Source organism: Cervus elaphus, chromosome 14 (assembly GCF_910594005.1).
Source record: "Cervus elaphus chromosome 14, mCerEla1.1, whole genome shotgun sequence".
Taxonomy (NCBI): domain Eukaryota; kingdom Metazoa; phylum Chordata; class Mammalia; order Artiodactyla; family Cervidae; genus Cervus; species Cervus elaphus.
Window position 1 is genome coordinate 56210512 of NC_057828.1, and position 67201 is coordinate 56277712.

The 67201-nt window shown below is 43.8% G+C and overlaps 2 protein-coding genes across 2 annotated transcripts; both read left to right on the top strand.

The window, feature by feature from the left end:
* Window positions 1–12689: 12689 nt before the first annotated feature.
* Window positions 12690–15293, top strand: LOC122707451 (PRAME family member 8-like). Its single transcript, XM_043922919.1, has 3 exons — window positions 12690–12991; window positions 13400–13975; window positions 14720–15293. Exons 1-3 carry the CDS (start codon window positions 12690–12692, stop codon window positions 15291–15293), a joined length of 1452 nt encoding a protein of 483 aa, XP_043778854.1.
* A 30078-nt stretch (window positions 15294–45371) lies between these two features.
* Window positions 45372–55039, top strand: LOC122707452 (protein Shroom3-like). The gene is given in 5 exon segments (XM_043922920.1): window positions 45372–45378; window positions 48180–48480; window positions 48711–52558; window positions 52561–52721; window positions 52724–55039. Coding segments are annotated over 5 exon segments (6012 nt in total). The 3' UTR covers window positions 54419–55039.
* Window positions 55040–67201: the final 12162 nt, after the last annotated feature.

Here is a 67201-nt window from a genome sequence, read left to right on the forward strand (position 1 = left end):
ATGGACAGGGGAGGCTGGCATGCTGTAGTCCATGGGGTTGCAAAGAGAGTGTGACTGACCTGAACTGAATAGATTCCTTACTTTCTTTTTCCACACCTGCTCCTTTCTCATCCTTCCCAATCTCTCTAAGGCACAATCAAATTCTAGGTAGTTCCTTGAAGTCTCTTTAATCCTTCCATTTCAACTTCCCTGCAAGAGAACCATGCTTCTGATTCTTCCCCCAGAACATCCTCAAAGCTGTCCCGAGGACCACTCAAGTGCTGTCACTGACCCCCTGCCTGGAGCAGCAAAGGGTCTCCTACTGGTGCCCTGATTCCTTGTTAACCCTCCCAACATGGTCCAGCAGCAACCAGGGGAACTGGGAAACAGGCAGCAAGTCAGGTCTTTACCCTGCTCACAAAATGAGTATCAAAGTAAGTCAAATATTATCAATGTAATATCAATAATTACATAGAAAAGGGGCCAGTGTGGTTATAGTTCAGCTTCCAGGGTCCCGAGAATATGCCTGGGGTTAATTGCCATCTCGGCTGCATCCTCTGTGTGAAGAACTGCAAAGACAATGTTTACTGGTAGCAGCAGTCACACTGAGGACAGCTTAGATGGGACTGATCCACACTTTACTTCTCACCCTAAGTTCTCAAGAAGTCCACACTGACCACTTTGAGTGGCACTCAGATGTGAAATGTCCCCCTTCCTAGAGATAGTCACGTCTCCCCCCACTCACATTCTCAGATTTAGATTTTCAAGTCAGTTTGCTGTCCTGATCTCAACATTCTAGGAGGAAAACCCTCTAAGATGACTGTCTCCTCTTAGCCACATCTGTTTATCTTCTAAATATCAACTAAAGAAAAGACTTTAACGTCTGTCTTCCCCAGAAGAGGATTCAGTTTGTTATTTCTGTGTGCACAGTGGTACAAATGATCTGAAATAAAGAGGTCTTCAGTGTAAACAAATAAATGCTATCTTAGTTTCTGTGTTTACATCTCGGGAATCTCCATTTACTGAATGGGGGGAAAAGCATTCTGTTGCCTGTGATCTGAAACTCCATCATTCCTTTGATTTTCTTCCTCTCGATTGTCTTACTAACTTCTGTGGGTTAACACAAGTAACAAAGGAAACATGCTCAGTTGTCCTCAACAACACATCCCTGTCATGGGTGGGAACTGACATGCAAATTCTTATGGGAAAAATACTAAAATCATACAGGCAGGAAACATGGTTTTCTGTCTGCAATGCAGGAGACCTGGGTTTGAGCCCTCCATCAGGACGATTCCCTGGAGAAAGGAATGGCAGCCCTTATTCTTGCCTGAAGAATTCCATGGGCTGAGGACCCTGGAAGGCTACTGTCCATGGAATTGAGAAGATTCAGGCACAACTGAGCAACTAACACTTTCACTTTCATGTCACATTTCAAAATTTTATTTTCTGAAGGCTATATCATGTCAGTAAGACATTCACTTCATTCCCAAAACACCTATTCACCTTCCATATCAAGGAAGACTAATAGAGCATATTTTGACATAAGCATATCAGGATGTATAATAAAAAGGCTGTAATTTAAAACAGCCTCAGCTATCCTCCTCAGCTATCCATTTCAGATTCAACCAGCTGCAGATCTTACGTACCATATTTATTTATTTGCTTGATTGTTGCATATCTGTTTTTCAATTAGAAATCTAGTATTCTATACATACTAAGTCAAATAAGTGGAATCAAAATGCCATAATTTTTTAGTTAAACAAGAATTCATAAGTTTTCTGAAATAAATATAATATACATATTAACATATATGTATACAAAAGGTTTTCTACTACACTTAATAAAGACTTGAGAAAGAACATAAAAGAAGAGATAGAGAAATTGAAGAACATAAGGTAAATGAAATGGAGCACTGAATATGAAACAGAAAAAGTGAAACAAACTAGATAAACCAAAAAGATCGTCATATGGTCCAGTTATATTTAAACATGACTGCCCATTAGAAACATATCTGGAACTCTGGAGAATAAAAACAATGCCTGAGCATTTGCATTTTTCAGAAAGTTTCAAGATAATTCTGATATGCGTCTGGATTTTGAAAAGTGATTACAGGTTTTTCTATTAGGCCTTAGTTTTGGTGAAATAGAGTTATATCATTTTTCTGTTGACCAATCATGATACAATGGTATTAAGTGAGTAATGGTTACATAATCATAATACTGAAAGATGTTAATTATTTTCACAAACAATAGCCAGACAAAAATAAAAGATAATTACAATTGCAAGCCATAATGTGAACATGATTAATGATTCCCTGGTGGCTCAGATGGTAAAGAATCTGCCTGCAATGCCAGAGACCTGGTTCAACCCTTGGGTCAGAAGATCCCCTGGAGAAGAAAATGGCAATCCATTCCAGCATTCTTACCTGGGAAATTCATGGATGGAGAAGGTTGGAGGCTACACTCCATGAGGTCACAAAGAGTCAGACATGACTGAGTGACTTCACGTTCGTTCATAAAATCATTAAGTACAGTTTGGGGGCAGGGGCCAAGCCAAGTGATGTGGTAAGTGGAAGTGCATACACGCATATGTTTTCATCCACCCAGTCTGTCTATGTCTTTTGAATGGCACATTTAATCTGTTTACACTAAAGGTAATTATCAATATGTATGATCCTTTTAACATTTTCTTAATTGTTTTGGGTTTATTTTCTGTAGTTTTTTTCCTTTTCTTGTGCTTCCTGCCTAGAGAAATTCTTTTAGCATTTGTTGTAAAGCTGGTTTGTGGTGCTGAATTCTCTTGAGTTTTGCTTGTCTGGAAAGCTTTTGATTTCTCTATCAAATCTGAAGGATAGTCTTGCTGGGTAGAGTATTTCTGGTTGTAGGTTCTTCCTTTTCATTACTTTACATATATCATACCAGTCCCTTCTGGCTTGTGGGGTTTCTGTTGAGAAATCAGCTGATAGCCTGATGGGACTTTGCATGTTATTTGTCATCTTTCCCTTGGTGCTTTTAATTTCTTTTTCTTTGTCTTTAATTTTTGTCAGTTTGATCACTATGTGTCTTGGTGTGTTCTTCCTTGGGTTTATCCTTCCTGGGACTCTCTGCACTTCCTGGACTTGGTTGACTATTTCCTTTCCCATGTTTGGGAAGCTTTTAGCTACTAGCTCTTCAAATATTTTTTCATGTTCTTTCTCTCTCTCCTCCTTTTGGGACTTCTATAATGCGAACGTTGGTACATTTAATGTTGTCCCAGAGGTCTCTTAGGCTGTCTTCATATCTTTTCATTTTCTTATCAATATTCTGTTCTGTGACAGTGATTTCCACCATTCTGTCCTTCAGGTCATTTATCTGTTCTTCTGCCTCAGTTATCTTGCTATTGATTCCTTTTAGTGTAGTAGTCATCTCTGTTTATTTGTTCTTTAGTTCTAGGTCTTTAATAAACATTTCTTGCATCTTCTCAATCTTCACCTCCATTGTTTTCCCAAGATCCTGGATCATCTTCACTATCATTATTCTGAATTCTTTCTCTGGGAGGTTGCCTATCTCCACTTCATTTAGTTGTTTTTTTATTTTTAAAATATATTTATTTATCTTAATTGGAAGCTAATTACAATATTGTGGTGGTTTCTACCATACATCAACATGAATCAGTCATGGGTGTACATGTGTCTGCCCATCCTGAAACCTTTCCCACCTCCCTCCCCACTCCATCCCTCTGGGTTGTCCCAGAGCATCAACTTTGAGTGTCCTGCTTCATGCATCAAACTTGCACTGGTCATATGTTTTACATATGGTAATATGCATATTTCAGTGCTATTCTCTCAAATCATCCCACCCTTGCCTTCTCCCACGTCATCCAAAAGTTTGTTCTTAACATCTGTGTCTCTTTTGCTGTCTTGCATATAGGGTTGTCATTACCATCTTTCTAAATTCCATATATATGCATAAATATACTGTATTGGTGTTTCTCTTTCTGACTTACTTCACCCTGTATAATCAGCTCCAATTTCATCCACCTCATTAGAACTGAATCAAACACATTCTTTTTCATCAAAAGTGAAAGTGAACTTGCTCAGTCATGTCCAGCTGTTTGCAACCCCATGGATTGTAGCCTGCCAGGCTCCTCAGCCCACGGGATCCTCTAGGCAAGAATACTGGAGTGGGTTGCCATTTCCTTCTCCAGATTATCTTCCTGACTCAGGGATCAAACTGGGTCTCCTGCACTGCAGGCAGATTCTTTATCCTCTGAGCCACCAGAGTCTCCTGTATTCTTTTCCATAGCTGAGTAATATTCCATTGTGTATATGTACCACAACTTCCTTATCCATCTGTCTGCCAATGGACATCTAGGTTGCTTTCATGTCCTAGCTATTGTAAACAGTGATGGGATGAACATTGAGGTACATGTGTCTCTTTCAGTTCTGGTTTCCTTAGTGTGTATGTCCAGCAGTGGGATTGCTGGGTCATATGGCAGTTCTATTTCCAGGTTTTCAAGGAATCTCCACACTGTTCTCCATAGTGGCTGTACTAGTTTGCATTCGCACCAAGAATGTAAGAATGTTCCCTTTTTTTCACAACCTCTCCAGCATTTATTTTTTGTAGACCTTTTGATGGCAGCCATTCTAACGAGTGTGTAACGGTACCTCATTGTGGTTTTGATTTGTATTTCTCTGATAATGTGTGATGTTGAGCATCTTTTCATGTGTTTATTAGCCATCTGTTTATCTTCTTTGGAGAAACATGCATTTAGTTCTTTGGTTCACTTTTTGGTTGGGTCCTTTATTTTTCTGGTACTGAGCTGCATGAGCTGCTAGTATATTTTGGAGATTAATTATTTGTCAGTTGCTTCATTTGTTATTATTTTCTCCCATTCTGAAGGCTGCCTTTTCACCTTGCTTATAGTTTCCTTCATTGTGCCAAAGCTTTTTTTTTTTTTTTTTCCATTTGTTTTTATTAGTTGGAGGCTAATTACTTTACAATATTGAAGTGGGTTTTGTCATACATTGACATGATCAGCCATGGAGTTACATGTATGCCAAAGCTTTTAAGTTTAATTAGGTTCTATTTGTTTATCTTTTCTTTTATTTCCATTATTCTGTGAGGTGGGTCATAGAGGATCTTGCTGTGATTTATTGTCAGAGTGTTCTGCCTGTTTTCCTCTAAGAGTTTTATAGTTTATGCTCTTACATTTAGATCTTTAATCCATTTCTAGTTTATTTTTGTGTATGGTGTCAGAGAGTGTTCTAGTTTCATTCTTTGACAGGTGGTTGACCAGTTTTCCCAGCATCACTTGTTAAAGAGATGTCTTTTCTCCACTGTGTTTTTTTGCCTTCTTTGTCAAAGGTAAGGTGTCCATAGATGTGTGGATTTATCTCTGGGCTTTTTATTTTGTTCCATTGATCTATATTTCTGTCTTTATGTCAGTACCATACTGTCTTAATGACTGTAGCTTTGTAGTATAATCTGAAGTCAGGAAGGTTGATTCCTCCAGTTCCATTTTTATGGGATTTTATCTTGTCCTTTCATCTGGGACATCACTTTCTGCTTTTTCATCATGATTAACTTTCTGTAATATAGTTTTTGTTTCAGCTGCTGTGAGACTATGCTTCTTCTTGCTTCTTATCTCTGGCCTCTGATGGATGAAGCTAAAAGGCTCATGCAAGTTTCTTGATGGGAGGGAATGGCAATGGGAAAACCTGGCTTTTGCTCTGGTGGTCAAGGCCTTGCTCCATAAAACTTTAATCCAATTATCTGCTGAGGGTTGGGGTTGCATTCCCTCCCTGGTAGTTGTTTGGCCTGAGGCAACACAACCCTGGGGTCTATGGGCTCTATGGTAGGGTTAATGATGAACTCCAAGAGAGTTTATGCCAATGGAGACCTTCCAGTGCATCGGTCCCTGTGGTGAGCCCTTGCAGACCCATGCCTCCACAGGAGACCCTCAAACACTGGCAGGTAACTTTGATTCAGGCTCCTGTGGGGTCACTGCTCCTCTCCTCTGGGTCTTGGTGTGTGCAAAATTTTGTTTGTGCTCTCCAAGACTGGAGTCTATGTTTGCCTCAGTCCTCTGGAAGACATGTAATCAACTCCTGTTGGCCCTCAATGCCAGATTCCCTGGGGATTCCCAGTCACTTTTCAGATTCCCAGGCTGGGAAGCCTGATGTGGGGTTCAGAACCTTTACAACAGCTCAAGAACTTCTTTGGTATTATTGTTCTCCAGTTTGTGGGTCAACCACCCAGGAACAGGATTTGGTTTTTTTCATGGTTATGCTGTTTCTACAGTCTTGATGGGGCTTCTTCTTTGTCTTTGGATATGGGGTATCGACTTTTTTATTTTCATTTTTTAGCAGGTTCAAGCATCCTCCTGTCCATAGTTGTTTAGCAGCTGGTTGCACTTTTGGTGTTCTTGCAGGATGAGAGGAGCACATGTCCTTCTACTTTACCATCTTGAACTGAAAGCCCAAAGTACTGTATTTATTATAATTCTCTGTATTTATTATAATCTCCTGTCATACTAGTCTATTAAGATGCAGAAAATATTTTCCCTTGTTATCTCTTCTCATATCTAGAGTTGTACTATTACACATATTCTCTGTAGGGTTATAGATATGCTTGATGGCCTCAAGATGTTTAGCTGTGTCAGAAGCCTGAGTTCACATTGCATAATGCAAGAGACAGTGATTTTATGAAGTAGATGAGATATAAGATATATAGGTAGTTACATTTATAAATTCATAATACAACAAAGAGAGGCACAAGATATAAATAATTTGAAAACAAGTGAGAACAAATTAAGCAATGATTAGTAAAACTAAATATCATCTGATGTCAGTAATCCATCAGGTTCACAGGGTAGCCAGCTGGAAAAGCCAAATTCTGGACGAGTCAGTTAGAGAAAAAAATTATAAATGCTTCATCTTTGTTTCAGTTCAGTTCAGTTCAGTCACTCAGTCGTGTCCAACTCTTAGCGACCCCATGAATCACAGCACGCCAGGCCTCCCTGTCCATCACCAACTCCCGGAGTTTACTCAAACTCATGTCCATCGAGTTGGTGATGCCATACAGCCATCTAATCCTCAGTCGTCCCCTTCTCCTTCTGCCCCCAATCTCTCCCAGCATCAGGGTCTTTTCCAATGAGTCAACTCTTTGCATGAGGTGGCCAAAGTATTGCAGTTTCAGCTTCAGCATCAGTCTTTCCAATGAACACCCAGGACTGATCTCCTTTAGGATGGACTGGTTGGATCTCCTTGCAGTCCAAGGGACTCTCAAGAGTCTTCTCCAACACCACAGTTCAAAAGCATCACTTTGCCGAGGCTCAGCTTTCTTCACAGTCCAACTCTCACATCCATACATGACCACTGGAAAAACCATAGCCTTGACTAGACGGACCTTTGTTGGCAAAGTAATGTCTCTGCTTTTTAATATGCTATTTAGGTTGATCATAACTTTCCTTCCAAGGAGTAAGCATCTTTTAATTTCATGGCTGCAATCACCATCTGCAGTGATTTTGGAGCCCAAAAAAATAAAGTCTGTCACTATTTCCACTGTTCCCCCATTTATTTCCCATGAAGTGATGAGACCAGATGCCATCTTTGTTTACAAGGTATAAATTATCAACTCTTTGAAAGTCATTGTAAAAGGAAAGGTTTTGTGGAAAACAAAGTTTAATATTAAAACCTGTACAAAAACCATTGAGCTGAAGTTGAGACCAGAAATAAGATTTCCAAACCGATTTTTGTTTACTTGTTTCATTCATTTTAAACCAAGGGACATCTTAGGTTAGTCATTATACGTCTGTATTTTTATCCACTTTTGAGGTGTTTTTTTAAATAGATATCAATGAAGTATCTCTTCATAAAAATTCTCTAAGGAGGAGAGGGAAGTTCAAGAGAGAGGGGATACATGTATGCCAATGGCTGATTTGTGCTGCTGTTTGGCAGAACCCAACACAACATTGTAAAGAAATTACCCTGCAAATTAAAAATCAATCTTAAAAAGTTGATAACATATTCTTTTGCAGCTTATGAAGTCTTGAAGCACAGTATAATTTTTAGAAAAATAAAATTTCTATTTTCAAAATTAAATAAAAATTTTAAGAGTTCTCTAAAATTTTCCAATTGAGAAGTTTCCCCAGTTTAAGGATTTACTGATGAGTAGTATTTTAATAGCAATTTATACCAATAGAGATGCAAGAGGCATCCACACATGATAGTGCAAACGATGTGGCTTCCATAACCTCTAGAAACCTCAATAAATAGACTAAGAAAGTAAAATGTCTCTTTTATACAGCTGATGAAACAAAGGTTAAGTTGACAAAGGTCTCTGAAAGTTGGCACAGAATCCCAGTTTATCAGACTGGTTGTCAGATGAACAACATATGTGTACCTTCCTAATGGCAGTGACCAAGATATCAATACTCAGGGGGGAAAAAATACCTAAGATGAGGTAGAAAAATTACATCTCAAAGAAACAGGATGATAAATGCAAGTTACTCCTCAAAGTAACTTGCATTTGTTTTGTTTTGTTTTCTTTTGTTTCTGTAAGATTAGAATTCTGAAAATATATTTTATCAAACTGGCTTTTCCTAAGTATGTGCAAAACTATCAAATTTGGAATATCAAAAGAACCCCATTTATTCATAGTCCTGAATAAAATTTATCTCCAACACTTAAACTTGTGTCTGTCTCTGATTTTCTTTGGCACAACTACCACAGCTGATGACTGCTCAGGCAGGAAAAGTTCTTCTGAATATCCCCAAATTCTCACATACCCAAGAATAACAAACTTGGAGTCTGGTCACTGTTGTAGACTTCCATATCAGCTGACAGATTTTCTTCAGAGAATTATTTATAATTTTTTTTTAAAAATTTTGGCTGTGCTCAGTCTTTGTTGCTATGTGGGCTTTCTCTAGTTGTGGTGAATGGGGGCAACTATTTACAGCAGTTCTTGGTTTCCTCATTGTGGTGGCTTCTCTTGTTCTTTTTAATGGCTGGATAATATACCATTACACACACACACACTCACACACACACACACACCCCTCATCTTCTTTTTCCACTTTTCTGTTGATGGATGTCTAGGCTGTTTCCATTCTTGGCTATTGTAAATAATACTATGAATATAACTATGAGTGTATCTTTTTGAATAATAGGTTTTTTTGGATATTTGCCCAGAAGTGAGATTGCTAGACCATGTAACAATTCTATCTTTAGTTTTTGGAGGTGCCGCCATACTGTTTTCCATAGTGGTTGCACCGATTTACATTCCCACCAACAGTGTAAGAGGCTTCCCTTTTCATCACACACTCACTAGCATTATTAAGTAGTTTAAAATTCCCTTTTATTTATTACTTGACTGGAGATGCTAACTACAAGGGGATGAAAGGTGAACCTTTAGAACAGTGCCCCTTTTGAATTTCATAGAAGCTGTGATCCCATAGAGACATTCCTAACTTAGACATTTCAATTTCCAAATGTCCACTAACATCACGCTAAGCCTCTCTGACCATTGTTTCCAACATTTAGGTTTCCTGGCAAATTGGGGGAGTCCTTCCGATCCTGTCAGCTAATTATTCTCTGCGCAGAAACGGGCAGTTTCCTCTACTTGGCAGTGACCTTGGTTCAACAGCTTACACATAGGGAAAATATGAGTGAAGTTTAGGTTTTCTCTTAAGGCTATCTGAAGGAATGAATAAAAAGTGTCTGCATGGTTGCTCACCCAGTTTCTGTTCAATAACAGAGATGTTTATGCTTATTGTTGTTACTAATCTCAATCTAATTGCAGGTCATTAATAAAACGGATTGATGGCCTAGGATTTAAAATGTCACTAGTAGAATACAGTTAAAACCTATTTCATGTAAAGGCCATTTATATAAATGAGAGAAATATGGTGAAAGCGATCTTCCCGAAAGTGACCAAGACTGAGTGACCAAGACACTACCTTCAGAGTGTCTTTACCTTGGTGGCCACGGATGTTAAGAATAATTTGAGCATCAAATAACTGGGGTGGGTGTTAGGCATGGAAAATTCTTAAAGGTGTACAAAGGGGCTCCCTTTATGTGTGGCCATAGACTTCAAAGAAACCTTTGTATGATGCAGCCTAAAGTGGGAATCATACCTGAATGTGGTAGAACACTAAATACCAATAAACGTCCCCATATTTAGTACAGAAAAGGTGTTGGTATTTATGAAGAGAAAAACAGAAATTTATTTCTGTACCTAACGGTGTCACTTTGATGAGAATCTGTGTTGAACATAGCTAGTTATGAGGAAACAGTAATGATCTAAATGAACTAGGGAAGGGGCTAATGAAATTATGGTTTGTTTGGCTTCTACTCCAGTATTCTTGCCTGGAGAATCCCATGGATAGAGGAGCCTGGCAGGCTACAGTTCATGGGGTCCTAAAGAACTGGACACAACTGAAGTGACTTAACATGCAAACACATGCACCCCTGAAAAATGGCTGGGAAATTTGCTATTTGAAAACTGTCCTCTGTGAAAAAAATAAATAAATAAGTAAATAAACAAACCTCAGCTGGTAGCACTTGCCCCTGGATGACAGGGTTATTTGGAGCTGAACAAGGCTTATTTCTTCTCTGGCTCCAAGTTCCCAAAGAACTCACAGTGCCCACCTTTAGTGCCTCTCGGTCTTGGAAATATCTGATTCCAGTATTCACACCCCTTCCTCTTCTCACATCTTAGATTTAATCTTTTTTTACAGTTGGTTGTGCCGATCTCAATTTTTTTGGAAAAAATGCTATCTAAGATGACAATGTCTCCTCTAAACCATTCTCTTTTACTATATTTCTTTAGTTTATTTTATTTATTTTTGTTTCCCTGAGTCATCATTTCTGCAGGGGCTTTTCTCTACTTGTGTTGAGAGGGGGTTACTTTCTAGTTGCTGTGTATGGGCTTCTAATTGTGGTAGCTTCTCACTTCAGTAGATTCTCTTGTTGTGGAGCATGGGCTCAATAGTTGTGGCACATGGACTAAATTGCCCTGTGTCATGAGATCTTCCCCAACCAGGGATCAAACCTGTGTATCCTGCATTGGTGGTCAGATTCTTCACCAATGAGTCACAGGGAAGCCCTCTTTTATTATCTTAATACAACCTAGAGCAATGTCTTTACATTTCCTTGTTTTCAAAAAAAAAAAAATAGAAATAAGAAAGAAAACTTTAAAAAAGAAACATTACTATTATCACTCACGTTGTCTCTTTAGGACTGCCCAGCTGCAAACTGTACAAACCCCTCATATTCTCGCTGAGATTTTGACCTGTCCATCTTCAGAGAAGGCTTGACTTAAGGCTGGAAAAACCACCACATCTGCAAAGCTCTTCCCTGGCTGCCTGAACAGGCTCACAATCTCCTGGGTTTCCCACATAACTCCTGAGTGAAAAGCTGATACAGGGAGGAGTGTATTTTGTTTTCTTTTATAACATACCACTGTTTTCATGAGACTGTTTTAATCATGGACATATTGCTTATTTTGATTTGACCAAAGTTCCCCCAACAATGTTTCTGTCAACTTTTTTTTTTTTTTTTCTTGTTCAGTGGCAGGAACCAACAATCCCTTTCCTGTCTGACACCCAAGAATATAACTGTCCATATCGGTAGAATTCAGCCAGTATTAGAGAAGTGAATCTGTGAATAGGTCCTGGATCACCCAGGCACACCATCATTCTTTTTGTTTCCTGAATGTGTATCTATTTCAATCAACTACTCTACAGAAATATGATGATCCAAATAGGATAAATCCAATGGGTCCTTTATAATCTAATCAGGCGGTCCTTTCTGACTGGATTAACAAATGGGACAGAGGGGTTATGGGGAGGGGAAAGGTATATAAAAGTCTGAAGCACCAGAGAGGAAATGCAGAATCTTCCTGCTCTGGAGACACCAGCTGAGTTCTCCACAGCGTCTGAGATCTGAGCACGCCGCCAGCCACATCTGACCAGTAAGTTACCACCATCATAAAAGAATACCCTTTCCTTCCCCACAGTTAGCTACTCTTGAAGAGTGACTTATAGTTCTGGATGGCAGGGAGAGTTTTCAAAAATTTATTTCTTTCTGATGAACCCATTTCAGGTTTTAGTTTTGCCTCTCAGTGTAGTTTTGCCTGAATCTCAAACATTTTCATTAGTGCTTTAGCTGGTATCATTTTTTAATGTCTTTACCCAGCAGATATTTAAACTATCTGTTTGGAGTTTTGTTTCATGAAACTTCAAATACACATTTTTTTACACAAATGGCATTCATGTTATGGGAAACTAAGGATGGAGGCTGTGTGGGTCCCAATGACCTTCCTCTTCTCATAGATTGAGGGCTCCAAGTGGTGGTCTGATATATTCCACTCATAAATGCTGGAGTGAGCTTTCAGGCTCCTTGCTACTCACATCCAGGTGGGACATGAATTAAGCAAAGCACTGGATGGAACGGAAATGGCTAATGGTTGCCTTTCCTCCTCATTGATACTTGTGAGAAGCTTGTTCTGAATCCAGTAGGGAAAGAGTCATAACTTTGTGCCCGTTGAGGCCTGAATGTCATACGGTCTAATTGAAGCACTTTCACCCCTGCCAGAGCTGAGACCTCAGTCCTGAGTAGATTTCTCTGAAGGGTTGGGAGATTGTCTTAGATGTGTTCCTCTTTGGCTTCACATGGATGCTTTGTTCCTTAGCAGTTTCCACAGGATTCCTTTTGAAGCAGAGTCAGGATGAGTATACCGACCCCACCCAGACTCTTGGACCTGGCTGGAATGCACCTGCTCAGGGAAGATGCCTTGGTCGGTTCTGCTCTGGAGTTTCTGCCCACAGAGCTCTTCCCACCCCTCTTCATGGACGCCTTCCATGGGAGACACATCAAGACCCTAAAGGCCATGGTGCAAGCCTGGCCCTTTGTCTGCCTGCCTCTGGGGGGCCTCATTGAGCTGCCTCATGTGGGGCCCCTACAAGCAGTGCTGGAAGCACTTGATGTCCTACTTGCCCAGAAGGCTCATTCCAGGCGAGTCGGATCCAGGTAGCTTGATAGGGTTCTGGGCATCCTGGAAGAGACATCTGGGGTGGGCTAAGTGGATGGCCAATGGATGGACCAGGGGGTTCTGAGGATGGCAGTGAAGAAGCTCAGAGGCCTTGGCTCACTATGGGAAATACTTTACTGATGTGTAAATGTGCCTACAATGAAAGCGGGATTGAAAGAACATGCCCCATCTCCTTCCTATGATGCTTAATCCCACTAGAAGTGGGGAACTAGAAAGGAGAAGAGGAGAAAGGGAGTTGGAGGAAAGAGGCAGAAGAGGGCAAGGCAGCAGGTGATGAGATATGTGAAATGAACCATGGGTGGGCGGTCAGTTGTCAAATTCTGAGACTGTGGTTGCATTCTGTGTGGATTTTAATACATCCCTGTTAATCTCTGTCCTTATCGGAGGTGCAAACTGCGGGTGCTAGATTTGCGGAATACTGGCCAGAACTTCTGGAGGATGTGGTCTGGAGCCAGCACCTGTGGGTTCTCAAGCTTAGGAATGGCACCAGTGGCTGAGCAGAGCTCAAGGACCCACCAGCCCTTGGCTCCCCTGAAGGTATACATAGAGCTTTGCCTGAAAAAGAGGACATTGGATAACTTCCTCACCTACCTCCTCAGGTGGATGGAGCAGAGAAAAGCTTCCATACACCTCTGCTGTAAGAAGCTGACCATCTTTGCAATGCCGGTGGAAAATATCATGAAGGTCCTGAATATGGTGCAGTTGGACTGCGTCCAGGAGTTGCAAGTGAATTGGATTTGGCATCTGTCCACCCTGGCCAAGTTTGCTCCTCTCCTGGGTCAGATGAGCAACATGCAGAGACTCCATCTTTCCCGCATTCACATGTCTGCCCTTGAGCAGCAGGAGCAGCAGGAAGAGCAAGTTGTCCAATTTACCTCTCAGTTTCTCAAGCTGCACCATCTCCAGGATCTCTATCTAGACTCTCCCTCCTTCCTTGAAGGCTGCCTGGACCAGATGCTCAGGTGAGTGTGGAACACTGGCTGTTAACAGTGAACACAACATTGGCAAGTCATGAACACTGGGTTCTTTGCTGCTCTATCCTGAGCTGTGGTTTCATCATCACTGATATCAAGGTAGAGGAACAGGGCCACCATATCAGAAAGCTATGGATATGGTTGCTTGGATCCAGTGAGGATGGGATGGGTTCTTCCTTAGGAAGGGAAAACTATGTCAGATAACTTAGTAAAAAAGGTAGGTGAAGAGGGCATTAAAGAAGGGAAACCACCTCAGACTCGAGCAGTTTCAAAAAGATGGTCTGGGGATTTCCCTGATGGTCCAGTGTTTAGGACTCTGCTATTTCAGTGTTGAATACTCAGGTTTGACCCCTGGTGGGGGAAGTAAGGTTGCATAAGTGGCATATGTGGTACAGCCAGAAAAAGAGAGAGAGAGAGAAGTGGTCTGAACACAATGAGCTTGTCTCAAATGACTAGTCCCTAAAGTGTTATCTTTTGCTCTAGTTAAGTTAGTTAATATTTAAGATATGCATGATTCTGAGAGGATGGTAGTAAAGCATGACCAGAGATCATACAAAGCTGCAGGTGGTTTGCAGGTGATGCAGAAATGAAATGTCAGCTAAAAGGAGACTAGTCATTCTGGGTACTGATGCAGTTAGTAGGACCTTGTCTTTGTGCAAATCACCTATCTGACAACTTTAGCTCAGCTGCTACCTTGCTTTCTCAGACCTAATTGCTTCTTTTTTTCCCCAGATTTCTGAGGACTCCCTTGGATCACCTGGCAATAACTAACTGCCAGCTTACAGAATCAGACCTGACCCATCTGTCCCAGTGCCCGAACATCCATCAGCTCAAAGGCCTAGATCTGAGTGGGGTCACCATGACTGACTTTAGTCCTGAGATCCTCCACATTCTTCTGGAGCAAGTTGCAGCCACCCTCCAGGAACTGAACTTAGAGCAGTGTGGGATCACAGAGTCCCAACTTGAGTCCATCCTGCCTGTTCTGAGCTGCTGTTCCCAGCTCAGGACCTTCAGTCTGTGTGGGAATGTCCTCTCTATGGCCATCATGGAGAAGCTGCTGAGTCACACCACTGGGCTGATCAACTTGAGTGATGAGTTTTACCCTGCCCCTCAGGAGAGTTACAGCCCTCATGGAGCCCTCCACCTCGGCCGAATGGCCCAGCTTCGGGATAAACTCATTAAGATTATTCAGGATTTAGGACGTCCAAGGGCCATCTGGCTTAGCTCCAGCCCATGTCCTCGCTGGAGCAATAAGACATTCTATCCTGAAGATCCCTTTCTGTGCCACTGTTACTTGTCTGCCTAGTTAGATGAATCTGTCAAAGCTTTCTTATGAGCACTTGGAAACTAAACTCTAGACAATAGATGCATCATGAAAGGAAAACTGATCCATGGTTTCAGACATCAGCTCACTATGAATGCAGAAAGGAAAGATAATACAGCAAGGGTGATTGTAGAGAACTGTAGACTCTGGGAGTGATGGGACATTTGGGGGTATGTGTTTATACAGTCAAATATGAACCTATAGTTTTGGAGGTCAATATAGACTTGAGATCCACATGTTGAAGCTTTCCCTGGGTAGATGTTTGTAAAGCAATGATCAGAAATAAAGAGATCCTCAGTGAAGACCAACTGCTGCCTTCCATGATATATTACTCTCTTTTTCAGCTTATACCTCAGTAATCTCCAGTTATTAGTTTAAAAAAGGCACTGAGTAGTCTATGATCCAAAGCCTTATCAATTCTGCACATTGTTTATTCTGTCTGAAGCATCTCTTACCTCTTTGCTTACATCTTTTGCTGTTCAGTAGATTAATAGACAAAGGGGAGCATACTCAGTAAGTTGGTCAGCAAGCCAAATGACAAATCCTGAAATTTGCAGCAGAATCAGTGTTTATTTACAAGGCAGTCACGAGATGAGACAGGAGAACAAATCTGAGACCTATCACTTCAAAGGGAAAGAAGCTGGGGTATTTGTAGTGAAGAGTATAGGGAGGCTGCAGGTTCAAGTGAAGGCAGGGAAAATCTGAGGTAACTGCTGCTCTGTGCAGGTTTATCAGAGTTTCATGCCTTTTCATGGAATACACATTCAGAAGATGGTGGCATTAGCATGATCTGAGGATAGAGATTTTGGCCTTCTCTTGTAAAAAGGTCATCTACTGTACACTTATGGAAACCTAGTTGAAAGTTCCATGGTCGGTACTGGAGTGAACTGGGTAAGGCTAGATCCATGATCTGAAAAAAAACTTCAAGAACCATTACCATAGTGACTATGTATCAGAGATGTTAAAATAGGTGTGGTTAAGGGAGTCTTGTCATAACTGTTTAAACTCTGGTATACTTGCAGGGTAATGCAATTTGCTTGAACACTGAAAGTGAGCATGACAGGTGAAGACAGGATGCATTTGTTATTGTTGTTGTTCAGTGGCTAAGTCATGTCTGACTCCTTCTGACCCCATGGACGGTAGCATGCCAGGCTCCTCTGTCCTTCAGTATCTCCCAGAGTTCATTCAAATTTAGGTCCATTGAGTCAGTGATGCTATCTAACCGTCTCATCCTCTGTCACCCCCTTCTCTTTTTGCCTTCAATCTTTCCCAACATCATGGTCTTTTACAATTAATTGGCTCTTCACATCAAGTGGCCAAAGTATTGGCACTTCAGCAACAGCCCTTCCAGGGAATATTCAGGAATGATTTCCTCTAGGACTGACTGGTTTAATCTCCTGGCAGTCCAAGGGACTCTCAAGAGTCTTCTCCAGCACCACAATTCGAAAGCACTAATTTTTTGGCATTCAGTCTTCCTTATGGTCCAACTCTCACATTTGTACATGACTACTTGAAAAACCATAACTTTGTATGAATCACTGTCAGCAAAGTGATATCTCTGCTTTTTAATACTCTGTCTAGGTTTGTCATAGCTTTCCTTTTAAGGAGCAAATGTCTTTTAATTTCATGGCTGCAGTCAATGTCCACAGTGATTTTGAAGTCCAAGAAAATAAAATCTGTCACCTCTTCCACTTTTTCCTCTTCTATTTACCATGAAGTGATGGGACCAGATGGCATAATCTTGTTTTTTAATGTTGAGTTTTAAGCCAGTTTCTTCACTCTCCTCTTTCACCTTCTTCAAGAGAATCTGTTTTTCCTCCTCAATTTCTGTTATCAGAGTGGTATCATCTGTATATCTGAGGTTGTTGATATTTCTCCTGGAAATCTTGATTCTAGCTTGTGACTCATCCAGTCTGACATTTCACATGATTAAACTCTTCGAAGAAGTTAAATAGGCAGGGTGACAATATGCAGCCTTATCAAGCTCCTTTCCAAACTTTCAACCAGTTAATTGTTCCATGTCAGATTCTAGCTGTTGGTTCTAAACCCACATACAGATTTCTCAGAAGATAGGTAAGGTAGTCTGGTACTATCTCTTTCAGAATTTTCCATAGTTTGTTGTGATCCACACAGTCAAAAGCTTTAGTGCAGGCAATGAAGCAGATTCAGTGCGGTTCAGTCAGTCACTCAGTAGTGTCTGATTGTTTGTGACCCCATGGACTGCAGCACGCCAGACTTCCCTGTCCATCACCAACTCCCAGAGCTTGCTCAAACTCATGTCCATCGAGTCGGTGATGCCATCCAACCGTCTCATCCTCTGTCATTGCCTTCTCCTCCTGTCTTCAATCTTTCCCAGCATCAGGGTATTTTCAAACGAGTCAGTTTTTCAAATCAGATGGCCAAAGTATTGGGGTTTCAGCTTCAGCATCAGTCCTTCGAATGAATATTCAGGACTGATTTCCTTTAGGATTGACTGGTTTGATCTCCTTGCAGTCCAAGGAACTCTCAAGAGTCTTCTCCAATGCCACAGTTCAAAAGCATCAATTCTTCGGTGCTCAGCTTTCTTTATAGCCCAACTCTCACATCTGTACATGACTACTGGAAAAACCATAGCTTTGACTAGGCGGACCTTTGTTGGCAAAGTAATGTCTCTGCTTTTTGATATGCTGTCTAGGTTTGTCACAGCTTTTCTTCCAAGGAGCAAGCATCTTTTAATTTCATGGCTGCAGTCACCATCTGCAGTGATTTTGGAGCCCAAGAAAATAAAGTCTCTCATTGTTTCCATTATTTCTTCGTCTATTTGCCATGAAGTGATGGGACCGGATGCCATGATCTTTGTTTTTTGAATATTGAGTTTTAAGCCAGCTTTTTCACTCTCCCTTTTCACTTTCATTAAGAGGCTCTTTAGTTCCCCTTCACTTTCTGCCATAATGGTGGTGTTATCTGCATATCTGAGGTTATTGATATTTCTCCTGGCAATCTTGATTCCAGCTTGTGCTTCATCCAGCCCAGTGTTTCTCATGATGTACTCTGCATGTAAGTTAAATAAGCAGGGTGACACTATACAGACTTGACATACTTGTTTCCCAATTTGGAACCAGCAGAAGACTTTTTTTCTGAAACTCTCTTGCTTTCTCCATGATTCAATGAATGTTGGCAGTTTGATCTCTGATTCCTCTGCCTCTTCGAAATCCAGCTTATATGTACATCTGGAAGTTCACGTACTGTTGAAGCATAACTTGAAGGATTTTGAACATCACCTTACTATCATGTGAAATGAGTGCAATTGTATTAATGAAGTAGTTTGAACATTCTTTGGCATTGCCATTCATTAGGACTGGAATGAAAACTGACCTTTTCCCATCCTGTGGCCTCTGCTGAGTTTTCCACATTTGCTGGCATATCGAGTGCAGCCCTTCAACAGCATCACCTTTTAGGATTTTAAATAGCTCAGCTGTAATTCCATCACCTCCACCTGCTTTTTGGTTGTTATACTTTGTATGGCCCACTTGACTTCACACTCCAGGATTTCCAGGTCTAAGTGACCATACCATTTGTGGTAGACCTTTTTTGTGTAGTTCTTGTGTGCATTCTTGTCATCTCTTCTTAATCTCTTCTGCTTCTGTTAAGTCCTTACCTTTCTGTCTTTTATCATGCTCATCCTTGCATGAAATATTCCCTTGACACCTCCAATTTTCTTGAAGAGAGCTCTAGTCTTTCCCATTCTATTGTTTTCCTCTATTTCTTTGCATAGTTCATTTAAGAAGACTTTCTCATCTCTCCTTTCTGTTCTCTGGAACTCTGCATTCAGTTGTGCAGATCTTTCCCTTTCTCCCTTGCCTTTTGCTTCTCTTCTTTCCTCAACTAACTGCCACATCTCCGCAGACAACCACTTTTTCTTCTTGCATTTGTTTTTCCTTGAGGTGGTTTTGATCACTGGCTCTTGCACAATGTGGAAGTCTTTAACCAAACTGTTTCATTCTCTGCTTCTCTGCGAAACAAACTCAAGGATTTCTGTTAGTTACCAGTTTCCATTAACCCCCTGAGGCAGATTTCAATTCAGCAAGAATGGAGCTCATGTAATCTTCACTTCCCAAAACCCATATAGATCCAGTGAAACCTCTGGAATATAATAAGAATTTGTAAGACATAACTTGAAATAATGAATGAAAGAATGATTTTTTTATTAATAGGAAATTTTGTGTAAGAATAGATTACATTATAAAGTCATTCATGTGACCTGTGTTTTCCTTTAACCTGCTATGGACAGCATCACTTCTTATTGTGTTTTGTGTGAGTTGTCCAAAAGCAAACAAAAACACACACAAAAAAAACACTAATCTCCATATACTTTATGCCTTCCGTACAGTGTTTCTGTCCCATTCATTATGCCTTAGTTGACTCAATCTATGAAAACAGAACAGAATACCATAGACTGGGTGGCTTCAATAAAGAAAGTTTATTTCTTATAGTTCTGGAGGCTGGAAGCCTGAGATCAAGGAAGCAGCACAGTCTGGTTGTGGAGGGAGCCTGGTTCCTAGTTTTGCCACATGGTGGTGAAACAAGGAGAGCACAGGTCACTTCATTTACTTTGAAGGGCACTAAACCTATCTTGGGGCTTCACCTTCACCATCTCATTCAAAACTAGTTACAGCCTAAAGGCCAATGTCCAAATCCCATTATCCATTACCTTGCGGGTTAAGGCTTCCAGATATGAGTTTGTGGGGCATGGAGGGGCATGTATGGGAAGTAGGACATGGAGAACAAACATTTAGTTCATAGCAACCCATCACCATAAAGGACCAATCAACACTTCAATAAGCATCCTCTTCTCTTTGTTTCCCCTACACCTACACCCAAGCCTCCTGCAAACTACCACTGCTACGGTGACTCCTGTGACTGTCCACCTCTGTGAGTGACCAATAAGACTGTTCTTTCCAAGCCAGGGTGCAGGTTGCATTCTTTTCCTACTCTGCTTTCCTGCTCCTTTGTCCATCGACAATATCATCTCCATGCAACAACTACAGAGAGTGAGAGAGCATTAATCAGATCATGGAAATCTTTCGAAGGCTCCTCTCTTCATTCCACATCCCATGTGACCTGCCTGTGCCTTCTCTGCCCAGCATCGGTGACTTTCACCTATTCCCAAGTTGGCCACACCCTTTCACTACATCAGTGTTTTCACCATCCACCGAGCATGCTCTCTTCAACTGAAAACATTCTCTGTTTCACCAAAATTTATTCAGACTCCTGAAACTTCCTCTACAATTGTCTGTGAACTTTGTTCTAAAATCAAGTTTGAACTAGAATTCTAAGCCAGTTCAGGGAGAATATTTACCCTTGATATCTGATCACTTCAAAAATCTGATCTAGAGGCTTCCTTGCTGACTCAGTGGTAAATAATCTGCCTGCCAATGCAGGAAACATGAGTTTGATCTCTGGTCCATAAAGGTACCCCATGCCATGGGGCAAGTAAGCCACAACTATTGAGCCTGTCCAGGAGAGGCAATTGCTCACCACAGCTAGAGAAAAGTCTTAGTAACAACCAAGACTCAGTAATGCTAAACAAACAAACAAATAAACAAAATCTGATCAAAATTCCTCACTGCCCACTCTTGGTATCTGATCATGCTGAGCTGTCTTCAACAAGAAATCTATTAAACTGGTACAACCAGAATGGGCTTCCCTCATAGCTCAGTTGGTAAAGAATTCGCCTGCAATATGGGAGACCCTGGTTCAATTTCTGGGTCGGGAAGATCTGCTGGAAAAGGGATAGGCTACCCACTCCAGTATTCTGGCTTAGAGAATTCCATGGACTGTATAGTCCATGAGGTCTCAGAGAGTCGGACATGACTAAGTGATTTTCACTTTCACAATCAGAAGAATTGATGCTTTTGAACTGTGGTGTTGGAGAAGATTCTTGAGAGTCCCTTGGACTGCAAGGAGATCCAACCAGTCCATCCTAAAGGAGAACAGTCCTGGGTGTTCATTGGAAAAACTGATGCTAAAGGTAAAGCTCCAATACTTTGGCCACCTGATGTGAAGAGCTGACTCACTGGCAAAGATCCTGATGCTGGGAAAGATTGAAGGCAGGAAGAGAAGGGGATGACACAGGATGAGATGGTTGGGTGGCATCACTGACTCAATGGACATGAGTTTGAGAAAGCTCTGGGAGATGGTGAAGGACAGGGAGGCCTGGAGTGCTGCAGTCCATGAGGTTGCAAAGATTTGGACACAATTGAGCAACTGAACAACAACAACTATATATAACAGTTTGAATCTGCCAATCCTAACCTTCCCTTCCCCATACCCCTCCCCATTGGCCACCACAAGTCTGTTCTCTATGCCTTTGATTCTGTTTCATTTTCATAGGTGGGTTCATTTGTGTCATATTTTTGACTCCATATATATGTGGTAACATAGGGTATTTGTCTTTCATTTTTTCACTTACTTCCTTCCTTAGTATGATAATCTCTAAGTTCATCTTCATTGCTGCAACCAGCAATAGTTTATTCTTTTTAATGGCTCAATAATATCACATCTTCCTTACCCATTCTTCTGTCAATGGACATTCTAGGTTGTTTACTTGACTTGGATATTTTAAATAATGCTGATATGAACACAGGGGAGCACATATGCTTTTGAATTACAATTTTTTTCTTCTGGGTATATGCCCAGGAGTGGGATTGATGGATCATATGAGAACTCCACTTTTAGTTTTATGAGGAGCTTCCATACTGTTTTCCCTGGTGGCTGCACAATTTGCATTCCCACCAACAGTGTAAGAGGATTCCCTATTCTTCAGAGGTTCATGGGCATTTATTAATTAGATTTAAAGTCCCTTTTATTTATCATTGAACTGAAGGTGCTGGACTGCAAGGGGATGAAAGGTGAGCCTTTATTTTTTTATTTTTAATTTTTATTAGTTGGAGGCTAATTACTTCACAACATTGCAGTGGGTTTTGTCATACATTGACATGAATCAGCCATGGAGTTACATGTATTCCCCATCCCGATCCCCCCTCTCACCTCCCTCTCCACCTGATTCCTCTGGGTCTTCCCAGTGCACCAGGCCCGAGTACTTGTCTCATGCATCCCACCTGGGCTGGTGATCTGTTTCACTATAGATAATATACATGCTGTTCTCTCCAAAAGTCTACAAGCAATAAATGCTGGAGAGGGTGTGGAGAAAAGGGAACCCTCTTACACTGTTGGTGGTAATGAAAGGTGAGCCTTTAAAACAAGGTTCTTTTTAGATCTCATAGAAGCTTTGATCATATAGAATCATCCCAACCTTAGACTTTGAAATTTCAGAATTTCTACTAACATCACGTGAAGTCTCTTAGACAGTTCTTTGTAACATTTGTGTTTTCTGTCAGCTCTGGAGGAGACAGTGGTCCTTCTGATACTGTCAGCTAAATATTCTCTGCAGGGAAATGGGAAGATTCCTCTGCTTGACAGTGACCTTGGTTCAGCTGCCTACAAATGAGGAAAATATGAGTTAGGTTTAGGTTTTCTCTGAAGGTTATCAGAAGTGGTGAATAAAAAGTGCCCACACAGTTGCTCCCCAGTTTGTGTTCAACATTAGAGATGCTTATGATTATCATTGTTACTAATCTCACTCAATTATAAGTATTTATTGATGGCCTGGGATTTAATATGTCTATTGAGTAGAATCCAATTTAACCATATTTTATGCAAAGGCCATTCAAACCCATGGAAGAAACATGGTGAATGGAATCTTAAGGAAAGTGTCCAAAGGAGTGAACAACTTTCAAATAGTCGTCACTAAGGTGGCCAGAGTATACAAGAATAGTTTGGGCATCAAATAAATGGGATGGGAGAGAGGCAAGGAAATTTTTTTAAGCTGGGTTTCCCTTTTATGGGTGCCATGATATTCAAAAGAAACTCTGTGCAATGCAGCCTAGGATGGGAGTCATCCCTGATTGTGACACAACTTGAAACACCAGATTCTTGACCTTGGGACCACCAGGGAAGTTCCCAGAAAAGTACTGATCTTAATGAGCACATAAACACAATTTTCTTTCTGTACCTAATGGTGTCACCTTGACCAGAATCTGGATTTTACTTAGCTACATTTGAAGAAATAGTAACTGTCTAAATACACTTATAAAAAGGGCCAATAAGATTATGGCTTGGCTTTCATGACCACTAGAAAATGGTTCAGGCTGCTAGCAGTCTGGAAGCTATCCTCAGTGAGAAAAAAATCTTAAGAAAATCTCTTCTGACAGCACATGCCCCTGGGTGACAGTGTTATTTTCCAGTGACCCACATTTATTTTCCTCTGGTGCCATGCTCCTAAAGAGTCCACAGTGCCCACCGTTAGTAACTGTCAGTCTTGGAAATGTCTGATCCCAGTACTCCACCTCTCCCTCTTCTCACATATTAGATTACATCTTTTAATGTTGTTTTCTGGGTTGATCCCAAATTTCTGGGAGGAAACACCCTCCAAGATGGCACTGTCTCCTGGGAGCCACCATATTTTCATTTCAAAATATCACCCAGAATAGCATCTTTAAATCTTCTTCTTAAAATAAAGGGGAAAAAGCCATTTATTTTAACTGTTGGATCATTCACAAGGTCCCTTTAGGAATGCCCAGTTCCAAACTCCCCTGATCCACTCTTACATCTCACTGGGATTTTGACCTGCACACCTTGAAAGAAGTCTTGGCTTAAGGCTGGAAAACTAACCACATTCCCCAAAGCTCTTCCTTTGTTGCCTGTATAGGCTCACAATCTTCCATGTTTCCTACATAACACCTGAGTGACAAATTGATACAGGGACACTTTCTTATTATTTTTGTATCTTTTGGGAATATCTGGACTGTTTTCATGAAGCTGTGTTAATTCTGGGACATTCTGATAATTTTGGCTGGGCCAAAGTTCCCCCAACAAAGTTGGTTTCAAGTTATTTCCTTTCTTGTTCAATGTCAGGAACCAATAAGTTGTTCCATGACCAAACCCAGGGATATAACTGTCCATATTGGTGCATATCAACCAATATTTGTGGAGTGAATCCATGTGTGAGTTCTTGATTCCCTGATCATTATTCTGTTTCCTGAATGTATATCTGATTCAGTCACCTAATGTGTAGAAAAATGAAGATCCAATCAAAATCAATACAATGGGCAGTCTATAATCTAATCAGGCATCCCTTTCTAATTTTGTTAGTAGTTGGACAGAGGGATGATGGGATTAAAAAGATCTGTAAAAGTCTCAGCCTCTGAAGAAAGGATGCAGAATTTTCTGACTCCTGAGTCACTGGCTGAGTCCTCCACAGGGCCTACAGTCTGAGCACCACACCAACCATATCACAGTGGTAAGTTACTGTCAGGACTGTTTTCAGACATCTTTAGCTGACCTTAAGGGTGGCATGGAACTCAAGATGACACAGAGAGGTTTTGTGATTTTTTTTTAATTATTTCTCTTTAGATGATAACATTTCAGGTTTTCATTGTGCCTCTCATTGTACTTTCCCTGAATCCCAAATATTTCAATTCATGCTGTAGCTGATACTGTTTTCAGATAGCTTTACCATGATGATATTTTTAATAAAAATATTCGTAAATTTATTTTTTGAAACGTAAAATACTTTTTTGTGTACACCTAACATTCATGTAGTAGCATTTTTTTCAAATTTACTGTTCACTGTAACTGTGGTAACAGGATGGAGGCTGTGTTGCTCCACATGACACTCCTTTTCCCATAGACTAAATGATGATCTGAAAGTCTTCCCCAAATAAAGTCTGGAGTCAACTTTCAGGCTCTTGGTACCCACTTCCCAGTGGGACATGAATTAAACAAAGAAGTGGATGGATCTGAATGTGCTAGTGGTTGAGATGCTTGTTACTGAAACCAGTAGGGAAAAGGCTACAGCTTTGTGCCCAGTGAACCCACAGTATCAAAAAGAATAACTGAAGGGTTTCCACCCTTGCCAGTGCATAGACCTTGGCCCTGAGTAGATTCTTCTGAAGGGTTGGGAGACAGTCTATGGTATGCTCACATTTGCCCTGAAATGGATGCTTTGTTGCTTGGCAGTTTCCACAGGATTCCTTTTGGTGAAGAGTCAGGATGAATGTCCCAACCCCACCCAGACTCCTGGACCTCACAAGAACAAGCCTGCTGAGGGATGAGGACTCCATCATTTCTGCTCTGGAGTTTCTACCCACGGAGCTCTTCCTACCCCTCTTCGTGGAAGCATTCCAAGGGCGACACATTGAGACCCTGAAGGCCATGGTGCAAGCCTGGCCCTTTGTCCGCCTGCCTCTGGGGGCTCTGATTGACCTGCCTCATGTGGGGCCCCTACAAGCAGTGCTGGAAGCACTTGACATCCTGCTTGCCCAGAAGGTTCACTCAAGGTGAGCCTGACTTGGGGGACCTGGTAAAATCCTGGGTGTCCCAGAGAAGACAGCTAGGGTGAGGGAATGTGGGTAGAAAGGGATGGACCAGAGGGTTCTGAAGATGGAAATGAAGAAGGCTTCGCTCACTAACGGACATGCCTCTGGAAGGATAAGGGTGCCTGTAATGAACAGGAGCCTGAAATATCATGTACTTCTCCTCTTAGTGATCCTTAAAGTTACTAGAAGTGAAGATTCAGAGAGGACAAGAAATGAAAGCGAGATGGAAGAAAGTGAGTCAGAGAGGGAAGAGGGCAAGACAGCAGGTGACATCAGTAATCTGAAGTTACAGCAGAGGAGAGCAGTGTGGGCTTAATTTTTGTGGCTATTTTTTCTTTCTGGGTGGATTTTAATGCATCTCTACCAATCTCCTTTTTCTCTACAGGAGGTGCAAACTGCGGGTGCTAGATTTGCGGGACACTGGTCATTAATTCTGGAGCATGTGGTCCGGAGCCAACAATCATGGATGCACAAGCTCAGGAAGAGCACCAGTGATTGAACCTAGCTCAATAACAAACCAACACTTGGCGCCATTGAGGGTTTTCACAGACCTTTCCCTGAAAAACAGGACCCTGAATAACTTCCTCACCTACCTTCTCTGGTGGGTGGAGCAGAGAAAAGCTTCCATACATCTGTGCTGTAAGAGCTGAAGATCTTTTCAATGTCAATGGAAAATATTGTGAAGGTCCTGCGCTTGGTGCAGCTGGACTGTATCCAGGAGGTGCAGGTGAATTGCATCTGATATCTGTCCACCCTGGCCACATTTGCTCCTTTCCTGGGCCACATGTGTAATCTGCAAAGACTCCTTCTCTTCCCTGTCTACATGCCTGTCTTCAGGAAGCAGGATCGGGATCACATTGTGCAAATTACCTCCCAGTTCCTGAGGCTGGGCAACTTCCGGGATCATCATCTGACTCTCCCTCCTTTCTTGAAGGTTGCCTGGACGAGATGCTCAGGTGAGTGTCCACCACTGTCTGGGTAACACTGAACATAACATTAGAATGTCAAAGTCACTGTCGCCTGAGGGGTGGTGTCCCATGACCACGAAAATAAAGATTGCATGCTAAACTGTTACAGTGGCTCTTGAAAGGGACATATTGCTGTGAAGGTACAGATTATTGACTGCGATGCTTGGATCTAGCCCTGGAAGGTTTGTAATTTCTTCATTCAGCAAAGGTGTTTATGTTCAAATGACTTCAAAGTAGAGGAAATAAACGGGACTTTGTGGGGGAATCACATCAGAGCAGAGCATTTCTGAAGAGAAGCTCTATGCTCACCAGGATTGTGACCACAACGAGCTTGTCTTAAACTATCTGTCTGTATAACTCGTTTTTTTGTGCTCCAGACAAGGTAATTAATATAAGGGTAAATGATGCTTCTGGAGATTATGTTAATCCAGCTGAGCCAAATGGATAATAAAAAGTGATGGAAAGTTTGTAGATGATCCAGGAATGTAAATGAGCCCATTAGACTGGCATCACAGTTGATGCTGTAGAATCTTGTGTAAGTTTATTCTTTATGAATTTCTCTCTAGATCCACACCTGGCCAAAGACATAGGCATCTGGAGCCCAAAGTTGGACTGAAGGAATCCCTAGATGAAATAATTTTTTATTTCATTCACCTAGCAATAAAATTCAGTGACAACCACCCTTGATTGAGGCTCTGTGTCAGGTTCTCCTCTGAGCATGTTCTAGTGCATTCTATTATACTCATTCAACCTCATAAGGAAGTGGAGTATGTTGTATTCTGCTTGATAGATGAGGGAGAGAATTTTCAAGATTCTGTGAGACTCAATCACATAGTGAAGGTAACAGGACTGAGCCTAGGTTGAGACTGGGCAATCAGTGTATTGCTCCTCATCAGATGGTCAGAATTAACTCTTGCCCTGAAGAAACCATTTGCCTATCACATGTAGCCACCATGGGGCTTCCCAGGTGGCACTAGTGGTAAAGAAACCACCTGCCAGTGCAGGAGACACAAGAGACTCAGGTTGGATTCCTGGGTCAGGAAGGTACCCTGGGGAAGGAAACAGCAATCCACTCCAGTAGTCTTGCCTGGGAAACAGCATGGACAGAAGAGCCTGGTGTCTCTACAGTCCATAGTGTCGTCAAGAGTCAGACTCGGCTCAGCAACTGAGTACCACACCACCATGTAGCCACCTGGCACCCAGTTTCCAAGAACTAATTGTTTTGTTTTTCCCCAGGTGCCTGAAGACCACCTTGCACAACCTCTCAATGACTAACTGCCGACTTAAGGAATCAGACTTGATCCACTTGTCCCAGTGCCCGAACATCTGTCAGCTAAAAAGCCTGATTTTAGTCCTGAACTGCTCCAAGTTCTGCTGGAGAAAGTTGCAGCCGCCATCCAGGAATTGTACTTAGACCAGTGTGGGATCAGGAACTCCCAGTTTGATGCCATCCTGCCTGCCGCTGCTCCCAGCTCAGGTCCTTCAGCCTGTGTGGGAACCTCCTGTCCACAGCCGTCATGGAGAAGCTGCTGCGACACAACGCTGGGCTGCCTTGTTTAAGTCAGGAGTGGTACCTTGCCCCTCAGGAGACTTACAGCCCACAGGGTGTTCCCCTGAAAGGCAGACTTGCTCACCTTCGGACTCAGCTGTTAGAGATTCTGAGAGACTTAGGCCAGCCCAAAATCATCAGGATTTTCCTAAGTCCCTGTCCTCACAATGGTGATGACTTATGTCATCATGTGGAGCCCATTATATACAGCTATACTATCCCTGCCTAGATTGTCGCCTCCATGAAAAGCTTTCTTCTGGGCACTGGGAAACAGAAATCTAGGACATGTGTACTTCATAACATGAAAATCTATGGTTTCAGATATCAGCTCAATGTGGATGGGCAAAGAAAAGATGATCCAGTGGAAGTTCAAGATTGTAGGGGGAAATGTAGACTCTGGAAAATGATGGGACTTTCAATGACATGGGTTAAATAGCATAAGAATACTGAAAGTAATTTTCTGAGTATACTTGTGACGTACATGTTGACGTTATCCTTAGGTGCATGATTGTAAAGAAATGGTCAGAAATAAAGAAATCTTCAGTATATTTGGACTGGTGCCCTCCATGATACAGAATCATTTTCTCTGTTTTCACCTCAAGATCTTTAGTTACTGATGAAAGAAAATGCACCGAATTATCCATGATCTGAAACCTTACTATTCCCACTAGTTCTCCATTCTGTCTTGGATTCAGCATTTATATAAAGCTACCAATGAATTATAGTTCACCTAAGCTGCTTTACGGAGAAGGCAATGGCAACCTACTCCAGTACTCTTGCCTGGAAAATCCCATGGACAGAGGTGCCTGGTAGGCTGCAGTCCATGGGGTCGCAAAGAGTCAGACACGACTGAGCGACTTCCCTTTCACTTTTCACTTTCACGCATTGGGAAAGAAAATGGCAACCCACTCCAGTGAGATTTGCTGAAGGCCAAGTTTTGCCTGAACATCTTATAATGATCATTATCCAGAATTCCTAGTCTCATTTAAGCCCGAGTCCTCTAACCTTCACAGTATGACTAGGTCAAGTTCACAGAACCTGGAAATCTCTCTTTCTTCATCTATGTGGCAGAGTAAAACACATTCCACTTCCTTATAAGGATGAATAAGATAATAGAATGGACTAGAACAAGCTCACAGCAGAGCTGCCATCTTGTCTCAGTCAACAATGGGCATCACGAATGTTAATAGTAAGAGACATACTTAAAATGCTTCCTACTCAGACTTCCTTCCACCCATGCTTGGGCCCCAGGCATCCATACCCAGGGTGACACGCATAGAGGACCAACCTGGGCATGTACCCACAACATCTCCCTAAGATGGCAGTTTGCAGGAGCTCACTTACATCCCTACATTATCTGCAAACCATCTACCAGTTTTTATGGTCCCATTGCTCCTGTTCTATTACCATCACCTCCAGAATCATGCATTTCCTATATATCAACTATCTTATCTGCGGCAAAAAGCCTTTTACTGACAGGGAATTTGAGACAGACTCATTATGGTCACAAAAGTGTTGAGCACAGAGCTTTGGTTTAGAAATGCTCAGACTTAGAGTTTTCCATCTTCAATTCCCCCTTCCCTTATTTATTTTCAAGTCATCTAAACTAAGATATCTCTTCCTAAAGAAGAAATCATATAGCCACCACACTAGATCCTCGCCCTTAATCTATAGCAACCTACAAGGTGTCCCTTTCCAGAGCCTCTATCCAGTTTGGACCTCTGCCTTGATTTGGGTGGTTATGTGATACCACAGTTCAGGATAGAGCAGCAAAGGAAACAGTGTGATTGACATTCTAGAGGGTTTTTTTTTTTTTTCTTTTTGACCAATAAAAAAAGGTGCTTTTTTAAAAATAATCTGGGTATGGCCTGGGTTCTGGACCCTTCAGCACCTTTCCCAAGTCAGCTCATCTGAGGCTCCTGTGACAGGGGTTTGACTGTTCCCTCCTTGGGTGCCTGAACTCTTTCCCCAGAGGCTAGGCACAAAATGTCAAGCTGGAGCTTCTGCTATTTGCTTCTCAACTTTGCCATCTACTGTGCCTCAACCTTTGCAAGTCCCCCCTACCCCAGCCTTTCTCCTGATGTAGATAAAGAAATACTGTGCATTTATATGTTATAGTCCATCTATAATTTGGAGGGCTATGGAAATTATGAGGAGAAGGGGATGACAGAGGATGAGATGGTTGGATGGTGTCATCGACCTAATGGACATGAGTTTGAGCAAACTCCAGGAGATAATGATTGCACAGAGTTGGACATGACTGAATGATTGAACAACATGAAAATCTACAGGAATTCTCCTTTGATACCCCATCCTCTGTTGTCCCTGCCCTGGCCCCTGGGCTCTAAGAGCACAGGCTTCCCCAACTCAGATACCAGTGAAACTGAGTCCTGTGCCTGGAGGGGTGGAGGGTGGTGAGTTGTGTTCACTGTTACCTGGCCAGTGGTGCACACTCACCTGAGCATCTGGTCCAGGCATCCTTCCAAGAAGAAAGTAGATACCAGAAGGAGATCCTGGAGGTGGTACAGCCTGAGGAACTGAGAAATAATTTGGACGACATGCAGCTCCTCCTGATCTTCAAGTGGAGACACGTCCGTGTGAGAGAGAAGGAGTCTACACATTGCTCATCTGGCTCAGGAGAGGAGCAAACACAGCCAGGCTAGACAGACACCAGATGTAATTTACTCGCACATCCTTGACATAGTCCAGCTGCACCATACTCAGGATCTTCATAATATTGTCTCTGGGGATTTCCCTGGTGGTCCAGTGGCTTAAGACTCCCATGCTACCAGTGCAAGGGACCTGGGTTCGATCCCTGCTCAGGGAACTAGATCCCACATGCTGCAAGACCTGGCACAGCCAAATAAATAAATGATATTAAAAAAAATATTGTCTCTGGACATTGACTCTATCTTTAATTTCTTACAGCACAGGTGTATGGAAACTTTCCTCTCCTCCACCCATCTCATGAGGTAGGTGAGGAATCCATCCATGGTCCTTCTATTGATGTGAAGTTCCATGAACACCTCCAAGGGAGCCAAGGTCCACTGTGTCCTTGGCCTCTTCTTAGCCACTGGTTCCATGAATGAGCTTGAGGACACCTGGACACTGGACCCAGACCATATTCTCCAGAAGTCCTGGCCAGTATTTCTTAAACCTAGCACCTGCAGTTTGCACCTCCTGTGGGGAAACAGCAGATTGGCAGCAATGATTTTAAGATCCACTAAAATGAAACCACAGCCTCAGGATTTAGGCAACACTCAGACATCCCACCTGGGCTTTTACTTCACATTCTTTTTTTTTTTTTTCAAAGCAAGCACTTACTTCACATTCTTAACATTTCCCTCTTCTTCCATCTCTGCTTCAGTTTCCTACATCTCCTTTTCCCCTTCCATCCTTCCTTGTTCTCCATTTCTAATATCTTCCATAAGCATCACTAGAAGGAGGCAGAGAGTGTACTTTCAGGTTCTCTTGCACATTAGGCATTCATACACTTCCTCAAAACTTTCCCCAAAGGGTGCTCAGCAATGACTAAGTCTCTGTACTTCCTCATTGACATCATCAGAAGCCTCTGAACCCAGCTGTCTCTTGAAAGACTCCCCTAACTCTACCAGTCTACCTAAATCAGACTCACCGGGGGTGATCCTTCTGGACAAGCAGGATGTCAAGTCCATCCAGCATTGCTTGTAAGGTTCACAGATGAGGCATCTCCATCAGTCCCCCCAAAGGCGGGTGGACAAAGGGCCAGGCTTGCACCATGGCTATCAGTGTCTCTCTGCAACTCCCATAGAAGGCTTCCATGAAGAGTGGGGGGAAAGAGCTCAATGGGTAGAAACTCCAGAGCATTGATGGCCAAAGCCTCACCCCTCAGCAGCCTTATTGCTGCCAGGTCCAGGAATCTGGATGGATTCCAGGCACTCATCCTGACTCTGATCCAAAAGAATGGTGTGGAAACTTGCAGTGAACAAAGTGTATCTCTCAGGCAAGCATGATCACCCCTTCATCAGTCTCCCCACTCTTCAGAGGAGCCAACTTATAGCCATATCCACTTCTCCCACGGGGTTGGAAAACCCAGGAATCAATCCCTGGTCTCCAGCATTACAGGCAGATTTTTTTTTACTGTCTGAGACACCAAGGAAGCCCAGAAGACTCCCAGTTTACCGAATTTTACTCTAATCTCTATGGGCGCAAATCCATAATGCTACCTCTATGAGAACCAGAGCAAGCATCTCATAAATACCAAGGAGGAAGAAGCCCAACCACTTGCCCATTCATTTCCACTCACTGCTTTGCTTTATTTTGATGAACTGGTAAGTGGGTACCCCAAGCCTGAAGATTGACCCTAATTATTTTGGTGGAAACTTTTAGACACTTTCTTAGGACCCTAAAACTACTGAATAGGAGCAACTCAACTTTCATCAATTCTCACAGTTAACTGAGCTGGGAAAGATGGACATACCCCCTAAAATGAATGCCACTGCACAAATTACATATCTTTTTTTTTTTTTTTGCTTTTAATTTATTTTTTTCCATTTATTTTTATTAGTTGGAGGCTAATTACTTGACAATATTATAGTGGTTTTTGCCATACATTGACATGAATCAGCCATGGATTTACATGTGTTCCCCATCCTGAACCCCCCTCCCACCTCCCTCCCCATCCCATCCCTCTGTGTCTTCCCAGTGCACCAGCCCTGAGCACTTAATCTACATATCTTAAATGTCAAGAAATAAAGCTCCAAACAGTAAGCTGTTTTTTATCAAAAGGAGAATCTGCTTGGTTAAGACAGTTAAAAATGATATAAACCAAATGACAAATCAAAATGTTGAGAAAGAGGCAAAACTACAATGAGAAGCAAATCGAAGCTTTAAATCTGTTAATTAGTAAAGAACTAACTAGGGACTTCCCTGGTGGTGCAGTGGATGGGAATCCATCTGTCAATGCAGGGGACATGGTTCGATCCCTGGTCTGGGAAGATTCCACCTGCTGCAGAGCAACTGAACCAGTGTGCCACAACTGCTGAGCTCACATCCTGCAGCTACTAAAGCCCGTGCACCTAGAACCTATGCTCTGAAACGAGAGGCTAACGCAGTGAAAAGCCTGTGCACTGCAATGAAGAGTAGCCCCTGCTAGGTGATATTAAAGAAAACTCAAGTGAAGCAATGAAGACAGCACAGCCAAAATCACTGCAGATGATGACTGCAGCCATGAAATTAAAAGACACTTGCTCCTTGGAAGAAAAGTTATGACCAATCTAGGTAGCATATTAAGAAGCAGAGACATTACTTTGCCAACAAAGGTCCATCTAGTCAAAGCTTTCGTTTTTCCAGTGGTCATGTATGGATATGAGAGTTGGACTATAAATAAAGCTGAATGATGAAGACTTAATGCTTTTCAACTGTGGTGTTGGAGAAGAGGAGATCCAACCAGTCCATCCTAAAGGAAATCATTGCTGAGTATTCATTGGAAGGACTGATGCTGAAGCTGAAACTCCAATACTTTGGCCACCTGATGTGAAGAAATGACCCTGATGCTAGGAATGTCTGAAGGCAGGAGAAGGGGACGACAGAGGATGAGATAGTTGGATGGCATCACCAACTCAATGGACCTGAGTTTGAGTAAACTCTAGGAGTTGGTGATAGACAGAGAGGCCTAGCATGCTGCAGTCCATGGGGTCGCAAAGAGTCAGGCACGAATGAGTGACTGAACTGAACTGAACTGGCAGCTGAACCATAATCCTATTCCATAAACCTTTCCAAGTATATATAAATAATGCTATTTCCTCAAAATTAACAAAGCTCAAAAAAATTCTGGCCAAAGGGATGCCGTTAGCCACAAAATAAAATTCTGTTTTTCTCATATTAAGCACCGTTCACAAATACCAATACTTTTCCCTACAAAATTCAGAATCTATCTGTCTGTCTATCTATCTATCTATCCTAAGGATCTGCCATGCTCAGGGATGACCCCCAACCTGGGATGCATCACCCAGAGATTTTTCGCAGTTTCAGGATGCAAAGAAAGCATGACCCTCCCTCTATCCCCAAGAAATCCCCATGCCTTTCTTTCTTCCATTCACTGAGATGTCCAAGTAATTCAATTATAAATCAGTCTACCAGGACTAGGATTTTTGTAGTGTTCTAAATCTTGTTAACCTTCCAAAACATTCCTTTCACCACATTTCTTCCATGGGTATAAATGGCCTTTGCATAGAATTGGGCTAAACTGGATTGTACTCAATATTCTTTGTAAATCTCAGTCTTTATTCATGAGCTGCTATAAACTGAGATTAGTAACAACAATAATAAACATCTATGTTTACGAAACACAAACTGGCTGAGCACTGATGCCAGTAACTTTCATCCACTACTTTAAATAATCTGCACAGAAAATGTAAAGTTCACTGCTTTTCCCCATTTTTAGCCTGGTGGATCTGAGCCTGGGCTTGGAACAGAAACCCACCCAGTTCCACATAGTCAATAATTGGTAGATTCCCTCAGGTGAGGGGTTCAGAACATCCCTGGCGCTATCAAACAACCTAAGTGTTAGGATGGACTGACTGACAGACTTCATGTGATGTCAGTGGATATTAAGAAATTGCAGAGTCCAAGCTGGCAGTCCCAGGGTCCCTGATATTCAAGGAGGTAGAAGGGTTCAAAATATTGGAATGTTCTAGAAGTTATAAAAACTCAGCTCTTCCCCTTACCCCTGAGAAGAATGTAACCTCCCCTGTCCAGTTCCACATAGAAACTACACTCAGGAAACACACTGTTTCAAGGAGGAGTAAGAGGGAGACCACGTGCACAGAGGTGCCACCTTTCCCACCCAGCTCTGGGCCAGTAGGACTCCCAGGTCTGGTGAGACTCTGGATTTGGCATTTCTACCCTCCTCTGATTGTCTGTCCTCATGACCTTGCTTGCTGCCCAGGTCAGAGCAGTGCCTTAGCCCATTAGAGTGTTGTTCCATCCTGATTCTCCAGTCACCGTATTCCACATGAGATTCCAAAACATCTGCTCCCCAGTCCCTCCACCAGAGTTTAAAATGTTTCTTTTTTTTTTTTTTTTTCATTGATTTTTATTAGTTGGAGGCTAATTACTTTACAATATTATAGTGGTTTTTGCCATACATTGACATGAATCAGCCATGGATTTACATGTGTTCCCCACCCTGATCCCCCCTCCCACCTCCCTCCCCATCCCATCCCTCTGGGTCTTCCCAGTGCACCAGGCCTGAGCACTTGTCTCATGCATCCATCATGGGCTGCTAATCTGTTTCACCCTTGATAGTATACTTGTTTCAATGCTGTTCTCTCTGAATATCCCACCCTCACCTTCTCCCACAGAGTCTAAAAGTCTGTTTTGTACATCTGTGTCTCTTTTTCTGTTTTGCATATAGGGTTATCGTTACCATCTTTTTAAATTCCATATATATGCATTAGTATACTATATTGGTCTTTATCTTTCTGGCTTACTTCACTCTGTATAATTGGCTCCAGTTTCATCCATCTCATTAGAACTGATTCAAATGAATCCTTTTTAATGGCTGAGTAATATTCCATGGTGTATATGTACCATAGCTTCCTTATCCATTTGTCTGCTGATGGGCATCTAGGTTGCTTCCATATCCTGGCAATTATATACAGTGCTGTGATGAACACTGGGGTGCACGTGTCTCTTTCAGATTTGGTTTCCTCGGTGTGTATGCCCAGGAGTGGGATTGCTGGGTCATATGGCAGTTCTATTTCCAGTTTTTTAAGGAATCTCCACACTGTTCTCCATAGTGACTGTACCTGTTTGCATTCCCACCAACAGCGTAAGAGGGTTCCCTTTTCTCCACACCCTCTCCAGCATTTATTGCTTGTAGACTTTTGGATAGCAGCCATCCTGACTGGCGTGTAATGGTACCTCATTGTGGCTTTGATTTGCATTTCTCTGATAATGAGTGATGTTGAGCATCTTTTCATGTGTGTGTTAGTCATCTGTATGTCTTCTTTGGAGAAATGTCTGTTTAGTTCTTTGGCCCATTTTTTGATTGGGTCATTTATTTTTCTGGAATTGAGCTTCAGGAGTTGCTTGTATATTTTTGAGATTAATCCTTTGTTGCTTCATTTGCTATTATTTTCTCCCATTCTGAAGGCTGTCTTTTCACCTTGCTTTCTGTGCAGCCAGTTCCCTCTCCCAGAATGAGCTGGCTCAGCAGCCCTCTCTTTCTGTAGCTCACCTGTCACCTCCCCTACAGGACTAAAGTAGACTTTCCCTTCCAGTTATACTCAGTCTTCTCCTAGTTTCAGAAGGATAAGTATTAACTCTTCACTAAACATCTGATAGAATTTGCCTGTAAAGACATCTGGTCCTGGACTTTTATTTTTTGGAAGTCTTATAATCACAGTTTCAATTATAGTACTTATGATTAGGCTGTTTATATTTTCCATTTCTTCCTTTGTGTAGTCTTGAATAGTTGTAACTTTCTAAGCATTTTTCCATTTCTTCTAGGTTGTTCATTTCATTAGCATATAGTTGCTTTCAGGAATCTCTTAATTCTATGTATTTCTGTGGTGTCAGTTGTAACTTCTACTTTTTCACTTCTATTATCATTGATTTGAGCCCTATTTGCTTTTATCTTGATGACTCTGGCTAAAGGTTTATCAGTTTTTTTAAAAATCAACTTTTAGTTTCATTGATCTCTTTTATGGTTTTCTTCATCTCTGTTTCATTTATTTCTCATCTAATCTTTTTTTTTTTTATTATTCCTCATCTAATCTTTGTTATTCCTTTCCTTCTACTAACTTTGGGGTTTGCTTTAGGTTTAAGGTAAGGTTGTTTATTTGAGATTTTTCTTGTTTCCTGAGGTTAGGTTGTGTTGCTATAAACTTGTCTCTTAGAACTGTTCTTGCTATATCACATAGGTTTTAGATCATTGTGATTTCATTGTCATTTGTCTCTAGCTATTTTTTTTATTTCCTCTTTGATTTCTTTGGTTATCCATTGGTTGTTTAGTAACATATTGCTTAGTCTCACACCAAAAAAAGTTTGTGTTTTTTTAACAGTTTTTTCCATGTATTTTATTTCTAATATCATAGCACTATGATCTGAAAAGAAGCCTAATGAGTTTTCAATTTTCTTATGTTAATCAAGGTATGATTTGTGGCCCCAGATGTTATCTATCCTAAAGAATGTTCCATGTGAACTTGAAAAGAAGGTGTATTCTGCTGCTTTTGAGTGGAATGTTCTACAAGTATCAAGTTCATCTAGCCTAATGTGCCATTTAAAGTATATGTTTCTTTATTGATTTTCTCCCTGGATGATCTGTCCATTGATACATATCAGGTGTCACAGTTCCCCACTATTATTATGTTGCTGTTTATATCCTCTTTTGTGGCTCTTAATCTTTGCCTTATTTATTGAGGTGCTCCTATTTGGGGTTGCATATATATTTACAATTGCTATATCTTCTTCTTAGGTTGATTCCTTGATCATTATATAGTGTCCTTCCTTGTCTCTTATAACAGTCTTTATTTTCTGATATAAGTATCATTACTGCAGCTTAAAAAAAAAAAAAAAAAACAGAAAAAAAAAGCCTGTTGCATAGGCTATCTATTTTGGTCTCCTCACTTACAGTCTGTATTTGTCCCTAGGTCTGAAGTGGGTCTTTTGTAGACAGCATATATATGGGTCCTGTTTTTGTATCCATTCAGCCAGTCTATGTCTTTTCATTGGAGAATTTAATCCATTTATATTTAAGGTATTTATTTCTATGTGTGTTTCTATTAACAGTTTTTTGTTTTCAATTTGTTTTTGTTGAACTTTTTTCTTCCCTTCCTCTTCTATTTTCCGCTGTTGTGATTTGATGCCTATCTTTAGTGTTATGTTGGGATTGCTTTTTATTTTTCTTTTTTTGTTTGTGTATCTTTTGTAGTTTTTTTATTTCCAGTTCTTATGAAATTCTAATTTAGAAGTCTTTAGCACTTGTTTTGTAAAGCTGGTTTGATGGTTCTGAATTCTTTTAGCTTTTGCTTCTCTGTAAAGTTTTTGGTTTCTCCATTAAATCTGTATGAAAGCCTGGCTGAGTAGAGCATTCTTGGTTGCATGTTTTTCCCTTTCATCACTTGAAATATATCATGTTACTCCCTTCTGACCTGCAGAGTTTCTGCTGAAAAATCAGCTGATAACCTTATGGTTATTTCTTTGTATGATGTTTGTTGCTTTTAATATCTTTTCTTTGTCTTTAATTTTTTCCAGTTTGATTAATATATGCTGACATATTCTTCCTTGGTTTCATCCTCTATGGTACTCTGTGCTTCCTGGACTTGAGTGAGTGTTTCATTTCTCGTGTTAGTGAAGTTTTCAGCTATAATCTCTTCAAATATTTTTTCAGGAACTTTCTTTTTCCTTCTTCTTCTGAGACTCCAATAACAGGAATGTTGGTGTATTTAATGTTGTCCCAGAGGTCTTTGAGTGTATCCTCCTTTATTTTTATTCTTATAGTCTTTATTTTGTTCTGTGGCAGTGATTTCTGCCTCTCTGTCTTCTAGCTTACTTATTCATACTTCTGCCTAAGTTTCTGCTATAGATTTCTTCTGGTGTATTTTTTCACTTCACTTATTACATTGTTTATCTCAGTTTGCTCTTTAAATCTTCTGGCTCCTTGTTAAACATTTCTCGTATCTTCTTGATCTGTGCCTCCATTCTTTTTCTGAGATTTGAGGTCATCTTTATGATCATTATTCTACATTATTTCTCAGGTTGACTGTTTTTCTCCTCTTCATTTAGTTTTTGTGGGTTTTATTTTGTTCCTTCATTTGCAATATGTTTGTTTAACTTTCTGTGTTTGTGGTCTCTTTTCTGCAGGCTGCAGGATTGTAGTTCCTCTTGCCTCTGGTGTCTGCCCCCTGGTGGGTGAGGTTGGTCCAGGGCTGCAGGCTTTCTGGCGGTGGAGAACTGATGCTTGCCCTCTGATGGGTAAAGTTGGACCTTGTTCCTCTGATGTGAAGGATCATGTCAAGGAGTGTGTTTTGAGGTAGCTGTTAGTTCAGTATGACTTTAGATAGCTTGTTTGCTGAGAATCAGTTCCTGTCTTGCTGGTTGTTTGGCTTGAGATATTTCATCTCTCCTTGTTGTTGTTCAGTCACTAAGTTCTGTCTGACTCTTTGCTACTCCATACTACAGCACGCCAGATTTCTCTGTCCTTCACTGTCTCCAAGAGTTTGCTCAAATGCATGTCCATTGAGTCTGTGATGCCATCCGACCATCTCATCCTCTGTTGCCCCTTCTCCTCCTGTCCTCAGTCTTTGCCAGCATTGGCATCTTTTCTAATGAGTTGACTCATCACATCAGGTGCCAAAGTATTGAAGCTTCAGCTTCAGCATCAATCCAACCAATGCATATTCAGGGTTGATTTCCTTCAGGTTAACTGATTTGATCTCCTTGCTGATCACCTTGCTGCTCTCAAGAGTCTACTCCAGCATCAGTTCTTCCATGCTTAGCCTTCTTTATCATCCAACTGTCACATCCATTCATGACTACTGGAAAAACCATAGCCTTGACTAGACACTAGATGAACTTTTGTTGTCAAAGTAATGTCTCTTCTTTTTAGTAGGTTATCTAGTTATGTCATAACTTTTCTTCCAAGGAGCAAGTATCTTTTAATTTTGTGCCTTCAATCACTATTCACGGTAATTTTGGAGTCCAAGAAGAGAAAATCTGTCACTGTTTCCACTTTTTCACCATCTATTTGCCATGAAGTGATGGGGCCAGATGTGATGGTGTTAGTTTTTTGAAAGTTCAATTTTAAGTCAGCTTTTTCACTTTCCTCTTTCACCTTCATCAAGGGGCTCTTTAGTTCCTTTTCACATTCTGCCATTAAGGTGGCGTCATTTCCATATCTGAAGTTGTTGATATTTTTCCTCCCAGCAGTCATGATTCCAGCTTGCGATTCATCCAGCCTGGCATTTTGCATGATGTACTCTGCATATAGGTTAAATAAGCAGCATGGTCATATATAGTCCTGATGTACTCCTTTCCCAATTTTGAACCAGTCTGTTGTTACAGACTACTGGGTGGGCCCAAGGCTTGGTGCCAAAATGGGGACCTCTGGGATAGTTCATGCTGACTGATATTCCCTGGGGCCTCTACTGCCTGTGTCCTTGCCCACACAGTGAGTTACTAACAACCCCCACTACTGCAAGAGACTCTCCAAGAGTTAGGTCTACCCTGATTCCTGTGGAGGTATAGCTAAATGCTGTGTCACAGTGCTTGTGAGTTCTTATGTGCATGCTCCAAGAGTGAAAATTCACTTTTTCCCAGGCCTGTGGCACACAATGCCCCACTGGCCTTCAAAGTCAAATGCTCTGTGAGTTCTTCCTCTTGTCTTAGAGGGCTATTTTTTATGTGGGAATGTCACTGTGTAGCCTGTGTGGGTTTAATATTTTTCTGGTGCAAAAGCTGTTTTTAATACGTATATCTGTCTCCTCTTTCCTCTGTGTATGAAGGCCATTATCCTATTGAAAGGAGGTGTGGCTGAGGTCGTGGTGACCTAAGCCTGCACTGGATATTAAGCAGGACTGCCCCTTTGGTCTGGGGTTGTCACTGCCCTGTTAGGAGGCAGATTTGCTCCCTAGTTGTTGGAGTAGAGACCCTCAGATCTTTTCCTGAGCTGTGTTTGTGATCTGCTGTGTGAGGTAGGTGGGATTGGAACATTCCAACTGGGAGAGTGGTCACTGAGTTTTCCTCATCTGGAGCTGTTCACCTTTGACTGTACTCTTCTTATGTCACTTTTTATCCATTGGGCTGACTCAGAAGTTACACTGCTATTGGAAAAGCTCTCAGCCCCACCTTGACAATGGGAATACAGGCAATTGGTCCTGGTGCATCACAGGTGTTGTTTTCACCAAGCCACCTGCTTGAAGTCAGGTCCCAGGACTTCAGGAATCATGCACCTGAACCCACTGTAGGGGCTAAGATGGCACCTCTGATTCTGTCCTGAACCAATCCCCATGGGTATGTGCCCAGAGCCTACAGCTGCTAAAGGTAGACCTGTCTCCACTGTGTGAATGCTCATCCATTTAGATGTTCCATAGGCACTGAGTTCACAAAACTAGCAGCTGGGGTGTAAATCCATGATTCACAGTCGCAAGGAGAGAGATTCAGCTCTTCTCCCTTAGTTGCACAACTCCTGGGGCTCAGCTGTGGCTTCAGCCCCACCTCTTTGTGTCATTCTCCCACCAGTATCTGCTCCAGGGGCTGCCCTGGAGCACATTCCCTCACTCAGGTGGGCAGGTGCAGAGGTGGTGATTAGCTGGGTGACTGAGGGCTCTCAAGAGCCTGGGAGGCTGTGGTGGGTGGGGTATGCAAGCCTGCTCAGGTGGGTGTTGCTCCTTATACCCATGGAGCCTGGGACCAGCATGTGTGGAAGGCTGCCATAGTGGCCCTGCCCTGGTGTGTAACTCAGCAGCATCACTGTGGTTCTATGGTAGCCTGAGCTTCTTCCACAAACATCCCTGGTTGTGGAGCTCCTTACTCCCATCCCTTCAGTCTGTCTCTTTGCACCTGACAGCAGCCCCCTCACAGGGTCTGCTCTCCAAATCCTACGTTCCAGTGTTCAGCCCCCATCCACAATAGCAGACACACATCTCAGGCTGGGGCATGCAGGATAGTAGCAAGGACCTTCAGTGTACGTCTTACTCTGTCCTGTCTGCCACAGACATGTTGCTGCACTATCTTCTGAGCCCCTGAAGCTTCCCTCCTGTCTTAGCTGATCTCCCAATCAGCGAGGGGGCTTTTCCAGGTATGGGACCCTCTCCTCTCCTTCCACTCCTCCACCCCATGGATGTAGGGACCATTCTGTTCTCTCTTTTCTTTTATCTTTCTCTCATCTTACCTGGTTGCCAGGGTATTTTTCTAGTCCTTTTAGATGCCCAAGGTATTCTACTAGTGTTCAGCAGGTGCTCTGTGATAATTGTTCCATTTGCAGATGTATTCTTGAAGTACTTGTGGGGAGAGGTGAGCTTCACATCCCCCTATTCTGCCAATTTGACTCCACATCAAAAAGTTTTAGAGGTCTTTTAATTTCATTAATGGCTGAACTATTATCATTTGTCTCGCTTGACTATTTCCCCACTTTCTCTTATTTTCTTTTGCTTTTTAAAATTAGAATTGTTTCACTATGGTTTATTAAATAATAATCGCTCTCAAGGCACAAACAGGATTTATTAGGCATTTCATTTTCATACAGTTTTCAAGGACAGTGCTGGTGCATACAGATGAGAAACCCCAACAGCCTAGGAGGAAGTTCCTGAGGTCTAAAATATATTCTGCACCTCTCCTTGGATTACCACACAACCTCTGGTAACAGCCTGAATGGTTTTCAAATATGTTCCAAAAGTATCTCTATAGGGTCCCAGAAATAGGTAGGTTTTCTCCTTTACCTATCAGTTATCCTCCAGAGTCCACTATGACCGCAAAGGACGGGGACCTCCTCTCCTCCTGCTATCTTCCCATTTACTCACTCATAGAAAAGAAACCACTGAAAACAAAAAACCAAGAAAAATTCAAACAATACCTTCTTTTAAAATTCATGTCAATTCTATATGATGGTTATAGTCAGTTATGAGAGAAAGAGGATAGAAGACAATAGAAAGAAGACAAAGTCACAAACAGTACAATGACACTCAACTGGGGTGGGGTGAAAAATAATATAGGTAAAGGCAGAATCTCTGCAATAACATTCTCATTGGTGGCATTAAAGCCATGGTCACTAAATATTTTTTAAATCTACTTTGCACCCTGAAGATCGGAGTCTTGGCAAATCCGTTTGTCAATTCTCCCATCTACCCCCACATTCACTCTCAAAGGACCTAGCCTCAAGGCCTCATACATGTTTACTGAATGAAAACAAAATCAAGTGCCCTCTGGCACTCCCACTAGTGTCCAGACTCCTGTTAATAAGTGTGCAGCACAGGACACATCAAAAAGCATTTGGGGAAAGGAGAGTCGACTGTCAACCATCTCAGACTAGCCCTGAGGCCTAAAAACACTGCTTTGGACCAGAGTTCCTCACATTTTTAAATAGTAAAACCTCCAAGAAATAAATGAAGAGGATAAGAAAATTATGTGGTATCCAAATGTCAAGAGACATTTAGGTTGTTTCCATGTCCTGGGAACTGCAAATAGTGCTGCAATGAACCCTTGTGGTTCAGATGGTAAAGAATCTGCCCGCAATGCGGGAGACCTGGGTTTGATCCCTGAATCAGGAAGATCTCCTGGAGAAGGTCATGGCTACCCACTCCAGTATTCTTGCCTGGAGAATTCCATCGACAGAGGAGGCTTGTGGGCTACAGTCCACGCAGTCAGAGTCAGACACAACCGAGTGACCAATACAGGGTATATACCCAGGAGTGGGATTGTTGGGTCATATGGTAGTTCCATTTTTGATTTTTTAAATAAACTAGCACAATATTGTAAAGGGCTTCCCTGGTGGCTCAGAGGTTAAAGCGTCTGCCTCCAATGCGGGAGACCCGGGTTTGATCCCTGGGTTGGGAAGATCCCCTGGAGAAGGAAATGGTAGCCCACTACAGTATTCTTGCCTGGAGAATCCCATGGACAGAGGAGCCTGGTAGGCTACAATCCATGGGGTCGCAAAGAGTGTCCATGCAGTCACAGAGTCAGACATGACTGAGTGACCAATACAGGGTATATACCCAGGAGTGGGATTGTTGGGTCATATGCTAGTTCCATTTTTGGTTTTTTAAATAAACTAGCACAATATTGTAAAACAACTATACTCCATAAAAAAAAAAAGAAAGAAAGAAAGAACGTGTAATGAGAAGCAAGTAAGAGGCTACCATGTGGTTGAGTCGATTTCCAGGGGACCATAACATTTTTGCCTGAATAGCTTAAGAGCAATAAAGATCATGCATTAAAAAAAAAGAAAAAGAAAATTATGTGGTAGATAAGATTAGAAACAATTTTATAACATGAAATGGCATTAATTTTTTAAAACTATTTTTCAATTTAATTGTTCAAAACAATGATACTGCCCTTCACTGGTAGTTCCTTACTCTACTTATTGCAGTTTTATTATTTTTTCATAATACAAGAACAACAAAATGCTATGCTTTTAGCAGTTCTGATTCTCATTAACTCATCTGAGTTGGGCAAAAAGTAAACTACACAACAATCTCTAGATGGCAACTCCTATCACTATTTAATCTTAATTTGACTTCAAGAAAATTCAGATTCCATTAGAGATGGAAATGATTCCACCACTTTCTATTGGTACTGTTTTTAACAAATTATCATAAATTGTATACAAGCTAAAAAGGCATTCTGTGAGAAAATCCTGCTCAAATGTGCAGGCTCCAACTCTAGCCTAGGCTCAAAGGACAGTGTGGAGATTCCAGACATTTTTATCTCTGCCCATCTGAATAAAAGCAGGTATGTTATGAGTGGGCAACCATATGAAGTGCAAATTGCCTTTGCGTCCTTTGCTGAAGGACGGAATCAGGTCCTTCAGCTCCAGGTGCACGTCCCGAATCCCTGTGGACCCATAAGCCACACTGGAGGTCAGGTACTTCCCGATGCTTTTAGGACTTTCCACTTCTTCTTCAGCAATGATGTCTTTGGGTTCTAAATAAAGAAGTTTGACCAGGGTCACACCAGTATCCACTCCAAACCAAGGGAAAAGCGGCCGCTTCTTCCTGAGGCTTTTGAGGGCCTGACTGGAAACTGAGGCAGCGCCGTTGGAAGAGCCGGTCCAGTCCCCGCTTACGTCCAACACGAAGGGGAGGCCCAGGCCGAGGCCCGGGTGACAGGAGCCGATGCGCTGCTCGCCCTGCACAGCCCACTGGGGCCCTGGACACCGGCGCCCGGGCGACGAGGCGGAAGTGGCGGCGGCCCTGCCCTGGCGCCGAGCAGAGCTCCTGCATCCACAGTGGCTCCGCTGCCACCCGAGCCAGCCCCTCAACGCCCATCGCCTCCTCGCCATCTCCATGGCAGACCAGCCAGAGTAGAAGAACACCTCCTGCAGGCCACCTCTTCCCTCTCTTACCTTCTGATTAAATTCACTCACTGGGACTCAGGGAAGACCTAGGAGGCTAAATGTTTTCTATAATTAAGAGGTAAAAGGAGAATGTGGGGTATCTGGCCTGGGAAGGACCCATAGGTTCCTGGTTAGTTATACTTTGATGTACAGTTTACTGTACAAATGTATTGAGCACAGTGCTATTTCTTCCCTATTCACTTTATTTATGTTATTGGCAGACAACTAATGTTGAATTTCCTCAAATTAGCATCGCAGTATGAAATAACATTTGGATATAATCTAATGTTAATTATTTTTATGACCCAAGTTAGATGCATTTAGTGTCACACCAGGCTTTTTGTTCAGTTGTGAGAATCACAGGATGATAGAGACAAAGTCCCTGCCTTTTGTGGGACCATCTGTAACAGGAAAAATTGACAAAAAAGAAAAAAAATTGTAATGCACTCCCTTTTCATTTTTAAAATTTTCCTTAACTTTTTAAATTTTGTTTTGGGGTGTAACTGATTAACAATGTTGTGACAGTTTCAAGTAAACAGTGAAGGGGCTCAACCATACATATACATGGATCCATTCTCCCCTAAACTCCCCTCCCATTAGAGCAAAGTTCCATGTGCTCTACAGTAGGTCCTTGTTGGTTATCCATTTTAAATAGCACAGTGGTACATGTCCATCCCTTTTTATATGATCCGACAGTCTCACTCTTTGGTATCTACCCAAATGAATTTAAAACTTATGTCACCATCAAATGTGAACATAGATACTTATAGCAGCAAACTAAGTAAGTAACCAAGATATGCTTCTGTAAATGAATGAATAAATAAACTGTAGTGCATTCGGGCAGTGGAATATTGTCAAAACATGAAAAGTCATAGAGGAAACTTACATTTATATTACTAAATAAGAAGCCAATAAAAAAGACTATATACTGTATGATTCCAATTATATGACATTTTGGAATAACTGTGGGGAAAGCAAAAAAGACTAGTGGTCTCCAGGGTTGTAGGGACAGAAAGATAAAGAGTAAAGTAAAGCTGACAGGCTACAGTCCGTGGGGTCGGAAAGAGTCAGACATGACTGAGCATCTAAGCACAGCAAAGCAGAGGAAAGAGGATTTTTAGGGCAGTACAGTTACTCTGCAGGATATCAGTTCAGTCACTCACTCATGTCCAACTCTTTGCTACCCCACAGACTGCAGCACTCCAGGCTTCCCTGTCCATCATCAACTCTCAGAGCTTACTCAAACTCATATCCATTGAGTCAGTGATGCCATCCAACCGTCTCATCTTCTGTTGTCCCCTTCTCCTCCTGCCTTCAATCTTTCCCAGCATCAGGGTCTTTTCAAATGAGTCATTTCTTCACATCAGATGGCCAAAGTATTGGAGTTTCAGCTTCAGCATCAGTCCTTCTGAGAGGGTAACAGGCAGGAAGGCCAGGGGTCTCCAAACAGAGGAAATAGGCTGCAAGTGCCAGACATTTTTATCTCTCTTAAGCAGCAGGAGGAAACAAACCAGCGATATTTTTTTCTTCTCTATACAAATTTAAAAGGAGGTTTCTCTTAAAAATGCTGTGTTGCCATGACACCTGGTTTCACCTGAAGCTAACTACTCTCAAACCTTGAGTTAACCAATACTTTTTTTTATGGAAATATTTGTCTTAAGATATGTTAAGTTACCCCAGACTCTGTAAGTTCCGCCAAATGGCCTAACCTACTTACTCAGATATTGTTCCCCTAATCTATGTAAACGAAACTATTTGTTGGTAATCTGCCCTTCTACAAGATTCAAGTCAATCGTTTTATGGCCAGGGATGAATTATCTGGTACCATTCTAAATTCTAAGACATTCCTTTCTTTTCATTAACAGACTGTGAGTGACTATATAACTTACAGCTAAAGACTAGGAGGCGGGTATTCTTTCTGATGCCTATGTCAGAAGCTTTCTCTATCTCCTTTATACTTTAATAAAACTTTATTACACAAAAGCTCTGAGTGATCCAGCCTCGTCTCTGGCCCCGGATTGAATTTGTCTCCTCCAGAGGCCAAGAATCCCGGCGTCTTATCGTTCAGGAACAACCTTTCACTTCCAGTGAATATTCAGGACTTTAGGATGGACTGGTTGGATCTGCTTGCAGTCCAAGAGACACTCAAGAGTCTTCTCCAACACCACAGTTCAAAAGCATTAATCTGTAGGATATACAAGTACATATTTCCCCAAACTCATAAACTCTACAACTCCAAGAGTGACTCTTGGTGTGAACTATGACATGTGGGTGATAATGATGTCTGTCTCAGTGTAGGTTCAAGAATTATAACAAATGTATTACTCATACATTATAATTATGTATTTATAAAATTATGCATTATAAAAATGTATTACTCATACATTATAATTATGTATTTATAAAATTATGCATTATAAAAATGTATTACTCATACATTATAATTTGTGGAACAAATTATAACAAATGATCACGATGCTGGTAGAATGGTTGTGTGTATGTGGGGTGAGGAGCTAGATGGAAATTCTCTGTACTTTCTGCTCGATGGTTGAGTCACTAAGTTGTGTCCGACTCTTGGTACCCCATAGACTGTAACCTGCCAGGCTCCTCTGTCCATAGGATTTCCCAGGCAAGAATACTAGAGTGGGTTGCCATTTCCTTCTCCAGGAGATCTTCCCAACCCAGGGATCAAATCCTGGTCTCCTGCATTACATGCAGATTCTTTACGGACTGAGCTACGAGGGAACAGTTATATTGTAAATGTCAAACTGTTCTCACAAATAAGTCTGCTTAAAAAAACACATGATTTCAATCCTTCCATCTCTAAAATTTGATTATTTCTAAGGGAGAAAAAGAACTTTGTTCATTGACTTTTAAAATCAGTTTTAAAATCCTAAGTGGCCCTCCGGCTCGGCCCCGGCGGCCCGGTAGGCGTGGTGGTCGGGCGCCCCCGCACCCTCCGGGCGGGGCGCCCCGCTTCACCCCCAGCAGCCTCGCGCCCCAGGCTCGCCGCTGTAGCCGGGGCGCAGGGCCCGGCCGAGCCTCCCATTGTTAAGCGCGGCCCGGCCCCGCCGGCGATGCCCCGCGCCGCCTCCTCCGAGCTGCGGCGAGGTTTGAACTTGGCGTTGGCCCCGAGCCCCGCGCTGCTGCGGGGGGCGACCGCGGCCCGGCAAGGGGCGATGGTGGCGCCGGCCCCTGGGTTGGAGGGGGACTGGAGTGGAGGTGGCTGGCAAGGAAGCTTCCCCAGGCAAAACACAAGCAAAAGAACAAAACTGCTGATTGTCAGAACTGAGTTCTTCCTAAGGCTGTAACAGCCCACACGGAGGAGATTGGAGCCCCCTCTGCCCATCCTCATGGAAATATAGTAGAAATCAGGAGCTAAAGGGATCTGGAGAGACCCTCCCCAGACACCTCCCCTTGGTGTTCAAGAGAGCTACAGGAACAGGGCGATCTGGAACTGCTTCTTCAGTATTGGCTGAAGCTCAGTTCAGAAAGCAGAGATGCATGTGCAGACCCAGGCCCTGCAGACACTGGCACCTCTGACTCCTTCGGCCCAGAGCACCTCACCTCTGACCCCCAGCACGGGAAAGTGGCATGGTCAGGAGGGGTTAAACCTCGGCTGAAGCACAGACGCACTGAACCTGCAGGCCAGCCCCACTCTTGGCACTCGACCAAACTTGGGGAGAACCAACCCGATGCCAGCATGATGCAGATATCTCAGGGCGCGATTGGCACGCCTTGGCCCCAGAGCTACCATTCCAGCTCCTCCACCAGTGACCTCTCTGGCTATGACCACGCGTATCTGAGGCAGAGCCCCGACCGATGCAGCTCCCAGGGGAGCATGGAGAGCCTGGAGCCCGGCAGGGGATACCCACCCTGCCACCTTCTCTCCCCAGCCAAGTCCACCAGAAGCATTGACCAGCTCAGCCACCTCCACAGCAAGAGAGACTCGGCTTACAGCTCCTTCTCCACCAGTTCCAGCATCCTCGAGTATCCACCCCCTGGCGTCTCTGGCCGGGAGCATTCGGGCTCCACGGACACCACTTCTGCTCGAGGTGGCCTCCTAGAAGGGATGAGGCAGGCAGATATTCGCTATGTTAAGACGGTCTATGACCCCTGGAGGGGGGTCTCCGCAGAGTATGAGGTGAACTCTTCAGGCCTGCTTCTCCAAGGTAGGGAGACTCGAGCCTCGGCTGATGGTCAGGGCTACGATAAATTCCATAATGTTCCTCGAGGCAAAGGCACGCCCCCCTCTTCCTGGAGCCAGCAGTGCTCCGGTTCCTTAGAGACCGCTGTGGACAACTTGCCTCCTAAAGTGGGTGCGCCCCTGCCCCCAGCTCGAAGTGACAGTTATGCAGCCTTCCGGCAGCGAGAGCGGCCCAGCTCCTGGTCTAGCCTAGATCAGAAATGGTTCTGCCGGCCTCCGGCAAACTCGGCAGGCACCCTGAAATTTCCCTTCATAGAGGAACAGCTGCATACTGTGCTAGAGAAGAGCCCAGAAAGCAGCCCTCCAGTGAAGCCCAAGCACAATTACACCCAGAAGGCCCAGCCTGGCCAACCTCTGCTGCCGACTGGCATCTACCCAGTACCTTCCCTGGAGCCACACTTCGCCCAGGTGCCCCGGCCTTCTGTGAGTGGAAATGGTACCCTCTACCCTGCCCTGGCCAAGCAGGGTGGGTACACACCTCCTCAGGGAGCGTGCGACAGAATGGCTGCCCTTGACGAGAATGGGAACCAGAACGGATTTAGCAGGCCTGGCTTCGCCTTCTGCCAGCCCCTAGAACGGGACTCAGTGTCCCTAGTAGAGAGGAAACCTGAAACTTCAGCCAAATGTGTCGCCTATAAAGTCCATTTTCCCTCAGTGCCTGAGAACGAGGAGGAGACCTCCCAGAAGAGACTTCTCACACCTCTAGAAGGCCACAGCCCACATCCCAGTGAGAGAAAGAGCACCCAGGGCAACAAATATTCTAATTACCACAGCCTCCAATCCCCTCAGGTTCAGGCATGGCAAGTGGGTGAAGACAAGAGATCCTTCCTGCCCTCAGAGCCTTGGGAGGGGGATTCCCATGAAGACCACAATGCCAACCTCTGGGGGAGGTTCCACAGAGGCAGCCTGGGCCAGAGTGTGCCAGGCAGCTTCAGCAAGACTGCAGCTGCCTTCTCCTCCCTCCAGAACATTCCTGAGAGTCTAAGAAGGCAAAGCAGCCTGGATCTCGGAGGAGCAGCCCAGGAAGTCTATCTGGAAGGCTCATCTGCCTGCGCAGTCGATACCAAGGGAGAAGAGTCTGGAAGGACTCCTCTTGCTGATCACAAGAGCCAGCTGGACAGGTCGGTGTCCTATCCAAGGCCAAAGGGGAGAACCTTGGCCTCTTTCCACAGTTCAGACCCGACATATGAAGAGCCGCCCTCCCCATCCCCACAGGAGATCTCCAGTCTGGGCCGGAGGAGGCTGAGTTCCAGCAGCACCTCGGCTTTGCAGGGCTTTCAGTAGGGGAAGCCCCACTGCTCCATGCTGGAGAAGGTTTCCAAGATCGAGCAGCGAGAGCAGGCTGGCCAGAGGCCCCCGAGTGCCGGCGGCTCTACCTACGGCTATAACTACAGGCCCCACAGGACACTCCCAGCCTCCAGTACTTTGGGGAATGACTCGGAGGAGACTAAAGGCCGTATACATTTTTCCGAATCCACTGAACCCCTAGGCAATGGAGAGCAGCACTTCAAAAACGGGGAGCCAAAGTCAGAAGAGGTTTCCTGGCAGCCGTGTGGTCAACAGCCGAGGCGGGCTGCGGAGGGTGGCCGGGGTGCCCCACTCCAGGGTGGGGAGCTCCCGAGGCGGGACGCCCGTCTGCTCCGCAGCCAGAGCACTTTCCAGCTCTTCAGCGAGGCCGAGAAGGAGGCCATGTGGTCAGACGACAGGCCCCGCACGCCCGAGTCGCCCGTGCAGGACGCCCCCTTCAGCCGCGCCTACCGGAACAGCATCAAGAACGCGCAGTCCCGCGTCCTGGGGTCCACGTCCTTCCGACGCCGGGACCTCGAGCCCGGGACGCCCGTGGTCTCCAGACCCTGGCGCCTGCGACCCGCCTCGGCCCACGTGGGGCTGCGCAGCCCGGAGGCGCCGATTTCCGCCTCCCCGCACACCCCGCGCGAGCGGCACAGCGTGACCCCGGCCGAGGGGGACCCGGCCCGGCTTGCGCCCCCCGCCACCCGGAGGGGTCCGCGCCGGCATCTGACCCCCGAGCGGAAGAAGCGCTCATACTTGGAGCCCGAGAAGATGCACGAGGTGGGGGTCTCGGAGGAACCCGAACCCGAGCCCCCTGGGCCGCCGAGGAAGGGGCCGCATTTTATGGATGGCTCGGTGACCGACCGGCGCCGCATCTTCGAGCGAGACGGCAGAGCCTGCTCGACCCTCAGCCTGTCGGGGCCCGAGCTGAAGCAGTTCCAGCAGAGCGCGCTGGCCGGCTACATTCAGCGCAAGACCGGCAAGCGGCCCGCGGGCGCCGGCTGCGGCCTGCAGGAGCCCGGGCGGCTGCTGGAGCGCGCCCAGAGCACCTACCTCCTGCCCGAGGGCCCGGGCCTCGCCGCGGCTTCCAGTCTCTGCTCGCTCCGGGAGCCTAGCCTGCCGCCCCGCAGGGAGACCGCCCTTCTGCCAGCCACTGCGGTGGGGAGTGCTGGGGAGACCCAGCGGGCCTCCCGAGATCGCAGCAGCTCCTTTGCCGGCGGCGGCCACCTTGGGAAAAGGCACCGCGGGGACCCAGCGCCAAGAGAACTGCTCGGTGGAGCTAACAGTGGATCAAAGGGCCCCCAGAGCCTGAATGGGACCCCAGGGGAGCCCTCCCCGTGAGGGGCCACGGCTGGGAGGGCCGCAAAGTCCATGTCTGCCGAGGACCTGCTGGAGCGCTCGGATGTCCAGACTGTCCCTGTCCACATGAGGTCACGGTCATCTCCCACCGCAGACAAGCGCCAGGATGTGCTTTTGGGGAAAAACAGTGACTTTGGTCTCATGAAGGATCCGTGTTATTTGGCTGGCCCAGGTTCCAGGCCATTCAGCTGTTCCAGCCGTGAAGAGATGCCAGCGCTCAGACACTATCCCAGCCCTCACTGGGGGGATTCGGGCTGCAAAGCAGGTAGTGGTGGTACCTCTGTGCCAAACGGGGGTCCGGGGCCGCTGGACCCTCCGAGACAGGCCAGCAGAACGCCTTGCCCTCCGCCACTGTCCTCGGGAGCTCACAGGCATCTTCCAGACGCCAGGGCTGCACCTCTGAGCTCGGTCCTGCCTGCCCTGGCCCTTCGAGCTATTGCTCACAGGCCGCAGCACAGCCCTCCACACCAGCCGGGACCCCCAGAAGCAGCGGCAGCCACAGCCCGGCCCAGCCTCCCAGCCCTGAGTGTGGAATGGAAGAGCGCACAGGGATGCGGGCCTCCCCGCCCTGGATGAAGTGGGCCTATATATGGTCAGAGAGGAGAGCCTCCCCGAGGACCCCCCGAAGCACTATCCCAAGCCACGGAATGCCCCCAGCTCGAGCAGCACTTCCGACCCGGATACGCCTCTCGGGGCCCCAGGCATGCCGGGCAGGCTTTCCCTCCGGATCTCCGAGTCAGCCTTGCTGGCTTCCCCGCCACCTCGCGAGGACTGCGAGGACGATGAGGTGTTTGTGAGGGACCCACGCCCCACCACCACTTCCAGCCCCCGCTGTGATGACCTGCTGCCGCCCCCACCGCCGCCGCCCCCGCCGCCAACAACCAGCCAGGCATCCCCGGCCCAGGGCCTGGACCATTTCCCTCTGCCTCCCCCCGAAGCTGTGTGCCCGACCCAGTGGGAGGAGGGCTACCTGGAGCCCTGCTCCAGCGCCAGCAAACTTGCCAAGGTGACAGTTGCCAAGGAAAGGTCCATGCCTGGTGCAGCCCTTCTGGTTGATAATCAGCTGCTGGGTTCCAGATCGCAAACTTCAGGCAAGAGTTTGGAGGCCAAGGAGACCAACCCGCCCTCCATCACAGGCACTCTGCCCCAGCCTGCTGGGTCCCTAAGCAAGCAGCCAAGCCCAGGCCAGCCACCTGCCACACAGACCCACAGCCTCATGCACGAGCCAGCCAGTGGGACTGCAGGTTTAGAAAAGCATGTCACTTCTGGTCCTCAGAAGACCTCAGAAGACATAAGAACAGAGACCCTGGCCAAGGAAATTATCCACCAAGACAAATCTCTGGCAGACATTTTGGACCCAGACTCCAGAATGAAGACAACTATGGACCTGATGGAAGGTTTGTTTCCTCGAGATGTTAATTTGCTGAAGGAAAACAGCATAAAAAGGAAGGCCGTGCAGAAAACCATCAGCTTCCCAGGATGTGAGACCAAGAGGAGTGACGACAAGGAAGCGGTGGGCATGTTGGTCAACTGTCCTGCCTACTACAGCGTGTCTGCTCCCAAGGCCGAGCTTCTAAACAAAATCAAAGCTATGCCAGAAGAGGTGAATGAGGAAGAGGAGCAGGCAGACATCAACGAAAAGAAGGCGGAGCTGATCGGAAGCCTCACCCACAAGCTCGAGACCCTCCAGGAAGCCAAGGGGAGCCTGCTGATGGACATCAAGCTCAATAACGCCCTGGGGGAGGAGGTGGAGGCCTGGATCAGTGAGCTCTGCAAGCCCAACGAGATTGACAAGATGTTCATTGGGGACTTGGATAAGGTGGTGAACCTGCTCCTGTCCCTCTCGGGGCGCCTGGCCCGTGTGGAGAACGTGCTCAGCGGCCTCGGTGAAGATGCCAGCAACGAGGAAAGGAGCTCACTCAATGAGAAGAGGATGGTCCTGTCTGCTCAGCACGAGGACGCCCAGGAGCTCAAGGAGAACGTGGATCGGAGGGAGCGTGTGGTGCTGGACATCCTGGCCAATTACCTCTCCGAGGAGCAGCTCCAGGATTACCGGCATTTCGTGAAAATGAAGTCGACACTCCTCATCGAGCAGAGGGAGCTGGACGACAAGATCAAGCTGGGCCAGGAGCAGGTCAGGTGCCTGCTGGAGAGCCTCCCCTCGGACTTCGTGCCCAAGGCGGGGGCCCTGGCCCTGCCCCCAGGCCTCACCAGCGATGTGACTGCCGTGGGGGGCTGGACTGGCCACGGTGGTTTCCCAGCGGTGACCTCCCCACTTTAACCTCCTCTCCAGTACCCACCCCACAGACTACTCCTTCTCTCAACACTATTTAATCTGAAAAATGTTTCAGTACAAGCCGCCCGTTAAGCTCTGTGGGTTATTGGTTTTTGTTTTTTTTTTCTGGATAAAAGCAAAAATTCCATCCAGGAAAAAGCCTGTACTTCTCCTTCTCGCCCTTCATGATTGATCTCCCGAGGGCTTGAATGCCACTGGGAGGTGACCCCCTTTCTATCGTTACTTCGTAGTATAAAGAAAATTAATGGAACTGTGAGCAGAGATCGGAGGGTGTCTGATTGATGGTCTAGTTTTTCACAGGCCGAGGCAACACGGATCCGTGGGAGTCACCCTCAGGACCGCATCCACAGTGGCCTTCCCTGCCTGTGGGCAGTGGACAAGTACGCATACTTATCAGTGAAGGGCCTGCAACGTACCGCCTTAAAGAGAAACACACACGGGAGAAAATTGTCCAACCTTGAACACTGTTATTTGTATTTTTAAAAATGAAAAAGATCATTGTGTGCTAACCACTTACTTGATTCTGTTCTGTGGTGGATATAGACAGTTATGTTTGAGCTTTGTATTTTGTGAAAACCTTAATGAAATGAAGAATTCCAAAGACAGTAAAAAAATAAAATAAAATCCTAAGTGAAGCATGTTTTTTTAAAATCCACATTCATTCTTTAAAAGTAATTATTTTCTAATTTTCAAATGACATTTATTAGCTAAATCACAACACAATTATTTAGTCAACTAGCATTTACATAACAGCAGCTTTAAAAATAAGCCAAAACTGAAATATACAGACCTGCTTACAAAACTGTTTTATATCCCGTGGTCTGATCTACAAGCAGGTGGCCTAGGAGACCTGAGGCTCAGAATGTCTATCTCTAGAGATAAATTCAGTCTCTCCTATACCCTCCTCAACCCTTCCAGCACTGGCCGAGACTTACAGGCCCAGCAGGAGAGCCATGAGGATGTTCATGTCTAGGGTCCTTGTCTCAGAGAGCAGTGAGGGCCCTTCCCAGAGCTCTCACTCAGGTTGCTCACTGACCACTGACTATGTTCCTTTTTGTGTGTATTAACCTATTGAAGAGCCACAGAAATAAGTATGGTGGTAAGAGATGCCCCAGACAGAATAAAGAAGCTGTATGAATGGTAAGTTTTCAGAACCTAGCAACTCAGTGCCTTTTTCTATTATCAGTGTCTGGAGATTCCTGAAGTATACACAGAAAACTGAAGAAGACATCACACAACACAGCAGTAAGTTTACACTGAGGGTCTTTTTGCTTTTGACCTTTTCTTTACAAACATCCAACCATGGATAATGCCTACATGTGTAGGCAAGCTCAAATTCACCTAAAGAAATTTAGGCTCATATTTCTGGCTCCACAGGACCCATCACCCTAAGACACCCTTTTACCTCTCAGACTCAGCTTTTCCCTCTGCAACCCTGCATCCCCACTGAATCACATTTTCTTCTCACATTCACTTGAGCAGACATCCAAAACCATGGGTTTCTGTCCACTCACAATGCAACTATGTCTTAACTTTCAGTTTCCAAGAAAACTTTTGACAAATGCACCCAGCTTGGCAGGGGTATTACCCCAGTATATGAAGGGCTCAGAACGATAGCATGTGTCATCTCCACAGTGTGGACCAGAGATGGAGCTAATGCAGGTGGTATTGGGTGACCTAAGACTTTCAGGATCTCAAGCAATTCAGCCCGACACTAGGCAAGTCTTCTGAGTTGGAGGATTCCCTGAGAGCTGAAACTTTCCCAAGGGACCAGGGACAGCTCTTGACTTAAACTGGGCAGCTCGGAGTTGAGTTGCAGCGTCTTCTCTATGATGGCTGTGGAGAGTGGGTTTCCATGCATGCTGAGGAGTGTGAGCTGAAAACAGTGGTTCAGGGCAGGCAGGATGGCCTCAAGGTGGGAGTCCCTGATTCAACACTTTTCTTTTTTTTTTTTTTAACACTTTTCTAAGTACAGTTTCTGTAGGGTGGCTACAACTTCCTCCAGCAAAGCTATGTATGAGGAGCTCAGAACTAGAATAGGTCAGGGTGACACCACTCAGATTCAAGCTCTTTAGCTGACTGATATTTGGACACCGGGAAAGGGGTCAAATCTGAAGCTGTAAGGAGGCAGTGAGTTGTAACAAGATTGTCCAAGGGGGTCTTCAGGCATCTGGGATAGAAAAAGAGGAATTGTGTGTTAGAAACTGGGGTAGAAGGTGACCTCAAATTGGAAGACAAGTGATCTGGCCAAGGCTACAATTGGTCTGACTGACCATCTGATAATGATCAAACCCAGGGTGCCCAGTCTTATTTTAGCCAGAGTCTTGATTACATAGTATCTTGAAAGTTCCCTTTCCTCATCTGTCCTGCAGAGTAGAACATACTCCACTTCTTTAAAAGGATGAAAGAAATTAATGGAATGGACTAGAACAAGCTCGGAGTGGAGCCTGCCACTTTGTCTCAATAAACAGTGGGCATCCATGGTACTTTCAATGAGGTGAAGTCCTGTGAACACCTCCAAGGTAGCTGAGAGCTGTCCTGTCCTCAACCTGTCCTCAGTCACTGGTTCCATTGATGACCTTGAGGACACATCAACACTGGATCCAGACCACATTCTCCAGAAGTCCTGGCCAGTATTCCCTCCTGTGGGGCAACAGCAGATGGGCAGTGATGGTTTAAGATCCATACACAGTGAAGCCAGTCTTAGAATTTAGGCAACAGTCTGACTTCCCACCTAAGCTTTTACCACACATTCCTGATGTCACCTGCAGCCTTGCCCTCTTCTTGCCTCTCTGGCTCAGTTTCCTCCCTCTCCTCTTCCCCCTCCATCCTTCCTGGATTTCTGCTTCTAGTACACTTAAGCATCACTAGAAGGATGTATAGCATGTACTTTTAGGTTTCCTTGCATCTTAGGCACTCTTGCACTGCTGGAAGGCTTTTCCCAAAGAGAGCTTAGCAATGGCCAAGGTCTCCGAGCTTCTTCACTGACATCATCAGAAGCCTCTAGTCCATCTTTTGGCCATCCACTCTCTGATCCCAGGTCTCTCTTCAGGTTGTCTATTAACCTACTAGGCTACCTGGATTAGACTCACCTGGGGCAATCTTTCTGGGCAAGCAGGACATCCAGCACTGCTTGTAAGGTCCCCACATGAGGTTTCTGCATCAGGCCTCCCAGAGGCAGGAGAACATAGGGCCAGGTGTGCCTCATGGGCTTCAGAGTTTGACTGTGTCTTCCATAGAAGGCCCCCATGAGCTGTGAGGGGAAGAGCTCAATGGGCAGATATTCCAGAGTAGTGATGACTGAGGCCTCATCCCTCAACAAGCTCATTGCCACCAGGTCCAGGAGTCTGGGTGGTATCCAGAGATGCATCCTGACTCTGCTCCAAAAGGAATCCTGTGGAAACTTCCAGGGAACAAGACATCCTTCTCAGGCCAAACAAGAACACACCTCAGTCTGTCGCCCCATGTTCAGAGGAAACTTTTTTGGACCAAGGGCAGTGACTACTCTGGCAGTGGTGCAAGTGCCTGTTAGGCCCAAACACACTCTGGGCTCAGTGGGCACAATGGCATAGCTTTACCCCTTTGGGCACTAGAGCAAGAACCTCATAAGAAGCAAAGAGGAAGAAGCCCAGCCACTATTCCATCCATGCCATCCACTGCTTTGTTTAATCATGTTCCACTGGGAGGTGGGGACCATGAGCTGAAAGTTAAGCTTCATCTTTTTTGGGGAAAATTTTAATCCATCACTTAGAGCCTTAAAACTAAGGGAATAAGAGCATCATGTGGCCCAACACAGCCTTTATCCTCAGTTCCCACAGTTCACTGGGCTGGGAAACCGTAAGTGAAGTGTGAAAGTCATTCAGTCGTACCCGACTCTTTGTGACCCCATGGATTATACAGTCTATGGAATTCTCAAGGCCGAATACTGCAGTGGGCAGCCGTTCCCTTCTCCAGGGGATCTTCCCAACCCAGGAATTGAACCCAGGTCTTCTGCATTGAAGGCTGATTCTTTACCAACTGAACTATAAGAGATACCCCTACAATGAATGCTGCTTATGCACAAATTAAATATTTTAAATTTCAAGAAATAAAATTCCAACAGATGATTTTCACTAAAAATATCATCTGCTCCTTAAAAAAATATTTTAAAATGGTATAAACCAAGGCACCAATTAAAGTATTTGGGATTATGTCAAAACCACAGAAGAGGCAAAATAAAAACCTTAAATCAGTACATCAAAAAATAAATAACTTTTGTTCATTTTAATTTATTTATATATTCAATTAGGCCATGTGGCATGCGGGATCTTAGTTCCTGGACCAGGGATTGAACCCATACACTCTACAGTGGAAATGCAGTGTCTTAACCACTGGTTTGCAAAACTATACAAACCTAGAAAACATATCAAAAAGCAGAGCTGTCACTTTGCTGCCAACAACAGCAGAGCTGGTGAGGTACTGATATGAAGTATTCCTTCCGCTAAACTCCTTTCCTTCATATCCAGTACAAAGACTCCACTCTCTAAAAATAGCATACAGAATGTTATTTTAAGCTTTTATTTAAAAAGCCTAACTAGTAAAATTACAAAGTGTATGAGCCGTAATCTAAGTGCAGAAATGAAATACTTCATAATCTAAGTGCAGAAATGAAATACTTCAAATGTCAAGAAATAAAATTCCATACAGTTTTTTTTATTTAAAAAAAACTTACTTAAGTCAGTTAAAAGTGACTTAAACCAAGCACACACAAAAGGTATGGAAATAAGGCAAAACTACACTTTGACACAAAATCAAAGCCTTAAATTTGTTCATCTTGAAAAAAAGAAAACGAACGACTTTTTCTGCCATCCTGAACTGTTTGCCACCATTCAAGACCCACTGGCCATGAGTAAGATGAGGATGTTTTTAGCTGAGATCAGTAACTCACCAGCTCTGCTGTTGTTGGCAAGGCACTCCAACCTAAAACCCCTTGTAGAACCCAGGCAATGACTATATCTCTTCTTTGGTGCCTGAGGATTTTATAGGATTTTCTCATCATTTCTTCCCCCTTCTGATTAGTAACTCCCAATTGGAAAGTGAAACCTGGTTAGATTCCAGAATATCCAGCAGGTTAAACCTGATATTTGTCTGTCTCCAGATTGATTGACTCAGATTTTCATTTTTAAGAATTAGGTTGAAGGGGAAGTCAAAACACATTCCTAGATTTACCCCCTACAAACACTGATTGAATTTTATTAATACAGACAACTGTAGTAGGGTGTGATCAAGGAGGGATTAATTTGTTTCCAACATTGGGCAAAAAAAGAAAAACCTGAAAGCATATTCCTGGAAGATCTTTGGCCATATCAAAAGTATCAAAATGTCCTACAAATAAGACAGCTTTGCAAGGGCAGTAGTGCTATCCCAAAGAAAACAAAATAAAATTTCTCCATGTATCAAGCTGTCTGGTTTCAAATTGAGAAAGGAGTACATCAAGGATGTATATTGTCACCTTGCTTATTTAACTTATATGCAGAGCATATCATGCAAAATGCTCAGCTGGAAGAAGCACATGTTGGAATCAAGACTGCTGAAAGAAATATCAATAACTTCAGATATGCAGGTGACACCACCCTTATGGCAGAAAGCAAAGAGGAACTAAAGAGCCTCTTGATGAAAGTGAAAAAAATAGACTGATAAAGCTGGCTTAAAACTCATTCAAAAAATGAAGATCATGGTTTCTGGTCCCATCACTTCATGGCAAATAGATGGAAAAACATTGTAAACAGACAGTGAGAGACTTTATTTTCTTGGGCTCCAAAAATCACTGCAGATGATGACTGCAGCCATGAAGTGAAAAGATGCTTGCTCCTTGGAAGAAAAGCTGTGACCAACCTATATAGCATATTAAAAAGCAGAGACATTACTCCGCTGACAAAGGTCCATCTAGTCAAAGCTATGGTTTTTCCAGTAGTCATGTATGGATGTGAGAGTTGGACCATAAAGAAAACTGAGTGCCAAATAATTGATGCTTTTGAACTGTGGTGTTGGAGAAGATTCTTGAGAGTCCCTTGGACTGCAAGGAGATCAAACCAGTCAGTCCTAAAGGAAATCAGTCCTGAATATTCATTGGAAGGACTGATGCTGAAGCTGAAGCTCCAATACTTTGGCCACCTGATGTGAAGAACTGATTCATTGGAAAAGACCCTGATGCTGTGAAAGATTGAAGGCAGGAGGGGAAGGGGATGACAGAGAATGAGATGGTTGGAAGGCATTACCTATTCTATGGACTTGAGTTTGAGCAAGTTCGGGGAGTTGGTGAAGGATAGGGAAGCCTGGCATGCTACAGTCCATGGGGTCACAAAGAGTCTGAGTGACTGAGAAACTGAACTGAACTGACTGATCAAATTGCCACTCCAGTGTTATGTTGGAAAAATAGCTGATCAGGAGCCTATTAGATAGCAAGAGCAGTCTCTTGGGGATGTGGTTGGTTCTCCAGGCTCAAGTCATGGCATCTCTGATGGAGATCAAGTCAAACTCACAGTGAGAAGTGAGGGGGGAGGCGGTTGGAGCAGCCTGTAACTGGGCATTCCTACAGCAACCCTGTAAATGACTGAAGACACTGTAAAACATGGATATATTTTCCCCCATTGAGTGGCAGAGAGATTAAAAGATCTTTCTCTGAGTGGAGTTTAGAAACCAAAGGCTGTGGCCAAGAAAAGACAGTTGTCACCTTTGAGGGTATTTCTTCCCAGAAAGATGGGATCATTTGCAAGGCTAAATCTGAGAATGTGAGCAGAGGGAGAGGTGGCCAGCCCTGGGCCCATCCCCGCTGAGCAGATGTCAGAAACCATGAGTGGGTTTTCCCTTCATAGCATCCCCATGTCCTAGATGTCAGATGTCACCAAGTGCCCAGAGGAAAGTTTTATAGAGGCAATCAACTAGATGTGAGTATTACAGCTGTATACATGGGTGCTATATGTAATCACCATGTGTGGACAGGGGTTGAGGGTAATCCAGATGCTCCTGGGACATCCTAAGTCTCTCAGAATCTCAACAGCTCAGCCTGAAGCTGGGAAAGTCTCCCTTCCTGGAGAACACACTGATGACTGATCCTCTCCTGAGGGGTAGGATACCACTTGTGACTTAGACAGTTGCAGCATCTTCTCCATAATGGCCATGGACAGGAAGTTCCCACTTAGGCTGAAGGACATGAGCTGGGAGCAGCAGCTCAGGGCAGGCAGGAGGGCCTCACACTGGGAGTCCCTGATCCCACACAGATCTGAGTCCAGTTTCTGGAGAGTAGTGGAAGCTTTCTCCAGCAGAACTGGGAAGATCTCGAGACTAAAGTCGGTCATGGTGACACCACTCAGATCCAGAACTTTGAGCTGACTGATGCTCAGGCACTGGGACAGATGGATAAAGCCTGATTCTGTAAGTTGGCACTAAATTATTGACAGGTTGTCCAAGGTGGTTGTCAGGCACCTGGGGGAGAAACAGCAGTTAGTTCTTGGAAACTGAGGTACCAGGTGAGCTGGAGGTGAGAGACAAATGATTACTACAAAATTGGTCTGACCATTGGATGCTGGCCAATACACTGGTTGTCCTGTCTCATTCTAGGCTGAGTCCTGTCACCTTCACTGTGTAACTTCACAGAATCTTGAAATCTCTCTTCCTCAAATATCAAGCAGAATACAACATACTCCACTTCCTTATGAGAATGAAGATAATGGAATGCACTAGAGCATGCTCAGAGAAGAGTTAGAGGGAGTCACAGTCAAGTGTGGCCCTCCTTAATTTTAGTACTGGGAGATGAGATTAAAAAAATCATTTCATTCAGATTCCTCCAGTCCTTGCTTGGGCTTCAGACAACTATATCTCTGACCTACTGAGGTTCTAGAGAGAAATGCATAAAGAACCCCCCTGCACAAGATCTCACAACATCAACTAGGGTTGCCAGTCTGCATGGACTCACTCACATCCCTGCATCACTTTACAGAACCTATTACTTTTTACTATTCTTTAGGCCCCGATCCACAATCATGATTTTCTTATATATTAATCACCTGCTCTGGAGCACAAAACAATATTTTACAGCTAGGGAATTTAAGACAGGCTCATTGTATGCAAAAACACAATGTGAGCATACAACCTCTTCAGAGATACTGTGGTCTGATGTGATTTTCCTACTTTAGTGTCCTGTCTACTTACCCAGTTTTCTGTCATTTAAGCATAGATATTTCTTCCTAAGGAAGAAATCAAAATCTCCCCATTGATAGATCAAAACATTCCTGTCTATAATCTGTACCTCCCTAGCAGGGTGTCTCTTTCAAGACTGCTAAGTCACTTCAGTCGTGTCCAACTCTGTGCAACCCCATAAATGGCAGCCACTAGGCTCCTCTGTCCATGGGATTCTCCAGGCAAGAATACTGGAGTGGATTACCATTGACCTCTCCCTTTCAAGACTACTATTCAGTCTATCTTCCCCTCCTTTCTGATTCTTTGCTTCAAGTAACTTTAAGGAGGTGGGGCATGTTCTTTCAGGTTGCCCTGCATCATAGACACTTCATGCTTCCAGAAAGCATTTCCCATAATGAACCACAGCCTCTGAGTTTCTACACTGCATCTTCAGAATCCTCTGGTCCATCCATTGGCCATCCACTTAGTCTATGCCAGGTGTCTCTTCTGGGATGTTCAGGACCCTCTCAGGCTACCTGTGTCTGACTCACCTGGAATAAACCTGGTCAGGCATGACATAAAGTGCTTCCAGCACTGCTTGTAGGGGCCCCACATTATGCAGATCAATGAGGATCCCTAGAGGCAGACAGACAAAGGGCCAGGCTTCCTCCATGGCCTTCAAGGTCTCAATGTGTCTCCCATAGAAGGCGTCAATAAAGAGGGGAGGGATGAACTCCATGGGTAGCTCTTCCAGAGCATAAATGGCTTAGGCTTCATCCCTTAGCAGGCTTGATCCTGCCAAGTCCAGGAATCTGGGTGGGATTGGGCACTAATCCTGACTCAGTTCTAAAAGGACTCCTGTGAAAACTCCAGAGAACAAGGCATTCATTTCAGGCCAAACTTGAGCACATCTTAGACTGTCTCCAAACCCTTCAGAGGAATTCACTCAATGCCAAGATCACTGCACTGGCAGGGATGGAAGCACCTCACTTATCCCCAATTACACTCTGGTCTCAGTGGATACAAAACTATAACATTATCCCTACTGGAAGGAGAACAAGCAGCTCAAAAGTACCAATGAGGAGGAAAAGCAACCACTATCTCATTCAGGTCCATCCTCTACTTTGCTTAATTCATGTTCCACTGGGAAGTGGGTACCTACGAGCCTGAATGCTAACTCCAATTGCTATTTGGGGGAAAACATTCAGACCACCACTTGCAGTCCAAAATCTATGGGAAAAGATTGTCATATGGACCAACACAGGCTATATCCTCCTCAGTTACCCCAATTAACCTGGCTGGTGAAGATGAAAGAGAACCTTTAACATAAATTCCATTTATGCACAAAATATGTATTTTAAATTTTAATAACTAAAATTCCAAAGAGAAATTTTTATTAAGACCATCTGCTTGATTAAGATATGTAAGGATGATATTAGCCAAATCACTAATCAAAATGCTTAGAATTCAGCCAAGATTACTTTGAGAGGCAAAACCAAAATATGAATGAAGTGTGTTACTCTAAAGGAAATGATTTTATTTAAAACTCTCCAGACACTCTAGGAAGAATTTGTTAGAGAGTTCCTGAAGCTAACCTTCAAGATTAGCTAGCCAAGGGAAAGAAAAGAGTCCCCGTATATGAGGTTGGAAACTTACTGCTCTGATGTGGCTGGAGGAATGGATCAGACCTCAGATCTCAGACCTCAGACCTCAGACCCTGAGCTGAGAACCCAGCTGGTGGCTTCAGAGCAGGAAGATTCTGTTTCTTTGGTGTTTGAGAGTTTTATACACCATTCTAATTCCCTCATCCCTGTTCACAACAAACTGTGGAAAATTCTTCAATAGGTGGGAATACCAGACCACCTTCCCTGCCTCCTGAGAAACCTGTATGCAGGTCAAGAAGCAACAGTTAGAACCAGACATGCAACAACAGACTGGTTCCAAATCAGGAAAGGAGTATGTCAAGGCTGTATATTGTCACCCTGCTTCTTTACCTTCTATGCAGTGTACATCATGAGAAATACTGGTCTAGATGAAGCACAGGCAGGATCAAGATTACCAGAAGAAATATCAATAACCTCAGATATGTAGATGACCACCCTAATGCCAGAAAGTGAAGAGGAACTAAAAAGCCTCTTGATGAGAGTGAAAAAGCTGGCTTAAAACTCAACATTCAAAAACAAAGATCATGGCATGCAGTCCCATCACTTCATGGTAAATAGATGGGGAAACAATGGAAACAGTGAGAGACTTTATTTTCTTGGGCTCCAAAATCACTACAGATGGTGACTGCAGCCATTAAATTAAAAGACCCTTGCTTCCTGGAAGAAAAACTATGACCAACCTAGGCAGCATATTCAAAAGCAGAGACATTACTTTGCCAACAAAGGTCCGTCTAGTCAAAACTATGGTTTTTCCAGTAGTCATGCATGGATGTGAGAGTTGGACTATAAAGAAAGCTGAGCACTGAAGAATTGATGCTTTTGAACAGAGGTACTGAAGAAGACTCTTGAGAGTTTCTTGGACTGCAAAATCAAACCAGTCAATCCTAAAGGCAATCAGTCTTGAATATTCATTGGAAGGACTGATGCTGAAGCTGAAGCTCCAGTATTTTGGTCATCTGATGCAAACAGTGGACTCTTTGGAAAAGACCCTGATGCTGGGAAAGATTGAAAGTAAGAGAAGGGAATGACAGAGGATGAGATGGTTGGATGGCATCACCAACTCAGTGGATATGGGTTTGAGCAAGCTCTGAGAGTTGCTGATGGACAGAGAAGCCTGGCATGCCAGGCTGTAGTCCACGGGATTGAAAAGGGTCAGACACAACTGGGTGACTGAACTGAACTGAACTCAACCCGAAACGGATTCCTGATTAGATTATAGAGCACCCATTGAATTGATCATGACTGGATCATCATTTTTCTCCAGATTAGTTGATTGAATCAGATATACCTGCAGGGTGCAAAAAAAAAAAAAAAAAGATGGAGGGGGAATCAAGAATTCATTCATTGATTAACTGTGCAAAAGTTGATTGAATTCTATCAATATGGACAGTTACTTCCTGAGTATGAACAAAAAAGTAAATTATTGATTTATAACATTGGACAGATGGAGAAGGAAATGGCAACCCACTCCAGTACTCTTGCCTGGAAAATCCCAAGGACGGAGAAGCCTGGTCGGCTACAGTCCATGGGGTTGCAAAGAGTCGGACACGACTGAGCGACTTCACTTAAAAAACCAAAGTGGAAAGTATCATTGCTGGGGGAACTTCTGCCATATCAAAGTTATAGAAATGTCCCTGAATGGACACAGCTTTATGAAAACAGTCATATTGTTCACAAAAGAAACAAAATACAGCGGTCTCTGTATAAATTTGTCACTCAGGTGTTATGTGGGAAGCATAGGAGATTGTGAGGCTATTTAGGCAGCAAGAAAGAGCTTGGGGGTGGGGGGGATGGTTGGTTCCCCAGCCTTAAGCCAGGTCTTCTCTGAAGGTGGACAGGTCAAAATTACGGCAGAAGTAGGAGTGGGTCTGGCTGGGTTGCATCTGGGCATTCATAGAAGGTCCACATGAATGATCCACAATGTGACATAGAGTTTGGGGTTTTTCTCTCTTTTATGAAAGAGGTAGATTTAAAGAAGTTATTCTGGGTGATATTAGGAAAGTAAAAGAGAATGGCTCAGAGGATACAGTGTTGTGTTTGAGAGTGTTTCCTCCTAGAAAGTTTGCTCCACACAGCATTTGATCTTTGAAGTTGTTTAGTCACTAAGCCCTGTCCAGCTCTTTGTGACCCCATAGACTGCAGCACACACACCAGGCTCCCCAGCCCTCCACTGTCTCCCTGAGTTTGCTCAAGTTCATGTCCATTGAGTCTATGATGCTATCTAACCATCTCATTCTCTGCCACTCTCTTCTCCTTTTGCCTTCAGTCTTTCCCAACATGAGGGTCTTTTCCAATGAGTCGGCTGTTCTCGTCAGGTGGCCAAAGTATTGGAGCTTCAGCTTCAGCATCAGTCCTTCCAATGAATAGTCAGGATTGATTTCCTTTAGGATTGATTGGTTTGATCTCCTTGCTGTCTGAGGGACTTTCAAGAGTCTTCTCCAGCACCACAATTGAAAAGCATCAATTCTTCAGTGCTCAATTTTCTTTATGGTCCAATTGTCACATCCATATTTGGCTACTGGGAAAACCATAGCTTTGAACATACAGACCTTTTTCAGCAAAGTGATGTCCCTGCTTTTTAATATGCTGTCTAGGTTTCCCATAGCTTTCCATCCAAGAAGCAAGCATCTTCTCTTCAAACCTCAGAATCTTCTTGTTTTTCTTGCTCACGCCCAAAATGAAACTGGCCTAGTAACAGAATATCATAATTCATATTTGTGATCATCTTAGTCAGCAGCTAAAATATCCAGAGGGTTATCATTATGATAAAAGTGCTGGTGATAGCAAATTTCTTTGGAATTTTTGTTGTGTTTCTGCTCAACTTTCTGTATTTTATTGAATATTCTCTATTATCAGATTCTTTCCCATGACCAGTGTTGAAAATAAAGCATCATCCTTTCAGAAAATCAAAAGTAAGCATACAGTGAATTGGAGATTTAAAGAGAGT

Excerpts from the sequence above, each read along its gene's own strand:
- LOC122707451 (XM_043922919.1), top strand. The coding sequence starts at position 12,690 with ATGAGTATACCGACCCCACCCAGACTCTTGGACCTGGCTGGAATGCAC. Across the intron at positions 12,992-13,399 it reads TCCAGGCGAGTCGGATCCAG|GTGCAAACTGCGGGTGCTAG; the intron begins GTAGCTTGATAG and ends TCCTTATCGGAG. Across the intron at positions 13,976-14,719 it reads TGCCTGGACCAGATGCTCAG|ATTTCTGAGGACTCCCTTGG; the intron begins GTGAGTGTGGAA and ends TTTTTTCCCCAG.